Source organism: Crinia signifera, chromosome 9, assembly GCF_055691185.1.
Source record: "Crinia signifera chromosome 9, ASM5569118v1, whole genome shotgun sequence".
NCBI classification, from domain to species: domain Eukaryota; kingdom Metazoa; phylum Chordata; class Amphibia; order Anura; family Myobatrachidae; genus Crinia; species Crinia signifera.
In genome coordinates, this window is record NC_139225.1 from 12,886,067 (window position 1) to 12,958,155 (window position 72,089).

Consider the following 72,089-nt stretch of genomic DNA (forward strand, 5'->3'; position numbering starts at 1 on the left):
CTCTCCAGTACCTCTAGGGATTCTGATTGGCCCATGGGCCAGTCAGTCAAAAAAAATGGATGACCATTGATAGGTAAAACTATTGATGGTCATCTATCACATAGTTTATTAATATCAATGGTTAGCTGCAGTATCGCCATCGATGGTTGTAACCATTGATGGCTACTGCACCGATGGCCATCCCTAAGTACCTCTGACTGAATGAAGCAGGCTGCTCTGCTCGCATAGAGCCCCACAGCTCTGACACCGTTGCACTGCATAGCTAGAATTGCAGTGTCATGACCTCGGTCAGCAACAGACATCCACGTGTTTTTGGGGGCTCCCCTCATTGGTGTCCCGTATTAGAGCAATCCAATCTCTCCCATGCTTTGTCAAAGTGACGGTAGAGAACAAAGTGCATAGGTGCCGATTCTGTGGGTGCTCAAGGGCCCGAGCACCCACGGAAATTGATGAGCACCCACGGGCCCGAGTCCCGCTGCTGGGCCGCCATATTAACTTGCTAATTTGCGGCTGCAGCACCCACATTACTGGACCCGCCACCTAGGAAACAGTATGACGGGAAGAGTGTATTCTGTCCATGGAGTACCTGCACTGTGGGGGCATTTATGTACCTGCACTGTGGGGGCATTTCTGTACCTGCACTGTAGGGGCATTTATGTACCTGCACTGTGGGGGCATTTATGTACCTGGCACTGTGGGGGCATTTCTGTACCTGCACTGTGGGGGCATTTATGTACCTGGCACTGTGGGGGCATTTATGTACCTGCACTGTGGGGGCATTTATGTACCTGCACTGTGGGGGCATTTCTGTACCTGCACTGTAGGGGCATTTATGTACCTGCACTGTGGGGGCATTTATGTACCTGGCACTGTGGGGGCATTTATGTACCTGCACTGTGGGGGCATTTATGTACCTGCACTGTGGGGGCATTTATGTACCTGCACTGTGGGGGCATTTATGTACCTGCACTGTGGGGGCATTTATGTACCTGCACTGTGGGGGCATTTATGTACCTGCACTGTGGGGGCATTTCTGTACCTGCACTGTAGGGGCATTTATGTACCTGCACTGTGGGGGCATATATGTACCTGGCACTGTGGGGGCATTTATGTACCTGCACTGTGGGGGCATTTATGTACCTGCACTGTGGGGGCATTTATGTACCTGCACTGTGGGGGCATTTATGTACCTGCACTGTGGGGGCATTTATGTACCTGCACTGTGGGGGCATTTATGTATTTGTAACTCTGTTGCCGTAATTTGAATATTGGAGACAACTGTGCTCCGTAATATAAATTAGTATTATTGTGTGGCCACGCCCCTTCCCCATGAAGCCACTCCTCTATATGTTTGGCTTGAGCACCCACCAGCAAAAACATAAAATCGCCACCTATGACACAGTGTACATGTCTCTCTGAGAGCTCTCTCACCAGATGAAGTGTGCCCCTACCTGTGAGGGAGAGCAGAGCAGCATACGGAGACCTTTAGGCCATGAAGCTACCGAGCTACAGTATTAAAGGTATTGCCACCAGTGATAAATGATTATGCCACTGGTGGCAGAGATCTGATGGATGTAAGCCATCAATTACCTAAAGGTAGTCATTGAATATTGATAATCTCACGTTGGAGGTTTCACACGATTGATGTTAACCACTGATGACATAATTGATGGTGGCCATCAATAGTTACCTAGCTAGGGGGTCTGGGGAATGTGACAGTTAGTAATGACTACAGCTGTGCACCAGCTAGGAGGTCTGGGGAATGTGACAGTTAGTAATGATTACAGCTGTGCACCAGCTAGGTAGTCTGGGAAATGTGATGCTGCTGAACTATCTGCCAGTGCACTTGCACTTTATTGGCACCTGGACACTTTACAAAAGGACGCACTTGCACTTTTCTACCTGGGACCCTTACCCTCAAGCCTCCTGCGGTGGTGCCGCAGGTCTTATTTCTTTAAGAGAGAGCCCACCGCACAGAACCATCAGGGTGAGGTCAATTTACCTGTATTTTATCCCAGTGTTTAAGAAGTGTCCAAGTGTTATATGTATGTATTTTATCCAAATAAATGTTGTTTTTAAAATTTAAACAACTCACATTTTATTTGTGAATGTGCGCCAAGCTATCCCACATCTATCCATACCGGTCTGGGAAATGTGACAGTTAGTAATGACTACAGCTGTGCACCAGCTAGGTGGTCTGGGGAATGTGACAGTTAGTAATGACTACAGCTGTGGACCAGCTAGGGATTCCGGGGAATGTGACAGTTAGTAATGACTACAGCTGTGCACCAGCTAGGGAGTCTGGGGGAATGTGACAGTTAGTAATGACTACAGCTGTGCACCAGCTAGGTAGTCTGAGAAATGTGACAGTTAGTAATGACTACAGCTGTGCACCAGCTAGGTGGTCTGGGGAATGAGACAGTTAGTAATGACTACAGCTGTGCACCAACTAGGGAGTCTGGGGGAATGTGACAGTTAGTAATGACTACATCTGTGCACCAGCTAGGTAGTCTGAGAAATGTGACAGTTAGTAATGACTACAGCTGTGCACCAGCTAGGGAGTCTGGGTGAATGTGACAGTTATTAATGACTACAGCTGTGCACCAGCTAGGTAGTCTGAGAAATGTGACAGCTAGTAATGACTACAGCTGTGCACCAGCTAGGTAGTCTGAGAAATGTGACAGTTAGTAATGACTACACCTGTGCACCAGCTAGGTAGTCTGAGAAATGTGACAGTTAGTCATGACTACAGCTGTGCACCAGCTAGGGAGTCTGGGTGAATGTAACAGTTATTAATGACTACAGCTGTGCACCAGCTAGGTAGTCTGAGAAATGTGACAGTTAGTAATGACTACAGCTGTGCACCAGCTAGGTAGTCTGAGAAATGTGACAGTTAGTAATAACTACAGCTGTGCACCAGCTAGGTGGTCTGGGGAATGTGACAGTTAGTAATGACTACAGCTGTGCACCAGCTAGGTGGTCTGGGGAATGAGACAGTTAGTAATGACTACAGCTGTGCACGGCCAGGTGATCTAGACAATATGGACTGTTGGTAGATATCGAGGACCAGTTTAACCAGCCCTGATTTAGACCCTTTGTAAATGTGTTGAAAAACAAATTGAGGTAAATGCTACAGTAAGGTGATTTGTCCTTGTATTGTCCTTAGATTCCTTTCCTTTGTCTAAAAGCTTCCCTATAATATAATACACTTACTTTTACTGAGCGTTTCTGAGTAATGGCAAAGAATTTAACGTAGCGTTCATGCCTCCAAATGCCATAGACACCACTGAATTCGATGCGTAGAAAATATGGACCGGATTCTGAGTCGCAGGAGCATGGGGCCACTTTTTCCTGCAGTGGCATTGTGCTCTCTATTATATACTATTGCCACAAAGGGCTGTACTCGAGCAAATTCAGAGATGGACGCAGAAGCACAGTCTCTGCATTGTGGTAGAACATGTTAAAGCAGCAGGAGGCATTGCGAGTGGAAATATTACTCAGGATTGGCCGGTGCTTTCACACTGTGGGACCAGTAAAGCTGCATCAGAAGATATATACACTGCTAGGTGCAAGATAGTCATCAAAAACAACCCCGAATCAGCCCCATTATGTTGGGTCCTCTCAGCTTCCAGCACCTGGAATCTGCACTCATTCACCAAGTTACAAAGCTGCATGCAGTACCAGCACACACAATACTACCTACAGAGTGATTGATGGAAACTGATGTACAGGGAAAATGACAAGTTCTCTCATTTCCCCCATGAAATCTGGTTGCTAATGGTTACATCAACTTCCTGCCGTACACCAGCCTTCATAAATGTCTCATAATGCTTCATGTTAACTACCTCCTGCATAAATAGTGACCCCTCAGGTGATCATTATAAAAGCGCTTACATTTGAAGGACTTTTTTTCTAATGAAAATATGCAGCTCATTTCACTACCTCCGCCATACATCTCCCGGACTGACAGATGAGCCACATAATTACCTGAACAATTATTCATACAGCGCTATATATACATCTTATTGCAAGGCCTCCCCAGCTGTTAACCTTGTGTAACAACTACCATCTCTTTCTCACTTTCTCCTTTCTCTGTAATTAATTATTCACTGTACCTGGTTCACTGCACTAAATTATTACAGCCTGCTTATTGGGAATGAAAGGTCGCATTCTATATAAACCACAAGCTGTTAACAGTTAGTTTGTCCTATAAAAATTAAGTGGTGCTTAATAGTAGCGATTATGTACGAGTAAAGGTTAAAATAATACCAACACAACTATTTGTCGAATGATTTTTTGGGGTTGTTAAGCTTACAGTTGTCTCCAAACAGATATAAACCGCTAACTAGTCATTAACGTTGAATTGTCTGATTGACTCGGTAGAAACTGATTTGTATTTTTTTACCAAACCCATCAAGAAACATCGGTAGGTTTTAAATAGACATATTATTGTCCGTTGTTATTATCTACTTGTTTATTTCATCACAAAACGATAATAGGGAATTGAGGTCCTGTCATTTAATGGGACCCAATTTGGAGTTATCTGTACTGCAGCAAACTTTTAATTGGTTAATATTATAATGGTAACTCCTTACGGTTTTCTTTAAGATGTACATTTTGGAAATAAAAGAGTTAAAAACACTCTCATTAAAAACCCCCACTGCAGTGCTGCATTCGGAAAGGCACAGATCAATACACTCTGCAGAATTCATTGTTCGCTGAAGGCTCCTGTTTTTAACCGTTGGCTTTTCAGAGTGGACACTGAAAATAAAGTTGTTTTTATTTTATTTTTTTAGATTTCTGGCAAAAAAAAAAAGATTTTTGTTTGGTTTTTAAATATTTATTCATATAGGTAGAGAAAACAAACTGCATGTCAGTTTGGGTCCATCAATATGAAAATCAGACTGAAAGAACGAGATCAGCAATATTTGTCGAAAGACTGATAGGCTGCCAGCTTATAAATGATGCAGCTTGTCGATCAAGATAAAGCGCCTGACTATTTTTTTTTTTTTGTTGCTTCACCTTTAGGGCGAGATGTACTAAGCTTGAGAAGTGATAAAATCGAGAGTGATAAACAACCAGCCAATCAGCTACTACCTGACATTTTTCAAACACAGTCTGTGAGATCACATGTAGGAGGTGATTGGCTGGCTGTTTATCACTCTGCATTTTATCACTTTCCAAGCTTAGTACATATGCCCCTTAAGTTGCTTTGAAAATGTGCTGCAATTAATAATCATTTGAATGACTGGTTGTTCTGCCGATGAAGCTGCTGCAGTTCCCATTTATAAAGTGACCCAGTTTTCAGGGAAAATAAGGGTTTGTTCAGGCAAGTGTTTTTGCCCACTTCATCTTGCAACATGAGAAAACCTCTCTTATTGTCCAAACACCAAGATCATTGATGCGAGAGCCTTCGTGATCTACTCTTTAGACAAGCGGTGGCGTAATTTGGAAGACACCCCCCTAATGTCAACAAATTGTTCATAAATGATTTTCTCTGTGACCCATAGTTTCTACTCAACTAAAAAAGCAGATGCACGCAGGAACCGGGATCAAGGAACACAATGGCTGTAAACTATTCACAAAGCTTCTCTCTCCTGGAATTCTGCACATGAGAAAATTCTGAGAAACGCTGAATGGGCCTTTACTATGACAGTGTTAGCCGCGGCCTGCTCATTGACTTTTCTTAGGCATGCTGGCTCTGTAGAATGTTAGCCAAAAACATATAAAGAACAAAAGATTATCCTATCAATGTTCATATTCCTGTCCCTCTATGAGTACATACCGTAGATGAAAAATAGTTATATACTACAAAATATTTTGGATACGGCTGTGACTGTACAGGAATATGTGGGTGTATGCTGCAGCTGTTATCATGCCGTTGGTCACATGCACTGCTATTGTAACTCAGCCTTCAGCTGCCTGTGTGGTTTTCAATAGCTGACCTTGGAGCCCAACACATACTCCATTATCGTTATCAATGTTATGCTATGTTACGTTGCTTGGGAAAAAATAGGTTACAATGAAACGGAAACAATGTACAACTCTTGTTACCTCTGGGAGATTAGATATCGGAGATTCTATAGTAGAGTATTGCTTTGTATTTATAAATATTACTCATCGCGCCCAACTATTCCCATCTGCAGAAGTTTAAGCTCAAAATGATTGTTTCTAAGCAGATTTGGGCAGATCCGTAGTGTTGTCTACTTTGTGTCAATTTGGCATGAGTAAATGTTGGGAGCATAGTTTCCATCCCATAATGTTTGGAAGAATCCTGACGTAAAGGGAAATCTTCCACAGCCACAGCAATTACCCCAGAAATGTGCTTGTCCCCATCAAGTTGTCAAACAGTGGGTGTGGACATGGCAGGAGGATGGAAACTTAAAGAACATGTATATAAGCAGCCAATCATGGAGCTTCATATGGAGCGGGCACACCATAGATCATCTCTGGATCGACTTATGGCTCATGGCTCCCTGCCTCATGACTTTTTGATTGAGCCTGCCTGTAGGCTATACTGTAAGCAAGTTGTGTAAGAGATGGTCTGCAAACATACACCTATATATTACATAGCAGAACACACCTCTTTGCTGCATTTATTTACTTAAAACGATCATTGAAAAATTGGGAAGTATGGTTGGGAGGTATATACTGTATAAGGCAATGCAACCACTGCATATATTATTATTTATTAAGTTTCTTATATAGCGCATACATATTCCACAGCGCTGTACAGAGAATATTACCACCTGTTATTTATATAGCGCATACATATTCCACAGCGCTGTACAGAAAATATTTGAACAGTCACATCAGTCCCTGCCCTAGTGGAGCTTACAATCTATATTCCCTACCACATGTACACGCACACACAGACATTCTAGGGTTAATTTTTGTTGGAAGTCAATTAACCCACCAGTATATTTTTTGGATCGTGTGAGGAAACCGGAGTACCCGGAAGAAACCCACACAAGCACGGGGAGAATATACAAACTCTCTCTGCACAAGTAACATCTGCCCGACCTGCAGTGCACATGGTTTTGTCCATCTAAGAAGGAATTTGTCAGAAAGAGTGAACCAAAATAACCCCCTACGTGCCTGATTCAAACCTGCATACAGGGCCAGGGCCGTCCTAACAATAGAGTGGACCCATGGGCAAAATAATTTGAGCCCCCTCCCTCACAGCCCCCCTCCACCCACCTATGTGCAGCAGCAGCGGCGATTCGGGCAGCGGGGGGCTGGTAGCTTGATGTAGCGCTATTTGCCGCACTGGCTGCACCTGTGACAGGCCCCGCTGGCGCTTGCTCCCCCAAGCAGCCGCGGGGTCTGCCACAAGGTAGCTATGCCACTGTAACACTGTCCAGACACCACTGGTATTTCTAGATTGGGTGCAAGCTGTGCAGTGCACACGTGCCCCTGGGTCCACATACCGCACACCCTGCACCCATTTAATTATACTTACCTCTCTGTCGGTCCAGTGCTGGCGGCAGAACTGCAAACATCATGGATAAAATGGCTGCCACAGCACAATAGAACTATCCCTGGGAATGTGACCTGTGCATGCATGTAATGCCAGAGTCGACTGAAATGGTGGTGAGGAGGGGGCTCGATCGCAGACTGCACATGGGCAGACACACTACACTGTCTAATGTATAAGACGCTTCATTACAGCATTATATTATATACAAATCAGACAATGTGGCATTAGCATTTACTACTAATACTACTAATATTATCAAGCCTCTTCAGTTGTATGTTTGGTCAATAGTTACTGTATGAGTCATGATAATGTCTACACTAATGGAATGTTTACGCTGACTATTTTTTTTTTTTTTCCCAAAACATTTTTCCTTTATTATTAAGAGGTAATCAAGTAACAACAAGAAATTTATGTGTATAGCATATTTTCACATACATTTCCATGTCACATCTATCTGAACATATCAATAAAGCTTTATGCCTTAAACGAATTTAAATATTATTGTTTTCTTTCTTGCATTATAATTACATATATAACAAACCATAAACCCAACTCTACCCCCCTCTAACCCTCCCCCCCCCCCCCCTCCAGTCAGGTCTTGGGTGCAAACTAAGTGTTGCTTAGCGATCTGGTGAGGTACCAAGTTGTGCCCTCATACAGAGAGTAAATGCGCTGTTGGGATTCGCCGTCCAGTGAGTCTATGTATACTCCCCATTTGTGCATGAACTTCTTAACCCCTTGTTCTACATGTGGGATTGTGGCTCGCCTATCTAAATGAAGAAGGTGTAGTAGGGACGTTTTGACCGAGTGAAGGAATGGGGGAGAAGACACTGTCCAACTCCTTAGTATGGTCTTCCTAGCCACTGTCACTACTATTGTTAGAAAAGGAACAAGGGCCGTTTTGCGGCCTTGTAAGTTCCAATTAGCAAAGTTTACGCATAACATAGCCAGGGGATCTTTGGTCAATTTTAAATGGCATATTTCATTTATGAATCCCATCACTTTGTCCCAGAATTTTCTTATGCGGCCACAATCCCACATACAGTGGTAAAAATCAGCTCCTGAGCCCTTGCATTTCAGGCATCTCCCCGTTTCCCCGGGGACGTAGTGCCTCCTCTGTGCTTGAGATATGTATGCCCTATGTAAAGTCTTAATATGAACTTCTTGCATCTGGGCTGATCGGAGCAATTTCAACGTTTTTTCCATAGGTTTTAAAAAGATCCCAGTCTCCGTCACCCCTGGTATGTCTCGTTGCCAGGTCTACTACCCGTGGCAGGATGAATTTCAGCCTTTCCGCTATAATTTTAGTTAACAACTTGTAGTCAACATTTAATAGGGAGATCGGTCTGTAGGCTCCCGGATCTTCCCTATCTTTTCCCGGCTTAGGTAGCACCTTGACAATAGCAGAATTAAAATACAATGGCACCCGCGTACCCTTCACTATGGTGTTAAATACATTCCTCAATGTTTCCCCAATTCTTGGGGCCAGGATCTTATAAAATTCCCCCGAGAAGCCATCCGGCCCTGGGGCTTTTAAAGGCTTCAACATGCCAATGGCCTGTTTGACCTCTTCATCAGTGATAGGGGCAATTATGTTCTCCTTTTGCAAGTCCGAGATCCCTGGCAACTTCACCTTTTCCCAGAACTCTTCCTTTTTGGCCTGATCAATATGATCTTGACTATATAATTGGGTATAAAACTTGTTAAAGACATCCAGAATTTCTGTTCCCTTATGTGTTATACCTCCCTCAGGAGTCTTGAGAGAAGCCACAACAGCCGAGGTTCTAGATCCCCTAAGTAAATTAGACAGGTATCTCACTGTTTTGTTACCATGCGTGTAGAACTGGAAAGTGGAGTTAGACATGCACTTCGTGGCTTCCACTGCCAAGAGTGAGTCGTAATGAGATTTAGCCTTAACGTAATTCTGTTTATGTTCCTCAGAGGCCTGTGTTTTATATTGTGCGAAGGTCATAGTTAGTTCTTCCTGAGCTTTTTGAATAAGAGTTGTTCTGTCCCTACGATACTTGCCAACAAAAGACATAATCTCCCCCCTTAAAACTGCTTTTGCCGTCTGCCATAACAACAATGGATCTGAATCCTGACTTGCATTGTTATGTATATACTCCTCCCATTTTGCCTCTAGCATGTTGCGGAACTTGATGGATGAGGATAGATACGCTGGGAAACGCCATTGGCGATGTGTCCCCGTATCCACCGAGGTGGCTATGTCACACCAAATCAAAGAGTGGTCTGACAGACATATTGATTCTATACCAGCATCCAGAATGTCCGACATCATGGAAGAGGAGGTCAATAAGTAGTCTATACGTGACAATGTACCGTGTGCGGCTGAGAGACACGTATAATCTCTATCCGTAGGATATAGTAATCTCCAACAATCCATTAAATGTAATTGTTCTGTAATAAATTTGATATTTATTGCTGGTTGTGAAGGGGGCCTTCTCGGGCAGGACGACCTATCTATAAATGGGTTAGCCACCATGTTAAAGTCGCCTCCCAGAATCAGTCTTGAATCTGAGTGTGTATAAAGTTTAGACATTAGTTTGCGGTAGAACTGCTTTGAGGAGGAATTGGGGGCATATATGTTGCAAATGACATAGTGTTCCTTATTTACTTGCATTTTCACTATGATCACCCTGCCCTCTGGGTCTACATAGACCGTAGAGATCTGTGCATTTAATGTGGCTTTGACTAATATAACAACTCCCCTGGCTTTAGATCCGTAGGAGGCAGAAGCTGCCACAACATAGCCCATCGATCCCAGTTTTGCGTGTTCCGTGTCAGTGAGGTGAGTCTCCTGCAACAAGGCGACATCTGCCTTCTGTTTTTTGAGATACAGCAATATCTTTTTACGCTTTATAGGAGAGTTCACCCCACCGACATTCCACGAGCACACTCTCATAGCCGTCATCTTATCCTATCTCCAGTATATCTCTGCAAGATTGCCCCAAGACCTGCTTCCCCTCCCTTCTGCCCGCCCTTCCCTCCCTCCCCAAACATCCCCAACCCCTACAAAAAACAGTAAAACATAACCTGGTAACCTCAACCCTATACCTAGGGTCATAACAAAACTTGAAAATTTGGAGAAAACTTTTCTCCCCGGCAATATCTTGCCTGTCTTCGGACTTCCGGGAAAAAGGGCTCCTGTCGGAGCACATCAGTTCTGCTGTAAGCGTCCCGGACAAACGACAAGGGCCGGCACCCCAATATTTATTCAAAAGAAACTTAAACCTCTACACCTGGAACTATCAATCCCTCCTTGAGGTTCGGTTGTATGGGCCTTGCAAAACAAAAGTGCAGCATCTGTCCTTTTCACATAACCTGAAGATTGTTCCTGCTGCATAAGTCACTTCCATCATATGTGTTTCTTGACCCAAATAGCTAGTCTCCCACTCCTCAGCGGTCATACAAAGTTCCATTACGTCTAGCAATAGCACTGTTTACTCTCTTGCTGGACTACGGCTCTCTCCAGCTCTTAGATACGCTTGTACATCTCCCGGTGTAGAAAAGTCTTTAAAGTTGCCATCTTCAAACAAACGTAATCTGGCCGGGTACATTAGCGCAAATTTCCTGTTGTCTCGTATCAACTGGGTACAGATCACTGAAAATTCCCGCCTGGCCCTGGTAACCTCAGCTGAGTAATCCTGAAATAGGTGTAACTTATGTGTTTCCCACATCAGGCCTTTCACCTTGCGGGAAGCTGCCCACAGCAATTCTTTATGTAAATAATTAAGTGTCCTGAAAATTACCACTCTGGGTCTATTACCAGCTCCTTCCTTCTCTGGGCCCAAGCGATGTGCTCTCTCTACAACCATGTCACTGCAATCAGTGGCCACATCCAGTAAGTCAGGCAAAGTGTTCCTTATAAAGTGCTGCAGTGCCTGTCCCCTCATTGACTCTGGGAGCCCCACCAGCCTTAGGTTATTCCTCCTCGACCTATTTTCAAGGTCGTCCAATTTATTAGTCATCATGTGACAGGATTTTTGTAATGCTTCATTATGTGCTTTTAATTCTTGCACTTCATGAAATACAGGCCCTATTTGTGATTCATTGTGGGAAACACGGTGAGTGAGCTTAGATAGGTGTCCTTTAAGTTCCTCTATAGAGGCCTTAAATGTGTCTGCCTGCTGCTGGAACATGGGAGTGATAGTGTCTCTTATTGCTCTTACCATCTCCTGGTATGAGGCTGCAGACTGCTGCCCTGTGTCCTCCATGCTGTCCTGAGTTGATGTGGAGGTAAGAGGGCGGCTGGTGCGGGGGTCAGGCAGCTGTGAGTGGAGTGCAGGCATCTGGGGGCTGGCTGGATCAGCGCGTCCAGCTCTGGGCGTCTTGGAAGCTGCGGCCGCCATTTTGATTTTCGGCTGGTTTGTGCTGCGGGGTTGCTGGCGTCCTGGCATTGGAGATAGATACCTCTCCATGCAGCGGGGAATGCTCCGGAGGGTGTAGGGAAGCTGCCCCTCGTGTGCGACCGCTCTGCGGTGATCCTGGGGTGCCGCCCTGATCACCGTCCACGGAGCTGCTGTGACTTGCGGCTCTCTACATGCCCGCCGGAACCGGAAGCCACACTGACAATTTTTAACTTAACCCTAATCCCTACCCCTCATCTAGTGTCTAACCCTAATGCTGCCCATACATATGTGAGATATCGCATACAATGCTTCGTTTTCGACCACATCTGGCCGATAAATCGAATGATTGTGTGCATTTTTAAGGGGACATTCGACACGATGCGCGGGCACGCCGGTCGAAAGTCGGGTCTCAAGATCTTATGTGCTGCACATAATATCTATCGAATCGCAGGAGCGATCGCATGTGGTTTTTAACCACATGCGATGCTCGAATGCGATCCGCAGGTGGGTGGCGGAGGGAACGCATTTTCATCGGTGTTTCATCTGTTCTCTCCTGGTGTAAGCCTGGCCCTTATGCTACTGTTCTCTCCTGGTATATGCCTGGCCCTTATGCTACTGTTCTCTCCTGGTATATGCCTGGCCCTTATGCTACTGTTCTCTCTTGGTGTATGCCTGGCCCTTATGCTACTGTTTCTCTCCTGGTGTATGCCTGGCACTTATACTACTGTTATCTCCTGGTATATGCCTGGCCCTTATGCTACTGTTCTCTCCTGGTGTATGCCTGGCACTTATACTACTGTTCTCTCCTGGTGTATGCCTGGCTAACTGGTGTAAAGGCCCCCATACACTATGCGATTTTGGTTCTGATTTCATGGGTGTGACATCTGATCCATTCTCCCTGCTCATCGGACCGGATCAGGAGGTCGGACGTTCAGCACATAAGATCTTGTCTGACCTCCCTGTATGCATATGTCTGCAGCCTGACCGGGAAGCAGTGTGGGGGGCACTGGGTGCTGAGTGCTTCACTAGTGGGTGGCTAGTGCTTACCGCTGCGTTAGCGTCAAATGACTGGTCATTCTATGATTGGCTGAGATTGGCTGAGAGCTCTCTCAGCCAATCAGCAGTAGCCCAGAAGGGAGTCAGCTGATTGGCTGAGAGTGCTCTCTCTCAGCCAATCAGAGAATGGCCATTCATTTGACAGGTTATTTTAAAAATCGAATACCTGCCACTGCCTGTCCTGGTTTCCCGTTGATGATATGATCACCGCCCGGCCCGCTAGCGCAGCGCTCAGCACCCACCCCACTGCAGCTCCCCGGTTTTACATGTGCCAAATCGTTTGTGAGCCTCCCGGGGAGCTGCCGGGCGGCTCACAGTTGAATCGGGTCCGACTTGCCTTCAGCCTGGCACTTTCCTCACTGTATGCTGGAAACAGATATACTGTATATGTACTGCACAGTTGTAAAGCCTAATGTGAGGGGTGAAAGATTTGCAGTGAGACTTTTATCACATGCATGTGCGACTACACTTTTGATCGACTGTGTAGGAATCCCAGAATTACTAGCTGCTTCTATGTAGACGCTGGCTTGTCAGCGAGAGAGAGAGTCTGATCTGCAGAGCTGAAACCAGCTGCTTTGTTCTTAAACCCTGACTTCTGGGCCGCAGGATGTCATCCTGTGCAATTGCCTATTTGTGCCGTGGAATTCTTGCTTTACTCCAATAAAATCACACATTTTAAAATAGGCCACTTTCCAAACGCGGCTACTTCGGGAGGAGAACGGAATACAAATGTGTCTACCTCTCTTGATCAATACAGAGGAGATTTAACAAAGGTTAAACTTGATGGATTTGTGTCCTTTTCCGAGCTGCGGATTCACAGATGCAGCCGCCGCAGACATGCAGAAGATATGACAAAATAAGTGTGAGGAAAATAGTGGAGCCTGCAAGCCCTGTGCATTAATTATGTTTTAGTCTGTATATCTTCTACTAATATAATGTGACACGTTCTTTTTCATGCATGCAGTCGAGCTAAAGCCTGTTGTTTCTTCAAGTATGCTATCACAAAAAACCTTTCCTTTGACAAGTCACTGTAAGAAAATTATTTCCTACCCTCATGCGGATTACTGCAATTTTTTGCCATCTGGCGTTCTCCGCCTCCCATCGCGCATTCTTACAATCTGTTTTGAAATCTCTGCTCCCCCCTTGGAACACGTACTACAAACACTGTTTGAACATTGCGATGCTTGCTTTGCGTTATTGAAGAACTGGGGTTAACAACAACCATGTAATTGATATTTGCTACCAGTGGGGAGTTGAACATCTGCCAAGGAACCCCATAACATAACAGGCCCCCACTCTTCCTGTCAAAAAATAGCAATTCCAATCTGTCGCAGTTACCTTTGCCGATAAGATTTCCTATTTAACTATGGAGATTGAGATGTATCAATGTTTGGAGATAGAGGGGAAGAGGTTTCCCAAAGAGAGCCATCAGCTTCTAACGCATTTATCTAGCACAGTTTATTGACACTCACAAGCACTTGCAAGCCGGGTACAAAATTCCAGGTGCGACCCACCTTTCAAGCTCTTTCACACTAACTGCCCGACCAAATAGAAAATCGGACAGGTGACATCATCTGGAGGCGGGGCCGGGGCGGTGCTGGGAGATGACAACATCTCTCAGCAGCTTCTATACAGTATATAGCGTCGACCCAGGTTACTCATTCACGCTGCATCTGGACCCCGTAGCGTTCCAGGTCCAACCATGGTCAAGACCTAGGTTGAAATCCTGGAACACTGGACCCAGAATAATCTACCAGTACGCTTTCACACTGACCATTTTCCCGGGTTGATGTGCGTTCATGTACAATGACCCGGGAAATATTTTTCAGTGTGAAAGGGGTATAAATTACAGACTGACTGGTTTGCTTTGGCCACTTCTTCACATGATCTTTCTCCAAGGGGCATATTTATTAGATGCAGATAGGATGTGATAACACCGCCTTTATTCGCATTGCAAATTTACAATAAATGAATACTTCCAAGGATGTATCAATTATCGCAGACAGGGCCAGAGTTTGCAAAAAAAGCTGTCCCTGTGAACCCTCTCAGCACAATTGTATTTTTCTTAAAAAAAAAAAAAAAATACAGTGATTCTTCTCCCGGGTGCTCCTGCCTGTCTTCCTCAGACCCCCTACTCCTGACAGGCTCCTGATCCTGTCACATGCTCACAACACACCTCCCAACTGTCCCCATAATTGGACACCGTCCTGCTGTCTTACCTGCAGGTCACAGTGTCCTGCGGGGGCAGGGGGAAAGTTGGGAGAGCTGGTGATCACCGCTGTTCTGCAGACCAGCAGGTGATCATTAAACACATGTGGTGCAATTGTGCAGGGCATCTATCAGTGCAGGGAGCTCAGGGAATGCTGGGTAGGCCCCCCAAAATGATGACAATGGTGTGCCTCCGCAATAGGCCACACCCTCCACCAAAGGTCATGCCCACCCTCACATGGCTCTGTACCCTTTTCGGGGGAAGCCAAACATCTGGCGAGACAGGTCCTGATTAGAAGAACCAAAGTTGGGAGGTATGTTCATACTCCACCACCACCTCTGCCCAACCCATGTCTTTCTGTATGACTGTACGTGTTCCCCACCTGTTTATATTGTTTGTTGTTTATATTGGATACTGTTTACTTGTCACCCTCCTGGCTGCTGCACAGCAAACCGAAAACAAATTCCTAGTATACGCAAGTATACCTGGCCAATAAAGTTGATTCTGATTCTGATGCCCTAGTACACCTGTGTGGGATGCGTCTTATCTGTATGTAAAAAAAAAAAAAACTCACGGGCACCAATGGGAGCTGATCAGTGCATTCTTCACTCACCAGCAGAGCAGCTGATGTGTGCAGTGCAGTGGATGCAGTACTGCATCTCAGCTGACCGCATACATCACCATATAGATCCATCACATTGTGAGGAGGTCACGGATCACCCATCGTAAGTTATTATACACCTACAATATGTGATCAGCTGGTGGTCTATCTAGACACATAGGCTGATTATAGAAACCAGCTCTGTGCTTCTGTTCTGTCTGACAGAGCAGGGCAAAACAGTCAGGAAACCAGAAGGGAACTGCATAACACTATCTCCAAATAGTGGGCCTTATTCTGATCGGTGCGGATATTCCCGCTTGCGTACGGCCCGCCGATGTTTATCGTCTGCGCATGTGCAGAGGTCACTCTGCACATGTGCAGGCGATTTCGCCGCACGGATTCTTTATACGCCGCACAGGGGGCGTAGAGGGGCGTGAGGGGCTACTTATCCTCATTACCCTATGCATACGCCCCGCGTTTCATGGGCGTTCCCATGCAAACGCGGGGCGTATGCATGGTAATGAGGCCGTGACGCGTGGGTACGGGGCGGGCATCTGACATCGCCGGATGTCAGCTGCCCGCCCCCATACAAGATTTCACACGGACAAGTGTCCGTGTGGTCTTGTGTTGCGGGACCTGGTGGAGCGTGCGGCCCTGCATTCGATGTTCGGCGACCATCGAATGCAGGGGCTGCTCCCACCATGGAGGAGGCGTATCCCCGTCCACATTCATGCGGACCGCCACATATCCGCATACGGACGGAGGTGGCGATCCGTATGGAAGGCGGGGATTCGCCAAGACGGACATCACCGCATATTTCTGATCGGGCCGCACCGATCAGAATAAGGGCCAGTGTTATTACCGCAGGGCTCCCTCCGGTATTTTTTATTTATTTTTTGTAAATTTTGCCAGATTACATTTCCCATTACAAGTATGAGAAATGGGTATTTATGAGTTATCTGGGCGCCCGATTTTTTGATTGTATGCCTTAAGTTAAGGCATACAATCAGATGCGATGCGATATCGCATCGCATCGCATGCGACCATCGGATGCGATGACCCGATTTTTCCATAGGAATCAATGTTAAAATGGACGGAGTCCATTTTAACATGGAATTCAATGGGAAAAAGGGGTCCTTTTCATACCCCTACTATCCAAGTGGGCATGGAGTTGGATATAAACCTGTGGCGAGCGTAGCGAGCCACCGAGCCCGAAGCGTGGCGAGCGAAGCGAGCCCCGCGAGGGGACGGTATTCTATGTCCCCTCGCAGGGCTCGCTACGCTCGCCACGCTTCGGGCTCGGTGGCTCGCTACGCTCGCCACAGGTTTATATCCAACTCCATGCCCACTTGGATAGTAGGGGTATGAAAAGGACCCCTTTTTCCCATTGAATTCCATGTTAAAATGGACTCCGTCCATTTTAACATTGATTCCTATGGAAAAATCGGGTCATCGCATCGCATCGCATCCGATGGTCGCATGCGATGCGATGCGATGTGCCCGATCCGACCCGATTTAGAAATCGGGCGCCCGGATAACTCATAAGTACCGAGAAATGTGATCTTATTACTGAAACAAAAATTTGATATTGTAGGAAAATATTATACATTCTCCTAAATATTTAGGTGATAAAATAATGTGAAAGAGTGTGAAGAATTATTTTAGCAAAAATAATGTTGATAAATATGTTGATAAATATTCCTGCAATGATACACTTGATACAGCTAAAAATCTTACTGCCTAAAAATGTTACTTGTAAAGCGGGCCTGTCATTCACAGAGAGCCTTCAATAGATAACTGAACAGAAGAACATACGGTATAAACATATGTTACATTTACTGTGCGTGCTGTATAATTTTTTTAAAAATCCCCATTTAACATGTCTGTATGAATGAATCCATATTCTGGGTAGCAATTTGCGTTTATTAATAATAGTGTGAACATTGCATTTAGTAGAAGGAGCATACACACGGTTTTCCTGAGAAATGTTCTGTGACAGCATAAACCTCTAGTAATGGAAGTAAAAAGTAAAAAAAATAAACTGGTATTACCAGCAGATGAGCGGCTTTGAGGACGACTGTGCATAGCGCTGCGCTATGTAAAGTCGTCCTCAAAGCCGCTGACGGCGCCGGGCAGGGGGAAAGCCGCTCAGTGTGTATGCACTGAGCGGCTTTACCCCAACGATGATAGCGATCATCGCTGTCCATACATGCTGGGCATAGTAGCCCAGTGTGTATGGACCTTAAGGAAGATGGTAGCCTTCTTATTACTGCCTCTCACCTTCCTACCTTCTTATTAATGTAAATAATAGTAGGAAGAAAAAGAATAAGGTGGTGCTAATTGGCTAATTGTGTGTGTTTTCATAGAATATTTTCGCCTGTGTTCAAAACAAGAAAAAGTTTCTATTAAAATAGATAATCCCATATTGGCCCTCATTCAGTGGCGTAACTACTGTAAGGCAGCCCCAGCTGCCGCTTGGGGGAGCAAGCCACAGTGGGGGTCTGTTTTGGCGCCGGCACCTGCTCGACGCACTGATATGCTGCTGCCTGTCGCTGCCCACTGGCTGTGCACCGGAGGCTAGTCAACCGCTACACGGGTGCAGCCATGGCAGAGATGACAAATCCCTCTACTGATTCAATTGACTGTACACAGAGCCGGCTATTGGCTACTGTGTACAGGATTGGTGGACGGATGGACGTGCTAGGGCGGCCTGGGATGTGTCAGAGCCAAGGGAAGCAGCAGTGTCTGCTGGTCTCTCTTCCTCTATCCTGCCTCAGCTGCTCCGCTATGCATGTGACGTCATCACGTCACACACTGGGGAAACACGCTGGCGAGGAGTCCAGGGGGGGGGGGGCGCCACAATTTTTTGGGCAGGGGGGAGCAAAATTTATAGTTACGCCACTTCCCTCATTCTGGTTAGTGAACTCACCCGTACGTTCGCATGGGGAGCTGGATGTTGAAGCTCTGCACATGCGTATATTCGGTTAAGCACATGTTCAGGGCTTCTATGCAGGTGCCTTCCGAGACTTGCATAGTCTCCGTGGTGCTCCCAAAGAGGAGGACGTGTAGGAGGCGGGTAGTTGGAACTACTGCTGCTTTGCTAGACAATCAGAATGACCACCATTATGTGCAATAATGTACCATAAGAAGAACTGTCAAATATTCAAACACACACAAGATATTCGTAACATCCAACACATAATGAGCACTGTATAACTCTGCTCCCACTTACTCCATAAACAACTATAAAATCATTACATTTGATTCCCCCATAATGTTTTAATCGAGACATATGCACAAGGACAAGTGTATATTCTTAACATGGGGGAAAGTTTTTAACCATTCAGAGATGGGTAGATGTAGTTCACAACTGGTGGGTCAGTGCGTACCCCACTCACTTTGCTACATTGGGAGTTTTGGGGTACGCATCATTTTGTGTTGCTAACATTTGGAAAAGATACCTTTATAAGTTTTCAAACCTTGTGAGTGATGGTACGAATTCTTCAGTAAAAGATACCCTTATATGATTTAAACTGCGTGTAGCAAAGCGGGGTACGTACTGACTCACCAGTTGAGAAGAACTACATTTGCCCATCTCTGATTGGTTAAAAAATCCCCCCCCCCCCATGTTAAGAATATACTACACTATGGATATTTTTGTTGTTTTTCATGACATCACCATCCTGAGAAAATTCAAATGAAGGTGGATCCCCCTTCGGTGGAGACATTATTCACACTGGTTACATCAGGGGAGTTCATTTAATTTTGTTTACATTGTGTACATCATAGCGCCAATAGACATCCTACTATCATTTTTCTGCACCTATTGTGTTTTTGAAGGTGGTGACCTTCAATAGTGGTTGATGCTAATAGACTGCTGCGCTCAAGAGTGGTTCACCCCTAATCTTGTTTTCCAATGTTTTTAGCATTACTGCAGGAAGAAGCCGGCAATGAGGGAAGGTTACACATTTTTAGGTTTATTTAGTGAAAATAGTATGTGTATCAATAACGTTCTATTGCATTTAGTGTTTTAGCCAACAGTATTGATGTTCAATATTTCAATACGGCATTACTGGTCCCACTTTAAGGCAATCTATTGATTTTCTCTTAGTATGTTTCTGCACAATGTTGAAAAAAAATGAAATATGCAATTTTTGAATCAATAGGATACTGAATAATTATAAGCGCTTTATACATTTCACAGAAAGAGGGAAAGAAAAGGCGCACTTACAGCTGATGGATATGAATTAAATACGTTTTATTCCACTATTTCAGGACAGATATAATTGTAAATAGAAGAAAAATAAATGTCATAATGGACCTGTTTACAATGTGCCCTTGCACAGGCCCAATATTTCTTCTAACTGCAAACAAAGCATTAGCACATTGGCATCAGGTGAACTGGGCACTTTTTTCCGTTATTGACCAGGAAAGGAGATGCGTTATCAAACAAAGTCATATAAAATGTATCGATAACTATTTTAATATTCTAATTTTATGAATATTGGCAAAGTCACGTTGACTGGAGATGTCGGAGAGCTTCTTCAGGTACAAATTATTAGCCCATTATAGTAACCCTAATCTTACATAAGCACGTGTGGGAGCAGCCTTTGTTTCATGTAATTTCATTTGCAGGCCTCATTTTGCAGGCCTCACTGCGCTCCAGCAAACCCCCCCCCCCCCCCACGCTGCTGCTTCCACTCGCCATTGCTTCTATTCATGGCCCCAGCACCTTTACAGTGCAGATGACAGGTGCCAGCACCAGCACATGTGCAGTATTGGTTAGGGGAAGCCCTGGTCTCTCCATAGGCTGCAAACCATAGAAGCCAAATTGGGCTGCACAGCAAAGTAGGGAGTGGCTTCCTACAGGGAGTGGCTTTCTGCCTATAGCAGCCCAGACTGGCAGTCCCGGAGGGAGGGAAACCTTTCCAATAGGACAGCCTCACTGCGGGTGACTGGCAGGTCAGGCTTCCAATAGGATGTCACTTACAGTCACAGTGAAGCCAGTGCAGTCACTGACTGCATCTGGCTTCACTTAGGCTGAGCACAGTGGTGAATTTTATCTGGGGAGATGCAGTCCTGCAGCCCAAAGGTTAAAACCGCAACTGCTGATCTCATTCAGTTTGGCCAGCAATACAGTATGTACAGTACAGTACATTTTGCTCACTACCATAAAACTTTAGGTCATCACAATATCTTAGAAGCATCCAAATATTTAATTTATTAACCCTTTGTCTGCCAACATTACTATGAGAGATGTGCAAAATATCCTCAAAAAATGCTAGGGTCGAAGTCAAAGAATATACATTAGTTATTGCTGACAAAGGATCTGAATTTTAATTAATTAAAGTTTTGTTAAACATCGCACCAAAAAAAAGAGCAGTCGCTGTGAGCGACGATGGTTCTCTCTCTCACAGCAACTTTGCCACTCAAAGGATTAAAACAACTTTCTTACAATAAGAGGGCTCCGTGGAAAAAGAGGCACATACTTATTTTGTGTTGCCCTCAAGCATCTAATCCACAAACTTCTAACACAGTGGCATGTGCCCATTTTTTTTTCACTGGGTAATTTCCATGGCAACGCCCAGCGTTTTCATGGGAACACCCATGAAACACTGGACGTTCCCATGGCTGCATAACCGGCCTGTCTCCCCATGCCCCCCACCCGCAGTTTTGTGTGCGAGCGTCTGGCAAACAATCAGGTGCGCCTTTCCGCGGATGCACAGTACAGAAACATTGTGCACCCGTGTAAATTTGCAATGGGTGCGCATGGACCAGAATAAGGTCCATAATTTGTAATGGGCTTTACAGTTTGTGGCATAATTAGTAATGAGCATTACGGTGTGTGGCATAATGTGTAATACGCATTATGGTGTGTGACATAATATGTAATGGGCTTTACAGTTTGTGGCATAATTAGTAATGAGCATTACGGTGTGTGGCATAATGTGTAATACGCATTATGGTGTGTGACATAATGTGTAATGTACTTTACAGTTTGTGGAATAATGTGTAATGGGCATTAAGGTGTGTGGCATAATGTGCAATGTACTTTACAGTTTGTGGAATAATGTGTAATGGGCATTAAGGTGTGTTTAATCCTGGGACTCTACCTGGTACAGTGTGTCTAAGGGACTGGTGCAATGAATAAAATTGGCCCCATTGTGAGGTGTAATGTGAATAACGGACACTTCTGTGTGGTGTAATGTGAATTGGTACTATTTTGTGGCCATGCCCCTTCCCCCAAAAAAGCGCCCTAAATTTTTGACCCGCGCCTTCGGCGTGCACTGTCCCAATTTTTGGAGTGCCGGGTTGTTTTACCGGCCTCGTTCAGACCCCCGGTTTCCACACAGATAAGCTAATTATCGGGCCAAGCATTTCTATGTGCTTGTCTATGTGAAAGATAATATGTGAATGCTGGGGTTAGTTATGATAAGAAGTGAATTATTGACTAAGATAATGCTAGAATCACACACTTACTGTTCTAGGCACCCACACGCACATATAGAAATGTTCTTCCAGAGGTGTACACCCTAATGCAATGAGCTGCGGACAACTGTGGTAACAATAAATAGACAATGTCATGCACTAAGGTAATGATGAAATTGCATTTGTGGCAGCTGATCTTGGCAACGTATAATTGTGGTTATATACTTTCTGGCTGGGGGAAGCATGGGGTGGAGTATAGAAATTAAGGGTACAGTGGGGTATAGAAATTAGGCATCAGTGGTTTCGGATTGATGGAGTCTGGAAAATCCCGGACAACCCCCAGTCCGACTACTTTCTGAGCCTGTTCAGGATTCCCGCCCAGGCTCGGAGCGCGGATCTCGCGAGATCTGGTCCGTATATACTGTCCTGGTTAATGTCCAGTCCACTGATCCTCCTGTATATAAGTCCAACCCAGAGATTGTCGTTAAAGTCCGTTGGTACAGGCTTTAAAGTCCAGTGATATTGCCATTATTGTCTAGTGATACTGCTGTTAAAGTCCAGTGATACTGCTGTTAAAGTCCAGTGTTACTGCCATTAAAGTCCAGTGATAATGCTGCCGTTATAGCCCAGCCCAGTGATCCTGCTGTATTTAATTCCACTCCAGAGATACTGCTTTTAAAGTCCTTTGATACTACTGCAGTTCCAGTCCAGTGATACTGCTGACATTAATGTCTGGAGGCTGGAGGGACAGCTTGTGCGCCATAGGCACGCACCAATTTTTTGTGGGGGCGTGGTCTACTGGAGAGGGGGCATGGACTGTACTCGCGACGCTGCAGTGAGGCTACACCCCGGTTTTGCCACCGTGGGTGTGGCCTCACTGCCCCTGCCACAGCCCCTCTGGCTGCAAGAATAGACGCATGCGCACAGCATCTTATCACAGACGACAGAGGGTACTCCCAACTGCTGCAGGACACTGCTGGCCGCAGGAGGGATGCAGGAACATCCCAAAAAACTGGGAAGTTCCCGCAATAAGCAGGAGGCTTCTTCCGGAGAGAAGATTAAAAAAGTCGGCAACCCTGCATTATACTATTTCAGGGGTCCTCAAACTATTATGCTCTGGGACCCCATCAGACAATAAAAATAATTACCGGACCCCAGCAAGTTACTGCAAAAGGTCATCACATCACATGTGTAGTCAGCAGCCAGCACCTCTGGTGATGTCAGCTGCCCGCCCCCCCAGGCCCCGACTTCGTGGCCCAAATTCCATGGAATGCCCAGCATGAAACACTCGGTGTTCCCATGAGAGTGACTATTCGCCACTGCCGCCCCATGCCGCGACTATTCGCCGCCGCCCCCGGCCACAGCCTTGGGAGCATGCACCTAATGAACACTCTGTTCGGTATGGCTGCACGCACCCGACGCATACGCCAAACATTGGTCCCCGTGTGAACGAACCCCGATGGCGAACGGACCAAAATAAGGTCCACAGTATTAAACAGTGCATGTGAATTTACATTAAAAAAATGATATTTCATTTATGTAATCTCACTATAATACATTGGCAGCACAAAACAGCTAATCACTAATGATAACCAGTATATAAAAGTTCACGAGCTCTTACAAATATCCACCTGGTAAACAATGACTGGGCACCAATTTCCATACAGTATTATTCCCATGTGTAAGTATAAGTACAATATCCACTGCAGATGTCATTGTACCGGGCTGTGGTAAACACACTAATCATCCCTTATCTGCCCTCGCTCTGTCGTCCCTCCCACAGACATCTGACACCTGGCTCCTTAATAAGGTAACCTGTCACCGGTGAGAGACAGACTGTCAGGTGAACGCAGCTCTCATATGCTCAGCGAGACCTGTTAATGTGGACCGACAGAGAGCTGGCAAAATGGTCTGATTAATAGTGAAAGGTAAGAAGCCCATGATCCTCAGAGAATAGAATGGGTATTTTTATCTCTGCACACACGGATATGTATTTGCATATGTGGGACGATGACTATAGATGTCTACATGTGTTAGCATATTCATTATTTAAAGAGTTAGCTCAAGTTCTAGCACCTTGATACAATAACTCAGAAAAAGTACAAAATTTACGGCAATTGTGATAAAGTTTTGTTGCCGTAATTTGCATTAAATTGTTGTTCAATCAAGTCTACTGGGCCTTCTCAATACAGGATAAATGCATCTACTGTGTCTGTTGTCTTCGACAAGAACGTCACATCCTGCTGTACATGCATGAGGCTGTTGGAATGCCCGGCTGTTTACGCAACACACTTTTTTTTTTAAGCATTGCCAAATACAATAATTACTTCGGTATTGCAAAATATAATGTTTTATTGTAGTTTCAGAATTATACAGTATATATAAGGTATCTGGAGTTGTATATAAACCATTTTGTAAAGGTTTATAGTAGAGATGAGCGGGTCCGGATCCCCGAGATCCGGCAGATCCGAATCTCGGGATCCGGGTCAGGATCCGAGGCGGCTCGGGAGTTCCCGCCTCAATTCCGGACCGAAAACGAGGCAAAACGTCATCATCGCGCTGTCAGATTCTCGCACCCCACCATCTTCACTCCAATCTTGGAGAGGGAAGAGGGTGGTTGGGAAGCTCCGTGTGCCCTGTTCTGTGCTCTGTGCCATGTGCTCCGTGCTGTGCTGTGCTCCGTGACCTGCCCTGTGCCCTTACTGCCCTGTGCTCCGTGCACTGTGTTGTAGACTTGTATTGAGTCAGTGACTGTTTATAGGCCTGAGCCCTGTAGTGTGATTTAACTAACTAGGTGCTGCAGTGCTCACACGCAGGGGCTGCAGTGTCCACTGTCCAGGGGCTGTCCTGTGGCCCATGCCCTGTGTTGTGATTTATTTAGCCCTGAGCCCTGTGTTGTGTGATTTAACTAACTCAGTGCTGCAGTGCTCACACGCAGGGGCTGCAGTGCTGCTGAGTAGTACACTGTGTACAGGGGCTGCAGTAATACAAGGGGCTGTGTCCAGTGTGACGGCCTATATCCATTGTCCAGTGTCACGACTCACGACATATATCCTGTGTCCAGTGTGACGACATATATCCTGTGTCCAGTGTGATGACATATATCCTGTGTCCAGTGTGAGGACATATATCCAGTGTCCAGTGTGACAGATATATCCATTGTCCAGTGTGACGACATATATCCTGTGTCCAGTGTGACGACATATATCCAGTGTCCAGTGTGACGACATATATACAGTGTCCAGTGTGACATCTAACCATTGTGTGACGGCATATATACAGTGTCCAGCGTGACATATATCCATTGTCCAGTGTGACGACATATATCCTGTGTCCAGCGTGACATATATCCATTGTCCAGTGTGACGACATATATCCTGTGTCCAGCGTGACATATATCCATTGTCCAGTGTGACGACATATATCCTGTGTCCAGTGTGACATGTAACCATTGTGTGACGGCATATATCCTGTGTCCAACGTGACATATATCCATTGTCCAGTGTGACGACATATATCCTGTGTCCAGCGTGACATATATCCATTGTCCAGTGTGACGACATATATCCTGTGTCCAGCGTGACATATATCCATTGTCCAGTGTGACGACATATATCCTGTGTCCAGTGTGACATGTAACCATTGTGTGACGGCATATATCCTGTGTCCAGCGTGACATATATCCATTGTCCAGTGTGACAACATATATCCAGTGTCCAGTGTGACATATATCCATTGTCCAGTGTGACTACATATATCCAGTGTCCAGTGTGACAGGGGCTGTGTCCAGTGTACAGGATCTGTGTCCAGTGTACAGGGGCTGTGTACAGGGATTGTGTCCAGTGTACAGGGTTTGTGTCCAGTATACAGGAGCTGTGTACAGGAGCTGTGTCCAGTGTCCAGGGGCTGTGTCCAGGGGCAGTGTCCAGTGTGACGGCTGTGTCCAGTGTACAGGAGCTGTGTCCCGGGGCGGTGTCCAGAGGCTGTGTCCATTGTCCAGGGGCTGTGTCCAGGGTAACGGGCTGTGTCCATTGTCCAGGGGCTGTGTCCAGTGTCCAGGGGCAGTGTCCAGTGTGAAGGATGTGTCCAGTGTGCAGGAGCTGTGTCCAGGGGCGGTGTCCAGAGGCTGTGTCCAGTGTGACGGCTCTGTCCAGTGTACAGGAGCTGTGTCCAGAGGCTGTGTCCATTGTCCAGGGGCTGTGTCCAGTGTCCAAGGGCAGTGTCCAGGGGCTGTGTCCAGGGGCAGTGTCCAGTGTCCAAGGGGCTGTGTCCAGTGTGACAGGCTGTGTCCAGTGTAAAGTATTTAAAATAAATAAAAGTAATAAATAAAATAAAAACACATTTTTGGAGGATGATATAGGAGGAAATAGTGGGAGATCAGCAACCTGATAGAAGTGCTGAAGCTGCTACCACCAGTCATGACAAGGCTGATACCTCTTTGTATTTGCTCTTTGGAGCATTTCTCTTTTTTTGGGATAGTTTATTAAGCTGCCACCCTGTCTGCCCCTGCAGTGCCGCTCTGCCAGGTTGGAAGTGTAAGGTCCATATGTATGTGATGCCGACTGCTGTCGCTTAGCTTAGTCATCCAGCTACCTCAGTATAACCTTTTGGCCCAACTACAGTAAATGAAAACAATTTTGTAAGCTGTGAAATGATCAAAATTGACTAGAAATGAGTGGAAACTAATGTTATTGAGGTCAATAATACTTTAGGGGCAAAAACAGGCCCAAATTCTGTTATTTTAGCCATTTTTAGCATTTTTTCATAAAAATCCAGATCCAAAACCAAAACCAACAAGGGTGGTTTTGCCAAAACCAATCCAGATCCAAAACACGAAGGGAGATCCAGATCCAAAACCAAAACCCGAAAAAGTGGCCGCCGCACATCTCTAGTTTATAGCCTACTTGCCTACTTTTAAAATCTCCTTTCTGGGAGAACCCCCAGAGAGGAGACTGTCAGCACAGCACAGCACTTCTGGGGGCGGGACTTGATGTAGACGTCATGAAGCCCATCCCCAGTATGGCAAATCCCGCAATTTGCGGGTCTTCGAGGAGGGGGCGGAGCTAAAATAAATCAATCTGCATATTTAGCTCTGCCCTCGAAGAGCAGCCGTAATTTAACGCTGCGGTGGGGGAGATGGGGGAGGGGGGCAGCGGTATCCAGGAGGGTTGCCCACCTTTTCAAGGCTCCGGGAGGGGGACACGATTTTTGGGAGCCTCCCTGCCATTCTGTGTGGGTAGGTAGGCAACCCTGGTTTACAGATACATTTAGTAGCTAAGGACAAATCAATGGCCTGGTGCTATTGAATTCTAAAGAATAATCCAAGTTATAAAGGAAAGGATAACTCAGCAGCAAACAACACTACACATATGCATGTGAATATATGTTGATTAAAAATAGATAACCCAAATTTTACAGAAAACACTTTGTATTTTGAGTTTTGCGCTGTTGTGTAATTTGGCATATGCTAATTCTGTTATGGGAGATACAATACAATATATCACTGTTCAATATATGCTATATTTAAAAATATATAAAAAAACACAACCAGCTGTGAACATCAAGGTTTACATAAATATAAAAGAATATATGTTATATACAAGACCTTTTACTATCAGTAAAGTAAAAGTAAAGTTACCACGGGTGCCGGACAGTTTCCCGACAGTCGGGATCCCGACAGTCAAATCCCGGACACTTGGGGTCCCGACGGCCACCGGCTATTCACCCTTGTGGGGGTCCCCAACCCCCATAGAGGGAGAATAGAAAAGCTTGGAGAGCGCAGCGAGCCCACAAGGGGCTTTGTTGTGCTCGCCCCGCTGTCTGAGTCCAGCCAGTCAGGACCCCGACATCGGGCTAATGACTGTTGGGACCCCGACTGTCGGGACCATATACCACACCCAGTTACCACGCATGGGGTTTCTATTAGAAGCTATGTATGTCTAAGGAATCTCAGTTGAGTATAATTGACATTGGATATTAACGTGAGTCTGCATCCGTTCTGTTGAGTGTCCAGCAAGATCAGCCGTATAGTGCGTAACAGCGCTGCACCACCCGGCCGCCTCTAGATATAATGGCAGAAAGGAAGGTCACTGTATGGTGACTAGTCCTCAGCAGGACTGTTCCCAGAGTGCCTGGATACATGTAACAGAGCTGCTCAGCTGCAGCTCCTGGCTCAGCTTTGAGGTTGTTAGCAATAAGCCCCTGGAGAGTGAAGTTCTCACTGGAGACTCTGTATGGCAACAGGAAAGAACAGCAACAGGTGCAGGTTTCATGTATCCTTTAACTAGTTTTGCCTCTATCAGGGAGTTTTTTCAAAGAGTGCCGGACACTCAACAGGATGGATGTAGACTTGTGCTTGCATTACTAAAGTGAAGCTTGATTACTTAAGTTAGTTGGAAACTGAAGCAGGTGAGTTATCTTGCATTCTGTCTGTCTTGTATTCTTTATCTGTCTTTCTATATAGAGACTGTAATTTTGAGGGAGAAATCTGAGTGTGATTTTGGTTGTGCCTGTATCTGTATAGTGTATTGTTACTAGGTGTGAACAGATACTAGGAGGAGGAGCTAAATCTAGGTGTCAAGGAAGATTAGGGGGAGGAGCTGAGTGTAACAGGGGCCTGACATACTATATAAGGAGGGGCAGAGCTCATTTGGGAGCGTGCTCATTGAGAGGGAAGCTTGCATTACTAAAGTGAAGCTTGATTACTTAAGTGAGTTGGAAACTGAAGCAGGTGAGTTAGAATACTGAAAAAGGTGAGTTTGAACACAGTCTAAATTTTCATATTCTGTTTTATTGTAATATATTCATCTTCTTTCTATCCTATTGTAACCTGTTGCTCAATTTTGACATTTAAATTCATTGTATCTATATTTTTCCAACATTGTATGTCATTTTTACTCATTCACTATTATTTTCTCTTATCTTTGCCACACATTTATCGCACCCTGTTTCCCTCTTCACGCCTGCTCACATTTGCCTCACTTCTGACCTTCTCTGTTCCCTTCATCCTCTCACTTGTTGTTGTTTCATACTTAATTGGATTACTCAATCAACCTGATTTTACCCACTGGTCTCCTCTCTGACAGTAGTTCCTTGCCTGTTACCTTCTCTCTCACTCTGTTTTCTACCAAATTTACTACAGACGCTGTCTGTCCTCCCAAATCCCTCTGTCTGCTTTCACTAACCTACCCTCTCACCTTCGGTTCCTCATGGCTGTTAATCTCTCAACTTCACTTTCTCCAACTGCTCCTCCCCCCTCCCATCCCATACCTATCCTGACCACTCGCCCCCGCACCCCCACCCTCCCAATGACCCCCCCTCGCTTCTGCAATCCCAAAAACCTTATCCACATAAATACACAACCCCCCCCCCTCTTTCCTGTGCACTATGGAACGCCAGATCCATCTGCAACAAACTCCCTGCCATCCATGACCTATTCATCTCTAGAGCATTCCACCTCCTTGCTATCACCGAGACCTGGCTCTCCACCTCTGATTCTGTCTCTCCAGCTGCTCTCTCCCACGGTGGCCTCTCTTTCTCTCACACTCCCAGGCCTGACGGTCGCCAAGGTGGCGGTGTGGGTTTTCTCCTCTCAGCCTCATGCACCCACAGTGTCATTCACCCTGAACCCTCTCTCCTTTTCTCCTCCTTTGAGTCTCACTCTATCCGTCTATACTACCCCTACCACCTCCGTGTCGCTGTAATCTACCGCCCCCCTGGCCCTATCTCCCAATTTCTTGACAACTTCGCCGCCTGGCTTCCACATTTCCTCTCCTCTGACCTGCCATCTGTCATTTTTGGTGACTTTAACATCCCCTTGGATAACCCCGCTGATCCTGGCACCTCCAAACTCCTCTCTCTCTGCTCCTCTCTTGGCCTATCTCAGTGGACTACCTCTCCCACCCACATCCAAGGACACTCCCTCGATCTCGTCTTCTCTCGCTCTTGTTCCCTTACTGACTACACTATCTCAGCTTTTCCTCTTTCTGACCATCACCTCATCTCCTTCTCCCTCACTGCTTCCCCCTCTCCCACCCCCCCTCCCAAGCGCATTGTCTCACGGCATAACGTCAACACACTTGATCTTGCTGCCTTCTCAAACACGCTGTGTCCTCTTCTCGCCCCAATCGCCCTCATGTCCTGCCCGAACCTCGCTGCCTCCCTCTATAATGACACCCTATCTTCGGCATTGGACTCTGCCTGCCCTCCCTCCTCTATCCCCCTTCGATGCTCCAACCCCCAACCGTGGCACTCACCTATCACCCGATTCCTTAAAAAGTGCTCTCGCACTGCTGAGCGCTTCTGTATGAAATCACGCTCCCTTGCGGATTATCTCCATTTCAAATTCATTCTTTCCTCCTTCAGCTCTGCCCTTGCTCTGGCCAAGGAATCCTACTTTAAGTCCCTCATCCTTTCCCAATCATCCAATCCCCGCAGGCTCTTCGCCACCTTCAACTCCTTGCTCTCCCCCCCTCCTCCAGCTCTTCCGTCCTCCATCGTAGCCGCTGATTTTGCTACCTACTTTTCAACCAAAATCTCCTCTCTCAGGACTGCCATCACTGCTGCCATGACCTCACCCTCTCCCTCCTCCCCTCCTACATCTCCACTCCCCTCCTTCCAACCCCTGTCCTCATTTTACCCCACCACTGCTGCTGAAGTCCACTCTATCCTTCAATCCGCTTCTCCCTCCACCTGCCCGCTTGATCCTATCCCCTCCAATATTATCCGTCGTCTCAGTCCATCAGTCTGCTCTCACCTGGCTCACCTCTTTAATCTTTCCCTATCCTCTGGGATCTTCCCTTCCTCCTTCAAACACGCTCTTGTCTCCCCAATTCTCAAAAAAACAAATCTGGACCCCAACACTCCATCCAACTACAGGCCCATCTCCCTCCTCCCTTTTGCCTCCAAACTCCTAGAACGTCTGACCTATAATCGTCTCCTAAGCCACCTTACTGGTAACTCCATTCTAGACCCCCTCCAATCCGGGTTCCGCCCTTTACATTCCACTGAAACTGCCCTGACCAAAGTCACTAACGATCTACTATCGGCTAAATCCAAAGGCCTCTTCTCTATCCTCATCCAGCTTGATCTGTCGGCTGCCTTTGACACTGTTGACCACCCTCTCCTGCTCAACACCCTCCGCTCCTTTGGCATCACTGGCACGGTCTTCTCCTGGTTCACCTCATACCTCTCCGATCGCTCCTTCTCCGTCTCCACTCCGAGCTCCTCCTCTCCTACTACCCCCCAGCCAGTCGGTGTTCCCCAAGGGTCAGTCCTTGGCCCTCTCCTCTTCTCCCTCTACACCACCTCTCTGGGCACCCTCATCAGCTCCTATGGTTTTCATTACCACCTTTATGCTGATGATACCCTAATCTATCTCTCCTCCCCCGACTTATCCCCATCACTTCTGTCCAAGGTCTCCGAATGCCTCACGGCCATCTCAGCCTGGATGACCCAACGCTTCCTGAAACTAAACATGGCTAAAACTGAACTTCTAATCTTCCATCCCCCGAACATCCCCTCTTCTCCCACTATCTCCATCAGCATTGGTGAAACCGAGATCACGTCCACCGACCAAACGCGCTGCCTCGGTGTCATCATTGACTCCTCCCTCTCTTTCACCCCCCACATCCGTGCTCTCTCACAGTCTTGCCGCTTTCACCTACGCAACATCTCACGCATCAGACCATTCCTCTCCACTGACGCGACCAAAATTCTCATTCACTCTCTTGTCATCTCCCGCCTTGACTACTGCAACATCCTTCTCTCTGGGCTACCTCTCACCCGCCTCGCACCTCTCCAATCCATTCTTAACGCTGCTGCTAGGCTCATCTTCCTCTCCCGCCGCTCTACCTCCGCCTCCTCCCTCTGTTTATCTCTTCACTGGCTCCCCATTCCTTTCCGAGTTCTCTTTAAACTCCTCACCACCACCTACAAGGCTCTCTCCTCCTCCACAGCTCCCTACCTATCTTCACTGATCTCTATCCACACTCCCTCCCGTCCTCTTCGCTCCATCGCTGACCGCCGACTGACCTCTCACCTAATCACCTCCTCCCACTCCCGTGTCCAAGATTTCTCTCGCGCTGCCCCCCTGCACTGGAACAACCTCCCGCCACCCATCAGGCTATCTGATTCCCTTACCTCCTTCAAGCGCTCCCTCAAAACCCACTTTTTTCGACTAGCCTATCCCTCCTCCTAACCTCTTTTGATCCTCCTTTCCTGCCTCCGTTCCCCTCCGTTCCTACTTATCCTATTGTATTTCGTTCGTCCACCCACCTATTTTTAGTATGTTAACTCTTATGAGCAGGGCCCTCCTTCCTCACGTACTCACCCTACCTCATTACCTCACCTGTGCTCCTGTCCTGTTCTTCCCTTCCTCTACTTCATCTTCGGTCTCCTTGACTATTTTGACACCTACTTCTGAACTGATGCTGATTTTAGTTCTACCAGCTATACCCCTATTTATACTGTATCTTTCTACACACCCTGTACGTTACCTTGTAATTTGTTTTTTTTGTTTTTTTTTGTTTGCTATGTACGGCGCTGCGGACACTTTGTGGCGCCTTATAAATAAACGTACTACTACTACTACTACAGTAGACAGATCGCTTAGAGAATAGGCAAAAATTGCCCCATGTGTACGCTCTTTTACGTTTAGTGAAGACAATCAATGCAGCACCTTCTTCCCATGGCTGTAGGGTATAGCCCCAGGTTTCGGCTCATGCCTGGAGTACACTAGAGAGGGTGTCACCAGGAACTCCCATCTTGGCTGACTAGTTGGGGGAGGAATACTTCTCCGTCCAGGGGTGACACCTTCAGGTGTGTCCACTGGCTGTGGCATAACCCGCCTGCTTAGGAAATCTGGTGCCGGTTCTAATACAGGGGACCTCTACTGAATTTTTTCCCCCTGTATTTATTGAACCAGAGCTGGCTCCAACGGCCTGGTGCTGGATTCGGTGAGATCGGTGAGCACGACTAAACACAATTACAAACACCATCAGAAAACACGATTCTGTCAAACACAATTCTTAAAAATGTGAGTGTTTGATCCTGGAAAAACCCTCGCGTATCCCAAGTAGATCATATTTAAACTTAGACTAAAGGGGTGATTCATACCAGCTCGATGCATGCTGAATTCACTCCCCCGTCCGAGGTTAGGAGATTGATCATGCACAAACGCCTTCGGCAAGTTTCACGGTCGTCGGGGTGTTCGCTCCATGTTGGGATGGCAGGGGGCGGGCAGGAGGTGGACACATGGGACCGGCCAGCCTTTCATGGTTGTGCCCACAAAAAAGGTGGGACGTAACCCTGCAAACGCAGGCTTGTCGATGCCTGTTTAGGGCGGGCGACTTACTTCACATGACATCAGTGCATGCCCCAAATTCGTTGGGAAACATCCGCTAGACAAGTCAGTCCAGGCTGCCTGCGAGCGAATGTGCGTGCAAACGCATACACTTGCAGGCTGGTGAGCGGATTCGGCCAGTGGGGGGGGAGGGGGGCGCAGATGTTTGCAGCCTAGCAAACAGATCAAACAGATTGAACAGATCAAACAGATCAAATTTACATCAAAGTATTATTTCTATAGTTTGGATCAAGAGCCAAAAAAACAAATGGAGACACACTGGCGCTTTCTAACATATAAAGTTACTTCCTAACATATAACATATAGGGTGACATTCTATGTGTAGCGGTAAAAACGCATGATTTTTACCGCACCTAATCGCACTTTTGAAAATCGCAAGATTGGGCCGTTTTTCGCATATTTAATGAGATGCATGAAAAACGGCCCAAATAGCGCGACTAGGTGCGATTTGATGCGATTTCTTTAGTCCTGAAAATGTGCGATTTTCAGGTCTGAAAATCGCACATTTGCAGGAAATCGCAATTTAAAAAAAAAACTGCGCGGGGTCACCCCGCCAGAGCATAACCAGCCCCGGGCTCATTGAGCCGATGCTGGTGACATAAAATCACGGTCCCCGACAAATAGGGGTCCCCTTGATTTAATGAAACCAGCACCAGGCTCAAGGTCCGGCGCTGGTTCACAAAATACGGGGGACAAAATGACATGGGGTCCCCCGCATTTCAAGAACCAGCACCAGACCCAACCAGCCAGCAGGGTAATGCCACACCCGGGGGTCACTTATTATATAAGGTCCCGCGGCCAAAGCATTATCCCCCTGGCTGGTCAGCATGGGCAGGGGTCCTAGGGAAGTGGGGACCCCCCCAAAGAAGGGTTCCTCCCCCTTCAGGACTTACCAGCCCATGCTGAAAGTCCGGGGCTGTCCCCGATGCCCCTGGGCGGTGGGCATCAGGCTGATGAAAAGTGTAAAAAAAGGATAAAAACTATTGTCTTATACTGTAGAACTATGAGTCCCAGCAAGCCTACCCCGCATGCTGGGACTTGGAGAACCACAAGTCCCAGCATGCGGGGCATTAAAGGGCCCGCTGGCACTTGTAGTTCCACAGTACAAGAAATAGTTAAATAAAACACACACTGACACCCAGAAAAATAAACGTTTAATACATCCACAGCCCACACATACTGATACTTACCTACCTTGAGCCCGTGGGTCGGTCCCTGGATCCGGGGTCCGGGGCTCCTGGGCTGAAGAGTCCGGTTCCGGGGCCTTGGTCCTGGTTCCGGGGCTGGTCCGGGGTCCGGGGCTCCTGGGCTGAAGATTCCGGGGTCCTGGATCCGTAGTAATCCAAAGGGGTACCTGAGGAAGGAAATCCTACTCACCTGGTCCCCGGTGACGACCCCGGCATCGTCAGCTCCAGACACGCTGCTCTCGGCTGGTACCCGCTCCCGGACTGGAGAGAAGCAGAGATTTTCATCTTCCGAGCCTCTCCTCAGACTGATTCTATTGGCCGCCTAGCGGCCAATCAGGAGCCGAGAAAGTCGGCTCCTGATTGGCCACTAGGCGGCCAATAGAATCATCCGGGGGAGAGGCGCGGAAGATAAAAATCTCTGCGTCTCTCCAGTCCGGGAGCGGGTACCAGCCGGGAGCAGCGCGTCTGGAGCTGAAGATGCCGGGGTCGTCGCCGGGGACCAGGTGAGTAGGATTTCCTTCCTCAGGTACCCCTTTGGATTACTACGGATCCAGGACCCCGGAATCTTCAGCCCAGGAGCCCCGGACCCTGGACCAGCCCCGGAACCAGGACCAAGGCCCCGGAACCGGACTCTTCAGCCCAGGAGCCCCGGACCAGCCCCGGAACCAGTACCAAGGCCCCGGAACCGGACTCTTCAGCCCAGGAGCCCCGGACCAGCCCCGGAACCAGGACCAAGGCCCCGGAACCAGACTCTTCAGCCCTGGAGCCAGGACCCCGGATCCAGGGACCGACCCACGGGCTCAAGGTAGGTAAGTATCAGTATGTGTGGGCTGTGGATGTATTAAACGTTTATTTTTCTGGGTGTCAGTGTGTGTTTTATTTAACTATTTCTTGTACTGTGGAACTACAAATGCCAGCGGGCCCTTTAATGCCCCGCATGCTGGGACTTGTGATTCTCCAAGTCCCAGCATGCGGGGTAGGCTTGCTGGGACTCATAGTTCTACAGTATAAGACAATAGTTTTTATTCTTTTTTTACACTTTTCATCAGCCCGATGCCCACCGCCCAGGGGCATCGGGGACAGCCCCGGACTTTCAGCATGGGCTGGTAAGTCCTGGAGGGGGGACCCCTTCTTTGGGGGGGGTCCCCACTTCCCCAGGACCCCTGCCCATGCTGACCAGCCAGGGGAATAATGCTTTGGCCGCGGGACCTTATATAATAAGTGTCCCCGGCTGTGGCATTACCCTGCTGGCTGGTTGGGTCTGGTGCTGGTTCTTGAAATGCGGGGGACCCCTAGTCATTTTGTCCCCGTATTTTGGGAACCAGCGCCAGACCTTGAGCCTGGTGCTGGTTTCATTAAATCAAGGGAACCCCTATTTGTCAGGGACCGTGATTTTATGTCACCAGCACCGGCTCAATGAGCCCGGGGCTTGTTATGCTCTGGCGGGGGACCCCGCACAGTTTTTTTTTTTTTTTTTAAACTGTTTAACCCTTTTTTTTTCACAAGAACCCTGCACAGATCTCAATGATCTGTGCAGGGTTCTGGCTAATTCGCCCATCAGAACCTGGTCTGATTTTTGGGCATTTGGGAATTTTAGACACATTTATACAAATCGCATACCATTAAATATGCGATTTGTATACTTTTCAATGTGAAAACATCTGGATGCGATGTGCTGCGAGAAACAGCCATCGCATTTCCAGAATGTCCAATTTGTTGGCCAAAATCGCACTTTTTTCACATTTTCGCAGCTCATTAAATATGCAAAAATGGAAAAACATGCGATTTCGGCCGTTTTTGCGAAAAAAAAATCGCAAAAAAAAAAAATCGCACTCCATAGAATGTCACCCAAAAAGATACTTTCTTCCAGGGAATCACATTGTATCCTCAAATGTACATTTTCATAGATGTTGTATCCATGCAAAAAGAGAATACATATATATGTTGAAGTATGTCTTGAAAGGTTTTTCTCTTTCCACCCATGTTTAAAAGGAAATAGTGTTGGTTCCCCTTCCACCAGATCCACTTCAAGGAATTGTGATGCGTACGAAACTCACATCAAACAAGGGTGAATAAAACCTATCAAGGTATCTTTTGGTTAGATTGTACCCCAACTCACAATGATGGCATGTAGTTCTCTCACGTAAAGGTATCTTTTCTAGGCTCGCAGAAAGAGGATGTACGATGCGTACATCCTCCTTCTGCGAGCCTAGAAAAGATACCTTTACGGGGGTTTGGTCTCACCAAAAGATACCTTGATAGGTTTTATTCACCCTTCTTTGATGTGAGTTTCGTACGCATCACAATTCCTTGAAGTGGATCTGGAGGAAGGGGAACCAACACTATTTCCTTTTAAACATGGGTGGAAAGAGAAAAACCTTTCAAGACCGACTTCACCATATATATGTTTATATATTCACTTTTTGCAAGGATACAACATCTATAAAAACGTGCACTTGAGGACACAACGTGATTCCCTGGAAGAACTTTTGTGAACACCATACATTAGAAGGGAAGTAACGTTATATGGTAGAAAGCGCCAGTGTGCCTCCATTTGTTTTTTTGGAAAGTGTATATGTTTTTGAGGAGAGGTGTCTCCTTTTCATTTGTTGAGGCTAGATTGGCTGCTGCGCCAGAAGGTGGTCCACTTTCCTATTTCTCCTGCGATTGGATCACCATGCCTAAATAAAAGAAAATAGTGAATTCCACATAACGCTGTAAACATACAAAAACTGTGTTTTTCTGTAGCCTGCAGCTATGTTGCAGAGAAAATCGGTGGCCTGTGTCGAAAGAAGGAAGAGGATGAACCTCCAAATCCATTCTCCTGCCCCATGGCCAAAAAGCAGACACCCAGTAAGTCGGTGATTCTAAAACTTTCTTGATTATCAGCATTTTTATGTGAAAGTACTGTAACAATTTTAATTGAGTTACATTTTAGGATATTTTTATGATTATGTTCAGTTTATTTACGAAGTCCTCGTAAAATTCAAAATCGACCAAATTCTGAATGACATCAAATACATATGTAGCCGCCCTCAGCTTTGCTAAGCACTCGCCAGATCCCCCTAGCTGGCGAGTGATGACGGGCGATGTGCGGGCCGGCGGACTGCTAACTCGCTTGCGGGTCCCCATCAGCAAGGTGGTGGAGAGTGGGAACAGAAGGCTTCTCCGCTGCAGGGAGATGGGCAGGGGAGCAGGGGCGGTTGCGAGCAGAGCAGGCAGGAGCGGGGAGATGGGCGGAGGGCTGCAGAGCTTCCGGGAGAATGGGGCAGGAGTGCATCTCATCCGCGTGTGACCCATTCTGCCGGAGGATGGCGGCTAGTGGGGGGCGCCATAGAATTGCCAGGAGCCGCTCTAATGACAACGGCTCCATCTGTATATACATATACAGATGGAGCACCTCTAGTGCTTGTGGGGGCTGCCAGCCACCAAACCCCACCAACCGTCGTAAGGGGGCATGCGTGCACGAGACGCCTGTGCGCCCTGTTCCAACGGAGCTCCCCGTCGGTTCCTGTGGCCTCGCCGTTCTTCCACATCGTTCCCCGCTGCAGCACCCCCCGCACCCCACTGACCCTGCCTATCTCCCTGAAGCAGAGACGGGCAGGGTTCCGCCGCCCAGCCACCGAGTGACTGGGACGCGCATGTATGTGAGACGCTCATGCGTTCCAGTCATATGGAGTCCCTCTCAGCCAGCGCTCGCCAGCGGGGACATTCTTGGGAGTGCTGGAGCTGACTGAGAGGGACTCCATCTGTATGAATATCCTGCCCAATCACACAATAACCTCTACTAGTAAATGTCCATTTAATTTTCTGTGTCATTCAATGGGCCTAAAGTTTTATGCTATGGCTACTTAGGACGAGATGTATTGATATACATCGCCACCCCTCTCCACCCGGCCGCCACGATGCCAGTGCATATGTACTAACATATGCGGCTGGCATCACGGTGCAGTGACGGAGGCCCCCCCGCGATACCTGTAATGTGGTGTGTGTGGGGTCTCCGTCACCTCCCTGCCGCCTCCTACTCCCTTCATGCCGGGACAGCTCAGCGTGGCTGTCCCCAGCGCCTCCTACTCCCCCCCCGGCAGCCGGAAGTACGTTCAGCTGCCTTGCTAGGGGCAGGAGGGGTTTACCATCCGGGTCCAGGAGGACCTGCAGCAAGGTAAACAAGGGGGAAGGGGGGTCGGCGGAGGTGGCGATAAGAAGCCGGTGACGGATATTAATACATTAGGAAATGCAGTAAAACCCACGAAAATGGGGGTTTTGCCGAATTTTTAGCTTAGTACATCCCGCAGTTAATCTCTTGTAGTTGAAGGCAAATCAGCGCCCCACTTGGCTCACCTGTTTTCTTCTCTTCTCATTTACAGATGAATATCCTGGACAAATCACAACAACAAGAACAACAGTAGAGCCTTCAAGAAAAACGACCCCAGCTCAGCCATACAAGTCCTGAGGGTAGTAGGTCCCAGTCACAAGACTGGGATCAGACAACACCCTTCCCTCTCACATCTGGAATATTTCTCATCATGCCCTGTTCTCAAATACATTATAATAGAGTCTACTTTTTTATGTTAGTAACAGACCGTCGCTAGTTTTTTTAATAACTTTAGGTTGACTTCTTTGACCTTTAAGTTTGGAATTTAGCAGCAGTAACAGAGACATCAATTAATCACATGTCACACGCGAGATAATGATCATTCCCCTTCAAGATATTTCCAGACGTTTTCTCCTTATTACACGTTTGGTAAAAAAATAGAAAGAAGCCTTAAAGAAAAGGACAAGATTTTTATCTCGCCAGCGGCTACACAATTACAGAAAATAGGTTTTATTTTAGACTACATCTTTATTTTGCAAAATACATTGCACACAAAAAATTCAAAATTTCACAATAGCAAAAATAAAATGATACTGTTTGAAACGCAGGGAGGGAGCACGGCTGTATACTGTATGTACACGCTTTGGCAACTAACTAGAAAAGACAAGTATTTTGTCAACACTGCCACTGGGGTTAATTGTAGGACACAGCAAGTACAGAGATGGATGACAGCAGCATCCAAAACCTTCTTCCCAGGAGGAAGATGTTGCTTGAAATTAACCTGTTCTGTTGACCTCAATGAAAAGGATCTTGTGTTTAATCACAAACTTTAATAAAATAAATCAATCAGACCTTGACAGCTCTTCTGTTTTGTTTGAATTTAAAAAAAACAATGATGTCTGCTTTCTGATGCGAATGTCTGAGTTACAAAATCTGTGCATAAAATCTTGCAATCCAGTGGCAAACGCAGGATTTTTAGAGCGGGGGATTCCACATGTAATATGCCACTCTGCAGTGCATTGGAGAAGGTACAGGAGTCTGGGAGAGAGGTAACAGCCCTGAAAATTGGTCTTTTTTACACTGGATAATGTGTGGAATACAGTATTGATATTTAACAGTACAGATTGTCTATAGTATAGGCTGTTTCAAATATGTCAATAAAATAAGTGGTCAGGAAAAGGTTAAACGTATAATAAATAAATACACAAAGATAATAGAACCAGTACTCACTTTCTAAGCTCACAATCTCCCACTTCATGGGTAAGGCTCCTGTCTCTTCCTCCTGGCAGCTACTCTCTGGTCCATTGCGATGATTGCGGGCTCAGATCTACACATGTATTTATTTACAGTTTCTTATATAGCGCAGCAGATTCCGTTGCGCTTTACAATTGGAAGCAACAGTGATTAAACAAACTGGGTAGAAACAAACCGATATAGCGGTAGGAGAGCCCTGCTCGCAATCTTACAATCTATAGGGATAATAGGAGAGATATATAAGGATAGAATTCAATAGCATTGCAGTCCCATCAGATTACACGACAGTCCTGATGGGATGCAATTAGATATGAATGCTACTGGAGGTTGTGTGGGGGTCCTGAATGTGATAGGCTGCCTGAAGAGGTGAGTTTTCCTTCCTGCCTGGGGAGTCGCTTTCTGCTGTAGTGCTTCTAGCACAGTGTAGTCTGTATATCAGCACTGATATGCAAACCAGACCTGTGTTGCAAACACCACAGCAGACAGCAACACCCCAGGCAGGGAAGAGGGTTTTCAAAGTCGGCGGGTGCTAGAATGAACACTACTATTGCAATAGTCAATGTGTGATATAATGAGTGCATGGATTAGAGTTTTTGCAGTCTCTTGTGTAAGGTACAGATGAATTTTGGATATGTTTTTTAGATGCATGTAACATGATTTAGAGACAGATTGAATGTGAGGAATAAAGGACAGTTCAGAGTCTAGGATGACCCCTATGCAGCGAGCTTGTGGAGCACGATTAATTGTTGTGTTAATGATATCAGGTTGGTAATTACTCTTGGCTGGTGGGAATATAATTAATTCTGTTTTGGAAATGTTGGGTCTGAGGTGGCGAGATGACATCCATGATAAAATGGCAGAAAGACATTCAGAGACACGGAGCAATACTGATGGTGACAATTCAGGGGAGGATAGATATATTTGAGTATCATCAGCATACAGATGATACTGAAATCCAAAAGAGTTTCCCAAGTGAGGAGGTATAGATTGAGAAAAGCAGAGGACCTAAGACTGAGCCTTGTGGTACTCCAACGGACAGAGGTAGTGAGGAGAAGGTAGAATCAGAGAAGTGAACACTGAAAGAGTGATTAGATAGGTACTGTAGGAAGAGAATCAAGAAAGGGCTGTGTTCTGAAGACCTAGGGTTTGTAGTGTTTGTATGAGAACAGAGTGGTCGACAGTGTCAAAGGCAGCTGAGAGATCTAGAAGAATAAGAATTGAGAAATGGCCTTTAGGTTTAGCAGTGGCCAGATCATTGGCTTCTTTAGTCAGTGCTGTCTCTGTGGAGTGTTGAGAGCGAGAGCCTGACTAAAGTGGGTCCAATAAGTTGTAGGAGTTAAGAAAGTATGTGAGGTGAGTGTAGGAAAATCTCTCAAGTAGCTTGGAGAGGCATGGGAGCTGAGAGATAGGATGGTAGTTAGAGAGACAGTTAGGATCAGAATTGTGGTTTTTTTTTGTATAATGGGAGTAATAATTGCAGAATAGTAATAAGTGCATGCTTGAACAGAGAAGGGAAGACACCAGTAGAGAGAGAGGTTACAAATTTTAGTTAAGTTTGGGATAAACACAGGAGAATGAGCTTTACTGACTTGTAAGGGTATAGGATCAAGCGGAGAGTTAGTGGAGTAGGACGATGAGAAGGGTGTGGATACTTCATCCTCCCTTGTGGGGTCAAATGAGGAGAAAGTGGCAAAGGGCTCAGGAAAATGAAGTAAGCAGGTCACTGGCTGAGGAAGAGCATGCCAATTCATCTTGGATTTTAGCAATATTTTCCATGAAGAAGGAAGCAAGCTCTTGCGCAGTGATATTGGCAGGTGTGGAGGGTGAAGGAGGGTAAAGAAGTGATTTAAATGTATAATTAAAAAGTCGCTTTGGGTTAGTGGCATGAGAAGAGATGAGAGATTGAAAATAAGAGAGCATTACGATAGGAGTAGTAGGCAGTCTTAAATGTGACATTTTGAGATTTACGCCACTAATGTTGAAATCTACGTGATAGTTTTTGCAGGCGTCGTGTTAATTTAGAGTGCCACGGTTGGCATCTAAGCCTACGTGGATTGTGAGGAGTGACTGGAGCAGCTTCATCAAGGGCAGTTTGTAGAGTGTGGTTCAGGTGGGTTACAGCTGTCTCAGGAGAGGCAAGTGTAGAAATGGGCAAGAGCAGTTGTTGCAGAGAGGTAGAAAGTTGTTGAAAATCAATAGCATTAGTATTCCTGCGGGTTAAAGGAGGCTTCCATGAGTATATGAATCTCAGCTTGCGTAGTTTAGTAACAATAGGAGACACTTTATTTTAGCTAATGTCGTATCAATTTGTGAAATACGCATTATAAATATAATTTACTTTGATAGCCACTTTATTACACTGACAACTAGATTGCCGGATAGCACTTGAGTTAAGACTGAAGCATTGTGTCATGCAATGCACTCTGAGTGACAGATAAGTTCTTTCCATTACTTTATGCTCATTTGACCCAATAAAATCCTAACTTTATCACAGCATGGACTCTATGGTGGTAAAAGCTTGTCACAGACCTGCCGGCTTCATTACATTTTTGCAGTTGCTAAAGATTAGATGTGATGGATTCAAATTGCATAGAGATCTATCTATCTCAGGAGGCACTGGATCAAGCCACTTTATGTTCCCAGAACCATCTAAGAATAATCTGTATCTTTCAAAAAAATAACATCAGCCTAGATAAATTGTCCAAAATGTGGTTTCGTTGGTCGCAAAAAATGTTTTGATGTCCTGGTAAGCCAAGGGCAACCCTTATATGGTCCTCTGTTGATCACAATGGCCCTTATTCAGATCTGATCGCAGCATAAATTTGTTCTCAAAATGGGCAAAACCATGTGCACTGCAGGTGGGGCAGATGTAACATGTGCAGAGAGAGTTAGATTTGGGTGGGGTGTGTTGAAACTGAAATCTAAATTGCAGTGTAAAAATAATGCAGCCAGTATTTACCCTGCACAGAAACAAAATAACTCACACAAATCTAACTCTCTCTATACATGTTACATCTGCCCCACCTGCAGTGCACATGGTTTTGCCCATTTTGAGAACAATTTGTACTGAGATCAGATCTGAATAAGGGCCTTTGTGTATGTCCTCTGTAACCTGTTTCTAGTTTTGTAGCCAACGGCGTAACTATAGCACCGCAGCCCCCGCCACCGTGGGGGGTGCTGTGCATGTGGGGGCGCCGGGGGCTGCGGTGCTATAGTTACACCCCCCCAATCCCCCGCAGACTTACCTATCTCGCTGGTCCCGGCGGCTCCGTTCTTCTGCTGAGGACTACCACAAAATGGCCGACCCCATATAGCAATCGGTTCTCTGAAACTGTCTGCTGTATGGGGGCGGCCATTTTGTGGTGTGTACCAGCGCGATAGGTAAGGCTGCAGGGGGTTGCATGGGCGGCGGGGGATTGGGGGTGCTTGGTGGGGCGGGGGGGGCGCCCCCCCCCTAACGGCGGGGGGGCGCCCAAAACTTAGTTACGCCACTGTTTGTAGCATACAGTGTCTGTGAAACATTGGGCCACCACAGTGACAGACAGGATGGTAGTTAATAAATGATACATCCCCATAGCATGTTTTCATTCATCAGGAACAGGATCAGTAACCTGATTGCAGTATAGAAAAAGGGAGGGGGAGTAGTAGCAGCAGCAGTGGGAGGCAAGTAAATCACTGAATATCCAATTCATTGATTCATTTAATGATTAAATGACTAATAAAGGGAAAAATTTGGAACAAATTATTTAAAAAAACAAGCATCTAAACGTGAGTTTTGATGGCTTCATTCTGCATGATCAATTCTGACTGATTACATCTGATTGATTCTGACTGATAACAATTTAATTTTGATTGATTATTCATTTAGATGATAATAAGAGAATTTAGAAACAAGTGATTAGAAAATAAAAAAATAATTTAATGTAAGGGTTTATATCTATTGAATTGGTATTTTTTATTGATTATAAATAAAGATATCTTTTTAAGAAATAATTAGAATAGTAAAAAAAGAAAAAAGCATGCCAATGGCCCTTATATTGGTTCACTTGCAGAGACAAATTCCTTATCAAAAGGGCAGAACAATGTGCACTGCAGGTGGGGCAGATGTCACATGTGCAGATAGAATTAGATTTGGGTGGGTTATCTTGTTTCTGTGCAGGGAATATACTGGCTGCTTTATTTTTACACTGCAATATAGATCTCACTTTGCAGTAAAACCCCACCCAAATCTAATTCTTTCTGCACAAGTAACATCTACCCCACCTGCAGAGCACATGGTTCTGTCCATTTGAGAAGGAATTTGCCTCTGCGATTGAACCAGAATAAGGGCCAGTGTGAGGTTTGATATGTGTTGATGTTTTTTTGATTAATTATTCATTAAAATGTTAGGTTCAATATCTAATTATTATATTTCAATGCAACTGCAAAACATGCAGATATCTAATTATGAAATCCTAATTCCATTACAAACTAATTCATGCAGCAAATCGCAGGCCTCGGGAGTCAGGATAATACATGAGATTCAAGTGGCCTTGGGGGTTATTCTAGTTCACTCTTTCTGACAAAATCCTTCTTAGATGGACAAAACCATGTGCACTGCAGGTGGGGCAGATGTAACTTGTGCAGAGAGAATTAGATTTGGGTGGGGTTTTACTTCAAAGTGAGATCTATATTGCAGTGTAAAAATAAAGCAGACAGTATTTACCCTGCACAGAAACCAAATAACTCACCCAACTCTAATTCTCTCTGCACATTTTACATCTGCCCCCTGCAGTGCACATGGTTTTGTCCATCTAAGAAGGATTTTGTCAGAAAGAGTGAACTAGAATAACCCCCCTTGTGAGAGACAAACCATAATGAAAAGAAAAGTGGTGCACCATGGAAATGTCCCTGCTGCCTTCCATTATGTTATATGTTAACACAAACTCCCACAATTTAACAAATAAAGCACTTCTGGATGAAGTGCTTGGTTTGTTTGTGCCCCCACAGGGTGTTGTTATTCATAGTCCCATTTGGAACATGTCAGATTCATTATAATCCTTATCATCACCCTCGTTAACGTAGTTAATATTATTATGGTCATCATCACACCAAGGGGCTTTGTGTGTAACCGATGTTTTTATTCTGCGCTTGTACATACGAACATTTTGTTTGCCAGGTACACACACCCAACATAGCAGGCATGGGGCGGAGAGGGGCATGTGGCGCTGGGCAGCCCCACTACCATATGGGAATGCCCAGCGTTTCATGGGCGTTTCCATGAGAACACTGGGCGTTCTCATGGTAATGAGGTAGTGACGCAAGTGCGGGGGGGGGGGGCAGGCAGCTGACATTACCGGTTGTCAGCTGCCCACCCATATACCTCCCAGCGTGCACGCTTATGTAAGTGACTTGAAAGTCACTTTTATATGCGTGCACCTTCCACATCTTTCGATGGTTGGCATACATCGAAAGATGGGTGTGTTCCCCGCAGCAGGCGAACGGATTTTTAAACATAAATTTGCAGCCTATGAATGGGAACACACTCTGCGAGGGGGGTGGGGGGTGGCCCGGAATTTGCTGGGCGTGGTTTGGTGGACTCGCAAGTCTTCAAATTCACAGCCTTTGCGGATCAACCAATATTAGCTCATCGCAACTGGACTCCACCATTAGTGAATACGTTTTTGTGTGTTGGAATTTGTTGCTCAGGTCATTCTCATAGAATTTTCAATTCATTTTAAAGAACATCATTTTTTCCACATTTTTTGGAAGTAGCCTCCTATATCAGTCACTCAGAAAGGTTCCCAAACTGGTGGTTATTGATGCTAGATTGCATTGTGCGTCATTGTCCGTCATTCACTGTTCGCAGACGGTGAAAAGTGCACGTTGAATAGGGTGATTCACTTTCTGACACAAAAAATCACCTTCCAACGCGAAAATAGCACAAATTCGCCGTGACACATGGCGAATTGGCCTCATTGAATACTGCCCTATGATATAAACTACATCAATTGTTTACGTTTATGAAAACAGGGACAATTGGTCAACTTAAATGATAACAATAAGCAAAGTTGTTGTGGAATTTGACGGAGAGACAGGGGGAGTGTAAATGACAGCTAATCAAAGGCAAACAGGTAAGTAAAGGCATACAGCATGGTCCTCAAATGGATAGAAAGCCAGGGACGCTTCTGAGTGTACAGTATGAATTGGTAGAAGTAACTGGAAGATAGACATTCCCCAACACTACCACCATAGCAATCCCCTGGGCTGGATGTGTGAGTATGTGAGGCCCTCAAAGGAGATAGCACCTGTGGTGCAAGTATGTGTGAGTGGTTTTAGAGGGGAAGGGGGGGACCAGGTTCCAGTAAGGGCAGGGACATTCATAGAGCTGGAGATGAAAAGGGGGGGGACCAGTTTTATCACACAGGTCTGGTATTACAGGGAGCACAGGAAAGTGGATGAGAGTTTGTGGGAGAGATGTCAATGAGATTATGGGCGGTATTCAATGAGGCTGATTCGCCAGGTTTTTATGGCGATTTTGTGCTGTTTGGCGAATTTCTGACTAAAACGGTGAATCACCCTATTCAATGACCAGATGGCGAATACATTTCAAGGTTTTTTCGCCATGATTCACCGAGTAGCAATCGCTATCTTTTTATGGTGAAGTGGAAGGTGAACTTTTAAAATAAAGTGTTTTGTTTTTTACAATTGGTGTCAAAAAATCAGGAATTTTATTCTGAAGAGGGGCATGCTATTTTTATTCATGTGCTGTAAGCACATGAATATATATTTAATTTAAAAAAAAATATATATATATATATATATTTTTTATTTTTTTTACACAGACCAGCCAGCAGGGGGCCGGAGCCGAGCCGCTCATTAGATATTCATATATTCACTTCACCCGATCATTACATATTCATGATCGGGTGTAGTGAATATACCCGGTCCCCTGCTGGCACCCGGGGAGCCCACCTCCCCCCCACAAACGTTCTGGGGCAGGCAGGGAGACTTCCATCTCCCTGCCTGCCACCGTCCTCAGGCTCCCTGCGGCGTCCGCCGCAGGAGCTCAAATTCGCCGGTCGCGGGCAGCGAGCCCCTGACTCGTTGAATACCGGAGCCGGCGAGGCTCCGGAACGCAGCGAGCAGTGGCGAATGTGCAGCGAATCCTAAACAGGATTCGCTGCACGTCGCCGGTATTCACATTGAATACCGCCCAATCAGGGGTGCTGTAACACTGAGGTGAGATTAATTTGGAGGGCAAAGAAAATATTGTGTAGTGATGGTGTAGATAGGCTTAAAAGATAGGAAGGAAGTGAGTTTAGTGTGATGTGAATGAAGGTGAAGTGAATTTACAGGGAAAGGGGGAGGGAGTTAAGTGGTGGGATACTAGAACCATGGTGGAAAAGTGAAAAAGTGGGGTAGTGGGAGAAGAGGAGTAAGGAAGAGGTGGTTGAGACTAGGAGAGGGGGGTAGATGTAATGAGGCAAATTAAAGGAGTTAGTTGTGACGGAGAGATGGGGGTTAACTGAAACCTGGTCATAGTGTGTGTTGGGGGGATGGGAGGGATGGCACAATGGAAGCCAGAATGGATGTTGTATGAGACACTGCTGCAGACTGTAAGTAATTAAGGACTAATTAAACTAGATGGAAACTTCCAATTGCTTAATTAGTCATTGTCAGTGGTGCCAGGAGCGAGGGTGTACTTTTTATTCAGGCCTGGGTCTGTTGGAGGGGCCCTCCTCCTGCACCCTCCTCCTCCGTTGCAGGCACTGAGAGAACTACTGCTGCTGCAGCAGCCTCTCTCCCCAGCTCAGCACACACTGCTCAGTGCTGCCTGCTGAGTGGGGGAGAGAGGCAGCTGCGGCGGCAGCCTGCCCTCTCTCCCTGTGTGGGGGAGAGAAAACAGCCGCGCCTTCTCAGTTCACCACACCTCTTCTGTTTACCACTCTCCCTTATAGTATTTTTCCGGGGCACGGCTGACCTGTTGGCACCTCCGGTCATTGGGGGGGGGGGGGGGGGGGGGGTGCAGTAGTTCCAGAGAAAGTGACATAAATTTTTCAGACTGTGGCTGAAAGCAGCCCTGCCCCCCGGAATACAGGCTTCTTTGCCTCCGGACGCAGGCAGCCTATTAAAAAGCGGCACAGCTGGTGAGCCAATCAGAGCTTGCATACTGTTAGCCAATCCGAGCGGCTGCCGGCAGTATGCAAGCTCCGATTGGCTATCAGCGTCTGGAAGTGAAGAAGCCGCCGGGACTCTGCAGGGCTTCGTTCAGAGCACTGAGAACTCTGGCGGCACAGCGGAGGCAGTAGCGGGGGGCGCGATGGGCAAAATGAGTTGACCGGGCCCTTTCCTCTCTCTCAGGGCCTTATTCAGATCTGAGCTCAGTACAAATGTGTTCTGAAAAAGGGCAAAACCATGTGCACTGCAGGTGGGGCAGATGTCACATGTGCAGAGAGAGTTAAATTTGGGTGGGGCGTGCTGAAACTGAAATCTAAAGTGCAGTGTAAAAATAATGCAGCCAGTATTTACCCTGCACAGAAACAAAATAACTCACCAAAATCTAAGTCTCTCTATACATGTTACATCTGCCCCACCTGCAGTGCACATGGCTTTGCCCATTTTCCGAACACATTTGTACTGAGCTCAGATCTGAATAAGGCCCTCAGAGAGGCCAGCCCGGCACAGCTGTACCCACAGCACCCCCCTAATGGCAGCCCTGCTTCTTAACAACTAACAATTCCACCTACTTGCCCATCTCATGCCCCACAGCGGGTGGGGTCCCAAGGACCCAGAAACCAGTGGTGGGCACTACTACAAAGCTACTGGGCTGTAGGAGGCCATTTCTCTGCCCTCAGTACGTGACATCACTCGCCCGCATGTAATAACAGCCCTGTGTGTGTGTGTAAGCTTTTTATTCAGCATAACAAAATTGAGCGGCACACACCCAACCTGATCTACTGCGTGTCTCCCTGATGAATTGGCTCATGTCGGTATGCGGATCGACGATTCAAAAAAGTATGGGGTAGATTTATTATAGCGGCGCCTATCGCGCCGCTATAACAGTTCCTGCTTCGCCTCATTAGCGAGGCGAAGCAGGAGGGGACACCGACAAGATCTACTAAGATCTTGCCGCCGGAGTGGGGGAGCGCTAACTCCCCCCTCCGGCGATGTCCCTCCTGGAGACAGCGCATCAGTTAATACTGATGCGCCGTCTCCTTCCCGCCCGGCCGGCTGACCGCGAGTCTCGCGAGATCCCAGCGCAGCTCAGCCCCAGCAGCAGGGACAGCGCTGTCCCTGTTGTTAGGTATAGGCATCGCCGTCTGCAGCTGGCGAAGTCGACAGCTGCAGGCGGCGGAACGGTCAGCGATGCTGACCGTTCATAAATCTGGCAGGAGGCAGAGGCGCAGTGCAAAACATCGCCCCTGCGCTATGCCTCCTGCCCCCCACCGCCGGCGTTAGAGTAAACGCTCGGCGGGTGTGATAGATCAGGGGAAGCGCTATCCCCTGCTATAACGCACGGGGATAGCGCAGATTCCCCTGATCGTCTATTAATAAATCTACCCCTATATAACAAGCAGCTTTGCGATGTACTGTGTTATCATTACTTATGATTTTTTTTTTCTTTTAAATGTAAAATCCACTTTCTACAATCATTGAAAAGCACGGCCCCTGCGAGGAAGGAAAATATTGTGCACCCTGAACCGTGCCCAGGAAAAAGCTAAATTCAGCTCCTCAATCATAAAATGAAAACATCAAATTTGGTGCACATCTCAGGGGAAGGATTTATTACAAAGACCAGTGTAATTTAGATACTGAGCACAGATACACAGAATGATATACATATCCAAGGTTACCTTTACTGTATGTCAGCATGACACAGGAAATCCAATTCCAGGAGGACTGGATATATTATGCTTTGTTGAATTCTTCTGGTGCCGCTGTGATGAATACAGAGCAATCATCTGAAAACGGGAACCTCTAGATCTACCTTTAGAACTCCCAATTCATTACATGTACGTTCCTTACGTGCTTCAATCTAACTGCGCACTAGCTTACCCCGGTACGGCTCTTGTCAAAAGACCTGCTAGAATAATAGAAGTAAATAGCTTAGCAATTGAGGCTATAATAGGTAATACAAGAATGGGAATAGGGGTAATTAATTACCCTCACTGTACAGAAAGCCAGGACAGTGGTGCCGTTAATGTGAAAGAGACAATATAAATTGTTGATTGTAATTCATTGCGAACAATAAAAAAAGATTTCTAGTTGTCCCTGAATGATCCAGCTCATAATGTTTGTCAGTAAGTCAGAGTGATAAGCACTATCAGCATGAAGACAGCACATAACTTAATCAATGCTATGTACTAACAATACATCACAGGCAAACATTGCACATTACAATTACATTCTATACACTACTGTATGTTATGTATGCTGCAAAATGCCCGGTCAGCTGTAAAACAGACATTTAGTTGCAGTGTCAACCTTAAGTGTACTTAAGCCCAGGGCCGCCAACAAGGGGGGGTCTAGGGGTACTGGAGTCCCGGGCCCTTCTAGTCCCAGGGAACCGTATGGCAGCACTGTGGTTAGTACCGCGCTGCCAGAGACGCAGACCGTGGACAGCAGCACTAGCAAATTGTGAATGTAGCAGTGGCTCTAGCCGCCAGCCAATAGGAGCTTCCTGATTGGCAGCCAATCAGGAGCCCGGGATTTCGTAGGGCTGCCAATCAGGAGCCTTATTCATAATGCTGGTGCTGCTGGTGGATCTGTCGGCATCTCTGGCAGGAAGGCAGCAGCACATGGAGGAGCAGATAGCGACCACCGGCTCTGCCGGACAGGCGAGGAGGGGGAGCTGCTAGGTAGCTGGCAGAATGAGCTGCCGGAGCTGAGCAAAGAGGCGATCCCGTGATCATGATGGGACCCGCAGCATCCTGGAGCAGGTGAGCCAAGCAGCCCACGCTCAGCGTAATGCCCCTGCTGTATGTGTATATAATATATATAGTGTGGACTAGAGAGCGCTATTGTATCCACCACCTTATTCTATTACACCAATAATCATCTTTGCCAGAGATATGATGTACAAAACAACAGGTAACAATAAAAATGTTTTTATTAAAATGGTTCTTTAAAATGTCATGATCCACATCTGTTTGTTCGATTCGTTACAGTAACAGACGACATAAGCTAGATCCAAACCCTACGCATTTCGTCTGTAAACACTTCATCAGGGGTTACACTGATCCTCACTGAAAACAAGCCATCCTCTCCAAAAAAAAAAAACCCTCGCCGGCCGCATTGAAAATACCCCATACTCAGGGGCCGATTCAGCCCCTTGTTTGATGGTTGGGGGTTTGCGCAGACACGTTTATGTGCAAATCCTGGGAATGAACGGCTTCAGTGAGTTTCGCACTTACCAAGCTGATCACTGCAGAGGGTGGCGGGCGGGGGCAGACATTGGAGATTGTGAGGTAGTTGTATGAAGCAGTGATAAAGGAGGAGAAATTATAAAGTGCCTGGTACTTTTTCACCCGGCCAATCAGCTCCTGAATGTTAAGTTACAGGCTGGGTTTAAAAAGGGACAGTTCGGAGCTGATTGGCCGGTGATAAAGTACCAGGCACTTTATCATTTCTCCTCCCCCATCACATCTACCCCTGTGTAACATTTCTTTAAGATATGACACATAATAGTATAAATAACCAGATAGAACATTAAAATTTACACTAAACCAAAGAAAAAATTGATGAGGTGCGGTACATTTAATAACACCAGACAGGACATTAAATATGAAATAAGTTCCCTGCAAAGATCATTGGGATGCAGAGTACTTTTAATAACCAAACTGAACGTAAAAAATGAAATAAAATACAGTGATGAGGTACACAAAGTGCTTTTAATGGCCACTGGAAGAACACATTAACAATTAAATCAAACCAAGTGACTGGCACAGCACTATAAATAACCTCAGAGAGAATGAAAAAAGGATCTCATCACGTGAAATAAGACTGGTGTATGTACAGAAGTCACACTGAATCTCTCGGCTGGATGAGTTGTGAAGTTAGGTTGGCAGTGAAATCATTATAAAGGATTTACTATGTTAACCTTGCACCTATTGTATAAATACACAGTAAGATATATTCTCTACAATTTCCCATTGTTAACCACCTCAGGACTGTTGGATTCATTCACTTGCAATATTAGATTAAAGCACTATAGCCGCAGAAGGTTCCTGGCCCTTATTCAGATCTGATCGCAGTACAGATGTGTACTCAAAATGGGCCAAACCATGTGCACTGCAGGTGGGGCAGATGTCACATGTGCCGAGAGAGTTAGATTTGGGTGGGGTGTGTTGAAACTGAAATCTAAACTGTAGTGTAAAAATAATGCAGCCAGTATTTACTCTGCACAGAAACAAAATAACTCACCCACCCTAGGCCCCAAAAAGCACATAATGGCAAAAAAAAGAGGTGCAAGATGGAATTGTCCTTTGCCCTCCCACCCACTCTTATGTTGCGTAAATGCACACTTTAACAAACCAATCATTTCACTGACAGGGTCTGCCACATGACTGTGGCTGAAATGATTGGTTTGTTTGGGCCCCCACAAAAAAAAAGAAGCAAGTCACCTCTCCCTGTACAAACTATAGAGACAAATGTCACCCTCATCCTCATCCTCCGATTCCTCACCCCCTTTACTGTTGTGTACATCCTCATAGGAGTATTCATATGTCCCAGTTGGAGTGACACTACAGTGGCAGACAGGATGGCTTAAGTGGGGTAAGTCATTGTGTGATGATTTCCCTCAGGTTCTCAGCATTGTGCCTCTTAGTGAAACCGGTAATACACAGTGCAGCCTGCCTTGGAATGAGCTGGCATTTCTGAGATGCTGCTACTGGTGCTGCATAAGGCAAGACATCTACCCAGTGGGCTGTCACAGTCATATAGTCCTTAGTTTTCCCTGTACCACTTGTACACATGTCCATGGTTAAGGGGACATTGGGTACAACCGCATTTTTCAGGACACTGAGGAAACTTTTTTTGACGTCTCTGTACATTCTGGGTAATGACTGCCTAGTGAAGTGGAATCTAGAAGGGATTTTGTACCAGGGACATACTACCTCACTCTTTTGTCTAAATCTCACTGCACTAATGGTGGACACTGGATGCACATCTAACACCAACATAGCTGTCAAGGCCTCAGTAATCCGCTTTACAATAGTGGACTGTTTTCATACTTCATCGACCTTCCAAAGGACTGTTGCTTAGTGACAGTAGTGGTGTTCCAACTTCCTCGCTGGGATGATGACACTCCCTGAGCAACAGCAGCAGCAGTATAGCACTGTAGGATCCTCTGGAGGAATACCAGATAGGCGAGAAGTCAGTCATGCCTAATACATGGCCTGCAGGACAACTTCTAATCTTGATTGAGGAGGAAATTGACGAGGTGAGAATTGGTGTCCTCAACGCTCATGTGATGGTCACGTGTTGGGAACATAGCGCAGTCCAATTAGTTAGAGGCCCGCTACCTTGGAGATGCACAATACATTCCAGTTCTCCACGTGTGCTCCCCAGAGATGTGGGTCACGCACCAATGATGAGTCCATCACTTAGGTGATGGCACACGAAACAGAAGCTCCGTTAGTGTGTGAGAGAGACAGGGAGCACACGCTAATCGTGAGCCCACATGATCAAGGCTCTCTCTTTACAGATAGGCTAACTGCTCATAACCATAGAAACCTATATAATATATATGGAACTCCCTTGTTTATTAACCTGCCCACTTGAATGTGATTGGTTATCAGGTTAAGTATACAGCTTTTTAAACCGAAATTACTCACTTCTACCACCTCGTTTTTTAAATTATGGTGGAAAAAGCCACCTCTTCGCATCCAGTGTTGGGAAGGTCAGGTATCGCAACCTTCAACACACTTGGACTCTCCTTGGGGATTTGTAATACCATCTTAGAACGCACAGTGTTTTGCCAACTTAACTCTTTTCATTTTTTCTAGTGGGAGGAGGAGGGCTTAGACATGTGAAGTTGAACCACTAGTCATTAACATAGGCCAGGGCTTTAGCCGTTCCTTGCCACTCCCTGTCATAAATGGCATATTGGCAAGTTTATGTTTCTCCTAGATGATTTAAATCTTACATTTTTGGGGGGGGGGGGGTAATTTTACTTAATTTTGGCTTTTTGGAATTTATCTGTCCTCCACTAGGATATTGGGCATCGGCCTTGGCAGATGATGTTGACAACATTTCATTGCCTATGTCATGACTAATGGCAGCAACTTCACCACTAGGAGGAAGTAACTCTCCATCTTTCCCTATTTTATTCTCCAAGTCTTTGTTCTCCATTATTTTTCCACTGTAAAGGTTATTTGGATGATGACGTTTTTCCTCATTCCAGGTTTCAAGCTTGGCGGGAACAGCTGAGCCCCACTTGGATCTCGACTTGACGAAGTTGGATTGAGAAGTTCAATGCCATTCAGATCTCGATGACCCAAACACTTCCATGTCCTAATATATGTACGCCTATTGCCTAAGCTTTAATATTGGTTTCATACTACATTTTCGTTGAAACAATCAAGCCAAGTCAAAGATTACAAAAAAAAAAAAAAACTTTTGTGGTCTCAAATAAATTAAATTCTCTGAGTTGTTAATTGGTTGACTATAGAAAGAAAATAATTAAATCAGCTGGGAAAAAGGAGAGCAAGGCAATAGATATTCCATGCCAAACATGCCTGGGGCTCATCTCCAGTAGAAATGGAGATTATCTGACAGATAATGTGGCAGGTATTATAGCAATAAAAAAAATAGAGGAGGGCAATGAAGAATAGAAGATGTCAGAAGGATACAGAATAAACTATTCTAGACAAAGATGCAGTAGAAGCAGAATATCAGTTATAAGTTCTGAAAGTGGAAATGGTAGTTAAAGGGATATCTGTGAGATCTCCAGGGATAAGTAATGTACAATATAAAATAATTTAAAGTGCCTAGCCAAACAGAAGGGTTCATTGAATATGCACCACAGAGTCAACTTTCAACATATTGAAATGGAAGAGAGGTATATTTAAAATATAAAAATACTAAATTTAATTTTAATGATACAAGAATTTGAAGGTTTGTCCAAACAAAGTCAAACTCACAGTAATATTAAGAGAAACAAAATATGACTAGCCCAGCATACGGTTGGTCATCGACTGTTGATGGGTTGCAACGATTGATAGTCTCATGGTAATGACAAGTGGTGGTATGATAATCTGGGGTCAACTCGGAGTTAACACTCACTCTGACTGGCAAGTCTGCAAGATATTGACAACAGCCGTAATTGTGCTTCGTGGCTGAGGTGGTGAAGCCACAGCAGAAGCTGAGCCTGACCCTGACTATATTACTATACCCTGAGTTGGCTGGCACCTGAAGAGGTCCTAGACTTCACCACTAATAGCCACCTTTCAAGGGCAGACTAGCTCCACCCCATACTAGGATGCCACCTGGTGTGATGACACAAAGTCCCAACTGAGTCAAGATTCTAGTAAGAGGATACACTGACTATACAACACAAAGATAAACTATGCTCTGTGCATGAACATGGACTAGAAAATGCAACCTAACCACCTATGTGGCACTGTCGAATCTGCCCGATGATTTAGCCTGCACTCTAACCGCCTCTGTGCCTCTGTCATGGGACACGACCTATGGATCCAGCTGATGCTGTGAGAATACCAAAGGCAGATTGTAATGAAAGGCGCGACTTCCTCCACAATGTGTGGTGAAGCTGCTAGTACTCACAACATCTCCGGACAGAAGCTGGACACATACAAGATCTCACAAACTGGATGTAATGGTTCTCAGACACAGACAGGCAGGGCCGGCTCTACCACTAGGCAGCTTTAGGCAGCTGCCTAGGGCGCCTGGATCTGGGGGGGCGCCATCAAGTCTACAAATCAATAAATCAAGGATGTTTGTGAGGATCCTTGTTGTCCTTAATGCAGGTGGTGGCTGTGGAACTTCTGAGACCTCTATACTTTCCCTTGAGTCATACTTCCTACATTGCTGCCCCCTCCTTCTTCTACTCTGTTGTGGGTGGCAAAGGGGAGGGTGCAGCGGACCTCCAGGGAAAGCAGGGACTTGGCCACCTTCCCGGGAGGGGGGATTGGAGGACCGCATGATTTTAAAAAAAATTGTGGGGGGGGGGGTAAGTTGAAGTTTTGCCTAGGGTGCTGAGAAGCCTTACACCAGCCCTGCAGACAGGACCTCACAGCATACAAGGCAGGTATACTTACTGGAATGCTCCGACACAGGCTGGAGCAATCCAGGACACAACTGCTGCACTGAGGTCCTAGAACCACAGCTGGAGCACATAACCAGTAGCTAGGAACTTGCTAGGAATATAACCATGCACTAAACATCTCTTGGATCAGTTTGTAATCACAGGAACAAGTAATATCAAGTATAAGTAATTTATTGGGGGGCTCAAACGAAAAAGCAGTCCTGGGCCCCAAAATTCCTAGTGGCAGCCCTGCCCAGGGGCATGTGGCCTTTAACCTGAACCTAATTGGACTTTGTGTTTTGCCATAGTTGATAACAAAATGTAAGAAATCAAGGTATTTTAGAATTGTTAATTGTTTTCCATTATTCTACAAAGTACAAAAACATTCTTGGATGGATTCTGTACCTTTTTTTGCAACTGGTAAGCTTCAGATTGTATACAAATGTAAAATATCAAAGTAACAGTTAATTAAACAGGCAAAGTTTTATTTCTTCTAGATGATGTGCCGGTACATCCATTGGTAGATCAATTAAATCCCAGCCACACTGACTTCAATGTCATATTTGTGTCTCTGCATGCTACTGTTAACTTGTTTGAAACATTTCCAGATTTTTCTGAATGTGACCAAGAGGATACTTAGGCTTGGCTACAAAATCACAGCAAACATCTTGGTTGCCAAATTTTAAATGATGATGAAATTGTTATTTCCATCCAAGATATACAACAGAAGTAGATAATGCAGACGGGGGGGGGGGGGGGGAGATGACATGAAAAATGGACTTACACATGCAGAGTCTTAATAGCGACAGGGATTTTCATGGCTTGAAATGAGCAACAATTTGTTCGCTCTACCATTCAAATTTTTTTTTTGGGCCAAATGGGACGTGGCTTCAGAGGAAATCTGAAAATAATTTTTAACTTATTAATATACTGTGCGTACATGCAAACAGTCAACAAATCAAAAAAAGCCTAATGTTTTCAATTATAATATCAACATAACAATGTCATCAGTTATGATTTCTAAATTTTTGAAATGTTGACATGTCATCATCTGCCGAATTTTGACATGTATATTGGCCCTTATGCTGATTGAGTCGGATGGCTGCGTGTTTGGTCGGACGGCCGATGTATTGTGTTTGCGCATGTGCAGAGGCGTTTCTGCGCATGTGCGAACGCTGCACACGTCCCAATAAGGCGTGAATTCCGTAAAGAAAACGATCGCTCAGAACAATCCGAGCAGGGGGTGGAGAGGGGCGTGAAGGGCTGTTTGGGCTCATTACCATATGAAAACGCTGGGCGTACGTATGGTAATCCGGCCGTGACGCACGTGTGGGGGGTGGACAGCTGACATAGCTGGATGCCAGCTGCCCGCCCATATCCCGGCTTTCACACGGAGAAATGTCCGAGTGGTCTGGAGCACTCGGAGCTGTCTGACCGCTCGGTCCATCATTCTATGGTCGGCGACCATCGGAGGATGGGGGAGGTTCCCACAGATAGGGGAGTTGTTCACATGAAACATCCACTCGCGGTCCGATCGCTTGGCGTCTTACCGCATTCGGTCGTGAGCGAACCATACAGTAGGCGGGGCTAAGAACACCCGATGCCCGTCTGAAAATACGCATCCATCCAAGTCAACTAGAATAAGGGCCATAATGGGGACATTTGAAAAGTTCACATTTTGCATAATGATTACTTTAGAATTAGGCTGTGGGAGTTGAGGCTAAGGGTTAGGCTACAGGAGGGTGGTTTAGGGTGAGGCATTAGGGGTAGTGTCAGGACAGAGGCATCACAAGGGGGATGCAGGCTGCACCAGTTTGAAATTTTCCATGGATTGACACCAAAATGCTTCCTCCACAGTGACAGAAGCCTGCTGCTGCAGTGTGACATTATCCTGCAGCACTCAGCTCCTGTCACTGATATGGAGCTGGCAGTGCAGACACCAGGCTCTGGGAGCAGCCCAGTATTGTCTCACATTTCAACATATAAGTATAAGTTGTACACTAAACAATTAACAAATAATCAAATGTAGCACATATTGTATTAAATGCTATATATTACATACTGGAATAACAGCTTCTCTTCCTTACCAGACGGAGGACACCTGCCTACATGTCAAGGTAGGTAAGTATGTGTATGTATGGGCTGTGGGTGTAATAAAATTATACTTTAATGGTGTATGTGTGTTTTTATTCATCTATTTGTATTTTTGTGGGATTACAAGTCCCAGCAGACCCTTTAATACCCTACATGCTGGGACTTGTGGTTCTCCAAGCCCCTCCATGCAGTTCAGGCTTGCTGGGACTTGTAGTTCCAAAGCATTACACAATAGATTTTTATATTTTGTACACTAACATCGGCCCGGTGCCCAAAGCCCAGGGGCACCGCGGACAGCCCCAGGCTTCAGTCTGGGCAGGTAAATTCTGGAGGGGGGACCCCCTTCATTGGGGGGGGGGTCCCCACTTCCCCAGCATCCCGGCCCAGAATGGCCGGTCTGGCGGTTAATGCTTTGGCCAGGGGGGACTTGTATAAAAGGCTCCCCCCGGCCATGGCATTACCCTGCTGGCTGGTTGGGCCTGGTGCTGGTTTTCAAAATATTTGGGACCCCTACTCATTTTGTTCCCTGTATTTTGGGAACCAGGACCGGCCCTTGGGCCTGGTGCTGGTTTTAAAAGATACTGGGGACCCCTACTCGGTTTGTTCCCTGATTTTTTTAAACCAGGACCAGCTCTTTGAGCCTGGGGCTGGTTATGGGCATGGGGGAAGGCAGTTCCCACTGACTTTTATTTGCAAAGCCAGGAGAAATCATTTTTGTCCCAATGGATCATGCAGTATTAGTGCCCCGCATCCCCTCGCATGGATCGCTGCGCTTTAACGCTATTATATTCTCCATCCATGCCCTAGTTGACCTTTTCACTGTCGACCTTCCCATTGTCAACCTAATGCTTGTGTCGACCAGCCTACCCTGTAGACCTTAGCCATGGCCACACCTGGTCCTTTGTACTGGAAAAATAATTCTGGAATTGTAGAAATAGGAGTGGTTCCCGCTCAGCGCCAGCTCTCGCCAGATCCCCGCCACTGGAGGGAGCTGGCGAAGAGGCGCTCCACCTGACGAGGACGCTCGAGCTTCTCACACGCATATGCGTCCCCGTCACTTGGCTTCACTTCAGGGTTGGGGGGGGTGCGAGGAGCCACAGGGGACCGGAGGGGAAGGGACGGGAGGCGGCGGTGGGCTCAGAAAGAATGGCGTGAGAGTCTCATGCGCACGCCCCCTTCTGTCTGATGACGGGTCCTGGCGATTGCCGATAGAATCGCCAGGACCCGCACTAACGAGATGCGCTCCATCTGTATGTGCCTCGATCTTAATGAATTGCTACCTGTGAATATTCACCATTGAATGATGCAGTTGATGATGGCACAATGTATTATTGCCCGTTGCATTTAAAATGCATGCCGTCATTCGTTGGGTCATGCAGGACACCGGACAGGTCAACCCAGGAAATTACTCATGGTAGCACATACGCACATCCTCAATTCACAGCTGACCAAGGGGACTCCAAAATTTACCCCTTGTGGTATACTGCTGCCCACTGATGGGACAGGGGGACATCTAAAAAAAAACAGGACTGTCCTGCGAAAATCAGGACAGTGTACGGATAGCGCAGTGCCATCACTGGGTAGACACATCATTAGCGTGTACTCAGAATAAGACTTTTGTATTTTATTCACATACAGAAAGCAACTGGTTCAACTGGTTTATTGCAATGCAATGTGGGGATTATTTTAGGTTTTTTTTATCTCCATGCCATCGTATGTAATTTGCTAGGTTCATGATCCTCTCGGTGCATAGAACTGCATCAAAAAATAAAAGGAATATTAATATTATCAACCCACACTCAAAGCTGCACAACATAAATCCAACACCCACACATAATATTACTGAATCCTTCATCTAAGTGCATTTTTTCAATAAACAGTGGAGGGCTGACATTTTTGGAACATACAACAATTATTATTTAATTGTAATCAGAATAAAAATTAATTCCTTTCTGAATAAGCCCATTCCATCAGTAAATCATAGTTTGCTTCATCATTGACTTCTCACGGTACAACACTGCCATCTTGTGACTATATCATAGAAATACCACCAACATGTTGGGGGAAATCAGAAAGTGAGAGATTTGGGAAGAAATCTCCAGGGTTTTTTAAAGCGGCAATCATTTACACTGCAAAACACCAGAGATTCTTAGAAATCAATCATCGAATAATTCCTCCCTGCAAGCAAGCTGCGAATACTGTACATATTTATGCTAAACATCCATTTGCATGCCGGGGGGGGGGGGGGGGACTCCTCATGTGAGGGGGGGCTGAGTTCGTGCTGGCTGCCGGCAGAGCTTAAATCACAAGCAAATCTGCAAATTACGCAGATTTGCTTGTGAACTAGAATGACCTCTGTTGTGTGTTTGTGTGTACAGACTGTATGTATGGATGCTATACACATAGCATCCAGTGCAAACATGCTTTGTGTTGTGTATGTTGGGTGCATACATGCTGTGTGTATGTATCCTATGTGTGTATATGCTGTGTGTATGTATCCTGTGTGTATGAATGCTATGTGTGTACATGCTGTGTGTATGAATGCTATGTGTGAGTACATATTGTGTGTCTGTATGATGTTTGTATGTTGTGTGTGTACATGATGTGTGTATGTATATGTCAAATGTCTGTATGCTATGTGTGTATGCATGAAGTGTGTGTATTTGTGTCTGCAATGTGTATGTAAACTGTATGTGTGCAGTGTTGTAGGTATATACAGTATGCATGTGTATGTACAGAAGTAAATGTGTGTGTGTGTGGCATACTTGCCGACTTTTCGAGAAGCCTCTCTGGGAGAAGCCCGGAGAGGACAGTCGGATCTTTAGATCAAAGGGCGGAGCTGATGACTGAAAGCCCCGCCCCCAATCCAGGCAAATGCCGTGATTTGTGTCATTTTAGTCCCGCCCCTTGCCACGGACCCGTGAAAAAACGGTAATTAGTGCGGTAAGAAAGGGGGTATGAGGATTGCCGACCTTCCTAGGGGGCCGGGAGGGGGACTCGCTTTTTGGGAGCCTCCCGGCAATTCCGGGAGGGTAGGCACACCTGGTGTATGTGTGTATACATATAAAAATTATACACACATCAAATACATAAATACAGACATGTATGGTCAGGTGTTAGGCATTAAGGTGTTAGGGTTACTCCGCACTGGGTTGTGGGTTAGCATTAGGCACTAAGGGGGTACAGTTAGGTATAGGCTGGATGCATACCCTCCAACATCTGAAGGGCAAAATTCGGTACACATTCAAAAGGGGGAGTGACCATGGGCAAAAGGGGCGTGACCATGGGCAAAGGTGGCGTGGCCACACCCCCTTTCTGAATGTGTACTGGGCATTGATTGGACACTTTTTTTCCCCACATATGTACCACCCCAGTATGAGCTGACTGTGAGAGACACTGCTACGGCTGGCGGCTCCGAATCCAGCCACAAACGTGGCTCTGCTGCACAGCTTCCAGGGTCCAGATATCTGAACGGCGCACAGAAGGAGGAGGAAAGGCAAGTCTTCAGCGCTGACAAGCCGCGGCACCCGGAAGTGACGTGGCAACAGCGTGTGTGCGTTCCACTGCAGGTGGAACGCATGCCGGCGGGAGAGGTTTTATCCCGCCGGCCCCCTTGTGAATTTGCAAAGGGGACCAATGTTGACAAGCATGCACATGCGCATGTGTGCATGTGCATGCACACGTCATTGAATAAATTCGGGCCCGCACGCAAGCCTGAGACTAGATGTTTATGCAAAACATCCATTCGCAGTGCTGCGGGGAAATTCGCCAAGTAACGGGGGCGTTCATACGGGCGGCATTACATGGCTCGCAAAGCATCGAACTAACACTGAACCTGAATCACCCCCAGAATCCCTGTGTCTCTGACATGTAATTATGCGTGTGTTGCATTGTATGTTTGATCATCATTATTCTATTACCATAAGGTACATGCTGCTACGTATTAAATTCATATTTACCAGTTCCACTTCAAGAGGAAAAAACTAGTCTACGCTAAACCCAATTAACATAATGACATTAATTGTATCCAGGAAAATTCAATTAAAAATAACTGTAGGATACATCAAACAAATGTCTCCTGGGAGAAATGACAAAGCGAATCTCATCCGTGCGGCCCGGACTCGTAAAAGGCTTTTGGTAAATGTGTATATGTTCAACATTTGATTGTGTTGCTCCACCTGAATGTCCAGAACCCCGGTAAACATGTAATATATTTAATTACTACACAGCATTCAAAGGAGTCTGTAGAGCATGGATAATACTTGCCAAAATGTATTATACCTCTTCTGAGATATTTCCTGGAGGTAAAATGTTGTTGGTGGGGGTGGGGCAGTTGGGAGCCCCCCGTGTCATCTGGTGAATAGATGTCTATTCCTGCAGCTTATAGAGCCACTGGTCACGTCCCAATAAAAACGGGGGGCATGGCCTTGCGGGACTGACACTAGGCCATGCCCCCTAATGTTGGGCACAGCTGTCCCATTTGGCTGAGAAGTTGGGAAGTATGCATAATCTAATGTTAGACATGCAGGGTGACAGGGCTTTGAGTGGCATCTAGTGGCTCCTGGCAGTACTGCAGTCAGCAGTAACTCCGAAGCCATCCACTGCAGATCACTCTTCTCTGCCTCCCCCGACCCTCATCCTTCCCGCGGCACTGGTGCTTCATGCAGTGCGACAGCCGACAGTAGCAGGTGAAGAGCAGGGAGAGAGCCTCTACTGGCCAGCACATCTGTGTGTGTGTATCCCTTGCTGAGTGGGGGTGCCCATCATTAGGAGGTGCCTGTGCACCCACTTCATCCCCCCCCCCCGTACACTCGCCTATGTGTGTGTGTGTCAAGTCAAACAACATCAAAGAAATGCGGTGGCTCTTTTCTTTGATGTTCTTTCAAGTGGTGCATATGTAGCAGCATAGTGTATCGCAAATGTGAATAGAACGAAGTTAAGGCCCCCATCCACTAGGGCGAAAAATCGCATGCAGTACCCCACCAACTCACCCGGCGATCCATGGCAGCAATGCGTCACAATCACACAACAAGTGGCCATATCGCACTAGTGGATGGTGACCTTTACAGTCACGATCGGGATTCGCTGGGACAGGGTGTTATCCCAAGCCCTATCAGATCACACATTTTAATACATTCAAGTGATAAAATGCATTATCCCAATGTGAGTTCAGTTAGCACTTACACTGCCTGAATACAATTAATATTTTAACTGTTATAAATGGGCCCCATAGTGTCCCTAGTGGCTAACACTACAAATTTGATGTTTGGAGAATATTGGTCATCAGTGGCATCATAAGGGGGGGTGAAAGGGGTGCAGGACACACCTGGGTGTGACCCACTGAGGAGTGACACCAAAAGTGCTGACTCCAGGTGCTGCATTGTAATAGTGAGATTAAAATAAAAATAAAAATATAAAAAAAGAATTGTAGGAGACCTGACAGCATGGCCTCTGATTAAAAACCCTCCCATGATGACACAGTTGCTGCTGTCCTCCATGGGCCTGAGAAGCATATGATGAGCTCCACTAAGCAGAGTTCAACCAAGCCTCTCAGCCTCTGACCTCATGTGCAAAGTCTCATGGGACTTAGTCAACTCCCGGTAATGCACTGCATGCTTGTGCAGTCAGTGTGCCTTGCCTCCTGATGCTCAACACCATTAATCATTGTCACATTGGCAGATAGGTGAAGCTGCAGCACTACCCCACTGCCATGCAAAAAACCTTTTGCTAAAAAAAATACCTGCCAATCGCAGGGGGCCCCAAAATAGACTCCCTGACCCCCCCACCCCCACCCCCCCCTTAATCCGGCCCTGGGTACCGCTGGTAATATTGATAGGTCATGTCACTGCAGGGATGTCTGGCAGTGAACACCCTGCCCTGAAAAGCATTATCACTCTCCCCAGGATCGGGACCACTGGTGCATATATTTTGGTACCTCTTTGATCTTAGTATGATGTAACAATGTGTCTGACACATCAAAATTGTATAAATACATATGCAGATAAAAGAGACACAGATACATATTTTACAATGAAGATCTATGATGTAACAGTGTAATGTGGGAGATTGCTAGACTAATGAGGGAGAGAGGGAGATTGCTGCTATGTCAGTGAGTCTCCTGCAGAACACAGGAGGGGAGGGAACTATGATGTAACAGTGTAATGTGGGCTAGGTGACATGAGGGAGATTGCTAGACTAATGTGGGAGAGAGGGAGATTGCTTTTATTTCAGGGAGTAGGGGAGGTAACTATGGTGTAACAGTGTAATGTGGGCTAGGTGACATGAGGGAGATTGCTAGACTAATGAGGGAGAGAGGGAGATTGCTGCTATGTCAGGGAGTCTCCTGCAGAGGGCAGGAGGGGAGGTAACGATGATATAACAGTGTAATGTGGGCTAGGTGACATGAGGGAGATTGCTAGACTAATGAGGGAGAGAGGGAGATTCCTGCTATGTCAGGGAGTCTCCTGCAGAATGCATGAGGGTAAGCAGCTATGCAGTAATTGAACACTGTCCCACCCACTTGTTGTAGTGTCCTGTGGTGAGTGGGCAGGTTGTAGAAGGTAGTGATCACGCTGCTCTGGTTTGCAAAGCCACCAATGACCACTGATCCTCACCCCTCCTCCTCCAGCTCCTTTTCACATATGGATGCATCTCTCATGTGGCACTTGTTGGGAGGTACGCACCTGGGCAGGGCCGGCACCACCACTAGGCAAATTTAGGCATTTGCCTAGGGTGCCGGCCACTGGAGGGCGGTATTTCGCCCCCCCTTGCCGCCCGGGTACCTGTCCTGTGGCGTATATGTGTGTAAAAGCTGGCGGCAGCGGGGGGTCCCTGCAGTCAATAAGAAATAACGAGCGCTATCCGCCGGGCTATGCGGAAGCGCTCCTGTTTTGGAAACACTCAGCGTGCGCCGTGCGGCCAGTGTTTCCAAAACAGAAGCGCTTCCGCATAGCCCGGCGGATAGCGCTCGTTATTTCTTATTGACTGCAGGGACCCCCCGCTGCCGCCACCGACACGCCAGCTTTACAGTGCCCAGGACAGGAACTCCCGGGCGGCAGACACCGGGGCGCCCCCACCCCCACTTGCCTGGGTCTCTCTGGTGCCTTGCACCGGCCCTGCACCTGGGTGCAGTCCGCACCCCCCCTAGTGAGGTCACTGATTTAAATTCTCACTGCAAGAAGCATTGCAAAATTGTTGTGGCATGTGCCCAGTGCAATCTTGGTGCATGCTAAGTCTGCCAATAATTGTTCAATTGCATGAACCTTGGCATTGCATACAAACATGAATAAGGCCCCTGTCAGACAGGCACTTCTACTGAATAGGGGAATATCTTAAACTGGATAAGTAGAACTTATAGGCAGGGCTGCCAAGAGGTATGCCAAGCCCCGGCGAAAAGTCCCAGCAGCAGCACACACCTACAGCATGCGCTTTGCTGACAGCAGGCTCAGCATGAGCTCTTGCACTGTCAGTGAGTCAGCACAGCACATGCTGTAGGTGTGTGCTGCTGGGAGGGAGGGAGGGGGATCGGACCAGGGCCCTCCAGCAAGCCCGGGCCCATGTAATTAGTACCCGCTCCCCCTCCCTCTCGACGGACCTGCTTATAGGATGCAAAAGACTTCTTTTATAACTTCCTCCAATGGCATAAACTCTTTTCACTCAGGTCGGCGGAAGATTAGAATCTTATTTTTTGTGGCCACAATAAAATCTCTTACCTTTGTTTTAAAATATATTGCAAGGAGTTCCTTGAAGAGACAGGGCCTATTCACTTTTTTAAAATGTGGACAGCAATTTATAAATGTCAGCTCTCTTCGCTGCAATTAAAATTTGAATCAGGAGTGTGTAGCCCGGGACATAAAAATAAATTGCAGTCATTTAGAATTGGAATTTAATCATGCTAATGGCTGACATATGTGAAAGATCTTCTCCATCGCGACGGTACCATTGCAATGCTTGTCACCATTCAGGGAGAAATATACCAGACTAAGGGCCTTATTCTGGTTGGAGCGGCCGGGCCGTACGCGGACGTCCCGGTGTTTTTTATGATCTGCGCATGCGTACATTCGCTAATGCGCAGGCGCCAACACTCCACAACGCTCACTGACGGGTCTCTACGTGCGAAAAAACCTGTACGCGAGTGTACGGGCATTGAGGGCGGCATAGGGGCGTGATGAGGGGAGCGGCCCAAATAATGAGGGAAAATGGGCGTAAATATGGGCGTACACGGGGGTGTGCACCAAAAATGAGCGGTGCTACTACCGCACGATCGACTAAAGCACCGTTCATTTCGGACACAAAACAGGCGGCCGCCAACCGCCATCTCAAACCACCCCTACAGATACCGCATGCCAGCGTGCGGCTGGGTTAGCTAATTTACGCGGATTACTACCAAACACATACACCTGAATGTAATAACCAATGCTGCAGTCTATTAAGTCCAAACCATGATTTCACTACCTGCAAGCCACACACAGCACGCAAACACATTGGAAGCTTATCTTTCTATACTTCTCGACATTTAAAGGTTTGTTTAATTTAAGGTAAGAATCTTTGTAAGACCTGCTTATACAGTATATGCAAAGGTAGGTATTTGTTAAACAGTTAGACACATTCACTACATGCTTTCATAGACTTTACACAGTAGCACACTCAATCGACACAAGTCGACATGTGTGAACGTGTTCACTCTAATACAAACATAGGTTTTGTATTTATGATACAATAACATAAACCACATCTAACACCTACAAAGGATGTTTCAGCAATGTTTTAATCCCATGGCCACTATTTTGCACATTAATTAATTCAATTAATTAATTAATTTTCATAATTATAGTTGAAAGGGAAGATATGCTGGTCCATATATATGAAGGGTATGTCAGCGTACACGGACGTACGCTCACTCTCACGAGCGGTGACATAAGCTGACTTTTCTATTGAAAACAATAGGGACCCGTCCGTGCAAGCTGGCGTACGCTCAGATAGCCGCAAGAAGTCGGTGGGAAGACGGACGAGAGACGTCCGTAAACGGGGGCATACGCTCTGTTGTACGCCAGTTGTCGGAGTGTAAGGGCTGGCCCGTCCGTGTACGTTGGCGTACGCACATTTGTACGCCACTCCCCTTCGACGTTGTTTCTGGCCGTACGTATGCGGCTGAGTTGTGGGTGGACTTAACCCCAACGCGGATAGCGTACGTTAATAGCGAACGTACGCACGTTTGGCCGCTCCGATCAGAATAAGGCCCTTACCTACTTTGTTTCGTAATTACAATTGAGCAAATCTACTTGCTAGAGCCCCCCCCCCCATAAGGTTGGTGATTTATTTTGTGAAATAAGCAACCATTGGATAGTGGTTGCCATCTTGAATGCTACATGTGACATAGGGGCCAATTCTTGTCGACTTGCAATTGTGCGAGTTTGGGCCGGTCCCGATGTTTTGGGGACTGCACATGCGTTATTAGGTGCATGTGCAACCAGAGCCGGATTAAAGGGGGGGGGGGGGTCACCCATGCCGCTTTTTAAAATGATTTATCAAATCAAATAATTTTTATTGTCACTACAACATTTAAAAAAAATGCATAGTGAATTCAAAAGAAGAAAGGAGAACTCACAATCACAATATACACTACAAATTCAAACTTAAAATATCAGATGGGAAAAAACTATTCCACAGCGGACTGAGCAACCTAAACACCCATAACGTTTCCCAGAGGGCAACAGGAATAAAAGAGAACAATAACGATGGCTTGGATCTAAAATTATTTTATTAGCCTTAACTTTACCCTTTTTAGCAAAAATATCTGCCATCCTAAGCAAGGGTTGGCCAATGATTTTTTTCTGCCGCCTTAACTACCCTATCTAGGGGAACACTTGGAATTCACATACCATAACATAATAGCATACTGTAAGTCAACAGATTCTTAATTACACAGCAATTAAAATGTCTAAGCACTGGCCACGATAATCCTGCTGCCCAGAGTCTCAGCAGAAAACAAAGGTGTTGCTGAGACTTTCCAACTACTATAGAGGTATGTGAGGACCAGTCAGATCCTCAGTACATTACTAAGTTATTATTTTTTACACACAGATCTCACTGGTCCATACAGGCTGCCTGACTCCTACGCGATTGTGGGAGATACGAATCCCATAAATAGGTCATAATAGTAAATCTACCCTATTTTTAAGTCATATTTTCCCGTAAATATGGCCAATGCCATCATATGCAGCCGTAACTGGCATAGGATTAGGGATGGCCATCGTTGCTATTGCCATCGATGGTTGCCATCGATGGCAATAGCAATATTGCGATTAGTATCAGGCCCACTCCATGGACAGTGGCAAGTGTGGAGTGTATCTGGGGCTACCGCAGTACAACTGTCGAACAGTAACATGGGTGTTTCAAGCAATCTCAGGAAGGGACGGAACCTCGGGAGAACAGAAGGACCATTAGTGTATTTTACCTACTTCTGGAAGAGGAAAGTGAAGGGTTAAAATTAGGAATCCATGTAGCATATAAGAAATGGCACGTAGACTGTCTTTGCTATGGTTACGTTGCAAGGTCATACATTGTAAGCCTGAGCGTGCCTTATCTTTCTTTCGATACTGAGTTTTTACTCCCCCCTTGGTTTTGGTATGCAGTGTGCTCCTGCATAAACTCCCTTATAATGGAAACCCCCCTCTGTTACCCATTCTCTTGTGTATGATATTTTGTATGCCCCCTGCTGAATCTGCCCAGCAACTATTAACAAACCAATAAGAATGTAACATAAACTTGTACACTCCCATGTATTTTGCCTTTTTAACTCAATGCTTATCCCATAATAAACAGAGTGAATCTTAACTTACTCTTGTGTGTTTCATGTGGAGTGTTAAGTTCATTCTCCCGGTACCGAGACAGGCCATCACGTCGAGGGGGACATAGAGATATTTCCTTACAATCTGGGGGCTCCGAGTCTGGGATCAGCTTGACTGTCTCCTACGCGGTAAGATAGAGCATTTTGTTGTCTGTCTTTTCTGCCGTGGAATTGCAGCCAAAACGCTGAAACTGAACTGAGACAAGACCGTGTTCAGGGAACACGTGATACGAGACCGTGTTCAGGGAACACGTAATAAAGGTAATTCAAGTCCGGGACTTGAGATTACGTAGTTGATTGAGGAAAATTTAAAGGCGCCATAGTTTGGTATCTGGGATACCGTGGTGGATCAGGGATCCACAAGTACAAAACCTCCTCGATTTGATCGCCTAAATATATGTATGTACATGTTTGTCTGTTAATGTTGCAACTGTGTATTTGTTTAAACACTCAGTAGACGGGTGGTAAGTGCACGTACGCTGAAGTGTTCTGTCTGTCTTATATACAATTGTACTGTATATTTTGTATTAAGGATACTCAGTAGACGGGTGGTAAGTGTACGGCCACTGAGTGTCATTATTGTTTAGAGCGATTCTAAGTAGATTTGCAAAGTGATTTGGCTACTGAATGTCATTTTGTTTAAAGTAATTTTAAGTACAATTGCGACTTGACTTGTGACAGATATTATTGTGACCATATTGACTGTCAGGGGGGACGGACAGACTGTTATATTATGGGATCACATCAGAGTAAAGAAACAGAATATCCCCCGCCCTTACCAGGAGAGACATGTAAGGAATATGTTGCCCGTGTGTCTCCTACAAATTATTATCTTATCAATCCCTGGCTAGATAATTTAGCAGGCTGGACAGAAGCCGTAAAAAGTCCTAATCCTTTTCCCCATGATGGATCAAATTATCCATTTTATATGGACATGGTCAAGGGATTATGTTTAGGAGATAAGGCAGCCTGGCCGTGGTATGACCCCGACCCCCAGTGGAATATGACATATATGAGAGCGGGAGGAGAACAATGGCTTACTATAGCGCCTTACTGGCGTGACAGGTCTGCCATTAAAAAGCGAAAGACAATCATAGATTGTACCAAATTACATAAACAAGAACAGGAAAGATTTAATAAACAGCAAAAGTCCATATGTCCTCCCCCTTACACACCACTTTACCCATCTTTAACAAATGATGAAATTCTAGCCGTGGTTGCTTCAATCCGACCACCAGCCTTAAACCCCAATCCCGACGGCGCGCCAGCACCGATCGATGGCCAACCACCCCTTAATAATGACAATGTACCTGATAGAGGTGTTTCTGCCCCAGTGAGAATGAGTGCAGATTCATCAGTTGCAGATAATAATATGGTCCTCAGTCCTGCACATACACGGGCTGGATCACAATATGCAGGATCAAGTGAGGGAAGTGGTGTGGAAAGAGGTGCCGAAGGAGGCACTGATGAAGCCACCATTATGGCTCCTTTCCTCCCCTTCCAACACTTGCCCTTCATGACGGTTGGTGACCAACTTTTAAAGAAACCAATAGAGGTAGAAGATCTTGATAGAATAATTAAACACTGCCCTAAACCAATGGTCACCCCCTTAGGCTGTATCACATACTTAAAGAAAGCTTGTAAGGGACGCAGTTTTACCCAAGAAGACATGAGACTCATTATTGATGGTGTCATAGACCATTACAACGGATGGGACTGGACAAAAGTCCCCACAATTGATATTATAGCAGGCGACCAGACCGATGTAGGTTACCCACTCAATACCCAGGATGGTATTAATGCTATGTGGAAAGAGCTGTCTGTACATATGACAGAAGTATTCAAAACCCGTTCCTCCCTCCCCATTGCTGTAGCTTGCAAACAAAAACCCAGTGAAACAGTGACAGAATTCTGGAAAAGATTTAAAAAGTGTTGGTCTGAGGAAGCAGGACTCAGCCTTGTAGGTACCGACAACCTTCTCATTTCCACATTTGTTAACAATCTGCTGCCCTCTATTGGCCTTACAGTAAAACAGAGTGTCTCTAGCTGGACCTCTGACAAACTTGCAGATTTTGAAAAACATTTGTATGAAAAGGAAGCAGCAGGTTGTTTTGAAGTGAAGAAAAGTACTGTCACACACACACCATTCATACGTTTTGCAAATCAAGCCAAACCTAGGGGACCGCGGCAACCATTCCGCCCCCCTAGAGATAATAGACTACCTCAAATGCCCAACCCAGGTCCCTCAAAGGGCCAAACATGCTGCTTCAATTGCGGGATGGATAACCACTGGGCCAGAGACTGCCCCTTCCCTTCCAATAAACGCCCACAGCCCAATGACCAAGTGCAACCCCGACTTAGGGATAACAGAGATAATAGAGACAGTCCGAGATTTCAGGTTGACTGGCAAGGACAGCAACGCTGATGTTGCCCGGAGGAGGGTACCCCAGTCTACGTCCAGGTTACTGACCACTGGAAAGAACCACCGCTCATCCCACTACTGATAGATGGAATACCCATCTCATTTTTGGTTGATAGCGGGGCCACTACTAGTGTGTTGCAACGGAACCTATATGATGGTCCCCTGGTACAGACTGCTCCTTCAATGGGAATCAATGGGATACCCACAAAAGC

The 72,089-nt window shown here is 46.1% G+C and overlaps 1 long non-coding RNA gene across 1 annotated transcript; it reads left to right on the forward strand.

The window, feature by feature from the left end:
• Nucleotides 1-23,934: 23,934 nt before the first annotated feature.
• Nucleotides 23,935-39,860, forward strand: LOC146036506 (uncharacterized). The gene is made up of 3 exons (XR_014460826.1): nucleotides 23,935-24,073; nucleotides 37,443-37,547; nucleotides 39,062-39,860. It is a non-coding gene; the product is annotated as an uncharacterized LOC146036506 (long non-coding RNA).
• Nucleotides 39,861-72,089: the final 32,229 nt, after the last annotated feature.